We start from the raw sequence: 72,089 nt of genomic DNA on the forward strand, positions 1-72,089 counted from the left end.
TTAACACACACACACAAACACACACACACACACACACACACACACACACACACACACACACACACACACACACACACACACACACACACACACACACACACACACACACACACACACACACACACACACCCACACCCACCCTGCTCGCACAAAACGCACCTGAATGCAAGGCCTGTGTCATGAGAGAAAATATTTATCCCAGTAGAGGTTTTTCTTCCTTGCTGGACTTGAATAAGAAGATGGAGGCAGAAATCTCTCCAAAGACATGTTGACAGTTTTGTGTCCCTTCTTGATTGAATTATTCATCCAGAACAATAAAACTTGACCTTGAAGATTTGCTTTACCAAAAAAGGTTTTGGCTTTATGTACTGTAGAACAGTAAAATGAACTGGAAATCATGTCCTCTGCAGAAAACATTACTGTCTTCTTATAATATGCTAAATGAATGCCCGCTCTTCAAACGCTTGGATGTTTTGTTTTTTTATGAACAATTTTAACATGTCTACTGTGGTTTGTTATTTTATAGTTTGTCTTTCGGTGATTCTGGGTGTATTTACTGTATAAAAATGCTGGGAAATGTTTTAGTGCATTGGAAAATGTTGTGTAAGTTATATAACATTTTTCAATAAAAGAAAGAATAGTTTGTGCACCATAATGCAAGGCTGTACTATGGGAATTGCACTGTAAAACAAAGAATAACAAGGCTTTGAAATCAATCCCCATGACTTCATACGATCACACAACAATAACCCAACTCAGAACTGACACATATAAAAGAAATTTAGTTTCAGTGAAGTCACACACCCCAATGAATCACATCGATTTTAGAAAAGGCTGTCTAACTAAAAAGGTAATGTCAAATTGGCCAGATGTCCCTTTCTCTCGCCTCCCGTTTCCTTTGAAACAAAGGAAATTCTTTTCCCAGCTCCAGTTGGTCCATGCATCATATCTCATAGACACAGTTATGTTCTGATAGTGCTCTGTCAACCTCCACCCCATTAAACACCTGGATGACTATACGTGAGACTGTTAACAACACACAACAGACTTTCCATTAAATGATAAGCCTTTCTTTCAAGGCTGGACTAGCAGGACACACACCGATAGTTGACTTTTAACCCTGTCAAGTAGCCGAGAGGGCCAGTAAAACCACGGGGAGTTCTGCATGGAATAAGCATCAAAATCCAGCTTCCTAGAAAGGATTTTAAAAGAGTAAAATGCAGAGGCAAAGCACAAGAGCGTGAGAGAGAATAAACTAACATAAACCCTGTTTAGTCTGTTTTCTATATTTGTTTTGGGATGTCTGTTTACTTGGAAAGGGAGGTCATTGTTAAGCTGCGAGTGTGTTAGTGAACTTTACTGCTGGAAAGCCCTAGAGACCCTTCTGGATGCCATGCTGATGTTGTTAAAGTTACACTGAAGTTCACATAAAAATTAAATTCTGTCATTACTCACCCTTCTGTGAACTGGATCAAATGATTAATTGGGAAGATCCAGCTCAACAGAATGATTCGTTCAAGAATCACTACTTTAGAAGAATGTGCTAAACAAGCGCTTGGGTGGATGTAAAGATTTTCAATGAATAACAACTAAATTTTCTCTCATAAAAGCTTTTTTATGGCCTCAGACGACTCTGATTGTAGTGTGAGAGTTGTATGTACCATTTGTATCTTTTATGGTGCTTTTACGTCATTTTTTGAAGTTTGAAAGTGCACATTTATTATTCATTCTTTGCAATTACAGTAGCCTACATTTCAAAATCATCCTTTTGTTTTACAGGGAAGAAAGATCAGGCAGGTTTGGAACAACGTCACGTGAGGGTGAGTAAATAATGACACCGTTTTCATTTTTTGGGTCAACTAATCCTTTACTTAATGGTGAAAAAATGTAATTCATTCATTATGCACCCTGTTGTTGTTCCACACCTGTATTTTCAGTTATTAAACGATTTGGTGGAAAGATCCAACTCAACTTAACTGATTCTTACAAGAATCACTGCTTCTCTTACTAAAGTTTTTTTAGTGAATAATGACGATATTTTCTTTCACAAAACTTTTTTATGGCATCTGAAGACAATGCATGTTCTTTTATGGTGCTTTTGCATCATTGCTGAAGCAAGTACATATTTATTAGTCATTCTTTTTCATGCAGTTACAGTATGATTCTTCAAAACCCAGGTGTAACAGTAGTCCTAAAATGACTGTCGCTTATGTTTCAACAAGGCATTAGACGGATTCAGGAAAATGTATGCACATGTATTTATGCACATCCACATCTGTAGCGTTGAACAGGGTCAAGAAAAAGCTATGTGTGCAAAAATATACAACTCCGAGGCATGACATCAACGACTTGACATTCTCCTTTCATCTCATCCTGTTTGACTGGGTGCAAGAGGCAATGGAGGCCTGTTTATTCACTCTCTTGCATGGATCATCCCAAGAAAGTGGGGTCATCCCAAGGACCATGATCAAGGCATCTGCCTACAGCTGCAGGACAGCTCATTGAGGGGGTGGAGGGTTGTCCGGGCTCATGCCCTGGAACTCCAGCGCTCAACTTTGGAGACGGTGAACTTGAATGAGCCCTTTCTGCCTGTTGAAAGGCTTGGTTTTGTGCTCATGGCCTGAGGCACTTTGCCTTCCTCGAAATGTCCCATTTTCCACAGCAGGGGCAAATGGAGATCCCTGTGGTTAAATAACGCATATAGTGCACAGTGTAAAACGTTCCTTATTCAAGGCTTTCCCTGAATCCCAGGATCAACTTTTATGAGAGAAACCACAAAACTGTTCTCCAAACAGCATCATGGTCAGGTTTTACCATAGGAGGGAACCAGGCAAGGGCGAAAAAGTGCCTCTTTGAGTGTATTAAAAACGGTTCGGCTGAGCCAGGGAGGAAGCTTTCATCGGTAGCTCAATTCACACATAAGGTTAGATCATTATGTAATTATTCAATATTCATTTCCCCTTTGAATTTACAACAAAAGAAATGACATGAAATGATTGCTGAAAGCCTGACAAGCTGGTGACGGAAAATATTTTAAAGAAAGACAAAAGCATTCAAGTGTTGTTCAAATAAAAATACCTCAAGTCATTGAATGGAAAAGATATGAAGGGGGGTTGTTAAATCAGAGAGTAAGAATTTGAGAAGCCCGAGCACATATGGCTGGAGTCATGGAGCGTAATTGCTCCCAGGCCTGTTGCAAAAGGAGGGAAGAGAGGTAGCTGTACAAATAGCGCTATGAATCATGGGATTCATATTTTTCCTAACAGGCTATCAGACTCGAGCACCATATTTGGACAGTCTGAAAAGCCCTGAGAGTTGTCTGGACACTTGAAAACCATCAAAACGTCTTAATTAAAAACCTGGGAGACCGAACGGAGCATTTGCGCAGAGAGGTATAGATTAGTTTATTGACGTATGATGGAAAAAGGCAATGGATTTCTAGTAAATGTTGACACAGACCAGCGTATCTGCTCTGCCCCTAATTGCTGCCGGTCTTTAGTGACCAAGTGAAAAAGAGAGAGGCCTCCGTACAAAGGACATGAGCCCCTGCTCATTACAGCAGCACTAGCTTATATAACGAAACACACAGTGCAGCACAATCACATTGGGGGCCACTGAGTCCCTGGAATGCTGAATTACACATCCACAGTTAGGGAAAGGGTGAGAGAGCGACAGAGAGGCAGAGATAAAGACTGAGAGTGAAAGAGGCAGAAAAGCCAAATTCTGATATTTCAGCCTCATCGGCCTAATGTCTAATTGTACAAAAACGTACAGTGTGATCAGTGAAGTCTGACACCTGAACAAATGAATCTTATGAGTTTGTTCCGAATTATAAACCAATGAAATATTTCATTGTTGAATGAAATATCGTACTTTATTTTTTATGAGTATAGTTAAGTATTATTAGATTGCATTTATGTTGCATCATAAAGATCAGTGTAAACACCTTTTGTAAAAAGGTGACAATAAAAACGTAAAAAAAATGAATTCCTTTCCAGTGCTAAAAGAACCGGAACAGTTAAGAGAAATCAGAACCAAAACTGTAAGATTTTTGTATCGAATTTTTTTTTTGTATTTCCCATTCCTATGCAACAAAAAATAGGCATTTAGCTAAGAATGAATTATGCTCGATAGCATTGTTTATTTCTGCTTGTTTTAGCGTATAATTCAATAAAGGAATTATGTAAACCAGATGAACACAGATAAAATATGCTGACCCTGTATTGCAGGCGATTGGTGAAAAGGTTCAGGGTTTTCAAATGAAATATGGTATGCAACTGTTTAGAGAATTCACCCCAGGTCTTTGAGCACAAGTTCAGCTTGTTTCTGAGGTATTTTGTTTATTTGCATCTTGGAATGATTTTGATTACAATCGAGGGAACAGGGGATCAAAACAGACCGAGAGGGAAATGTCTGTCCCACTCTGGTTCTCATCTGTGCTTTAGTTCTTTCCCAGGGCATGTTCATTTTGGGTTCAACAACCCATCATTTTTATTTTTGTTCCAGTTCATCCAGAGATTTTTGCTTACCCTGTGGCTAAACATTCTCCATTCTCCTCAACTAAATGTGTACAATAATTAAAACAGGTGTATATACACTAGCATAATTTAAAAAAAGTATTTTATTACAGGGTGTATGAGCAGTATGTAACCATTAGTTACTTACTGGTCATCAGTGCTATGTAAACGTGAGTGTTTCGCCAGGAATTCAGAGGTGTCTGTGCCATTCCGAGGAAAAGCTCCCACCCTTTTCCTGTCATTCTTTCTCATGTTAGCATCATTAAGACGCATAACAGTGCTGGCAGCCATTCCTCAATGCCCTGTAATGCTGTGTACATTATCGTAGCTCTGTGCACTCCATGCACGTTTTCTTGAGAATTCATTTTAGAATTGTAGTTTAAGTCAGAAAGGAGAATGGTCTTAAGGGGACAGTTCTCCCAAAAATGTGAACTCTGCCATCAATTACCCTTATGTTGTTCTCTGCCGCTTCAGAAAGTCGATTGTAAACGATATCCATTTGAATCAAGTGGATTAATCCACGTCTTGTAAAGAGACACGATCAATTTACTGTAATTGATGATGAACAGATTTAACTTAGGCTTTTATTCACATTTAAATGTTGATCAATGCTCATACATAAAACTCATCAAATGTGGTAAACGGAAGCTCAAAATTGCTTGCTAAATATGTATAAAGATGTTGTGTCTCTTCAGAAGACTTGGATTAAACAGCTCGATTCATTTATATTTCTTTTACGACCCCTTAATGAACTTTTTGAAGCATTTTTTGATTAAATTATCTTACAATGGAGGGGCAGAAATATTTCAGGTTTCATTAGAAATCTTAATTTGTGTTTCCAAAATGAATTAAAGTCTTATAGATTTGTAACGACATAAGAGTGAACTATCCCTTTTAAAAGGGATACTGTAACAAGAAACTGTGAGGGTTTTTTAAAAATTATTTTAATATGTTCCTTGAGGCTCACTTATAATGTTAATCAAGTCAAATATTTGCCAAACCAATTATTTTCAACCTGTCTGAATTGATTTGTTTGAATGGGCATCATTAGTTTTATTAGCATTATCCAAATACAACTGTTATTTGTAGACACTGCAGCAGATGGCATCTTCATCTTTCAACATAAGTTTCTTTGCAGACTCTCCATTACACTGTGCATTGTTTACACAAAAATCTCCAGTCATATGCTCCTAACAAACATATAATTCTCTGACATGATCCAGGACCGGATGCATCAAAGCAAATGTTGCTTTACTTTTCCATTTGTCTTGTTGTCGGCAAACTGAGGCGGATGGAGTATGTCAGAAATTGAACAAACATCAGTAATTATAATGGACTCTATTTGCTTTTGATGCAATGTGATGCTCAAGTTTATTGTAGGCAAGTGTCAGCTATTAAGCGAGTGGGTGGGGCCTACAGTGCGATGATGTAAAACTATTTGTTAATGTGGTGTTCTAGAGGCAGTCATATGGAAATGTCATGAGCCGCTTTCCACCGCAGGAACTTTCCCCAGGAACTAGGGACTTTGGGGTGGTACTCTGTGTGTTTTGACCGCAGGGACCAGGGTCTAAATGAAGTTCCGGGTAAAAATGTCCCCCTCAGTCAGAAAGTCCCTGCTCATGAGGTAGTACTTTTTCAAAGTTCAGGAACTTTTGGGGGGTGGGACTTGGGAACATTGGTTGAGTTCATGCAGTATTTTGACTGGTTGACTCCCTGCAGGTCTAAAAAATACGACCGATGGACCGACGACGAGGTTCAGGCTTTATTAAGATTATTTGCGGAGGACGGAATCCAGCGGGAACTGGAACGTCTCTCGCAGTCCTATGTCACCTGACTAATTTGCCTAAACTTCACGGTACTTTAGATCGCGATGGAAGTGCAGACACAGCAACAGGTCTGGGGGGAAAAGTTCCTAGGACAAATTGTTCCAGGTAATTTCGGTGGAAACGCAGCTATAAATGCTTTTGAGAAGACGTTTTAAGATGGTAATACAAATACCTGTCAAAAGATCCAGGAAAATGTAATATATCGTGTCATGACCACTTTTAATCTGCATGTGGCCTTAGTTTGGAGAATAAGAATAAATTCTAGCTTTTTGTGTTTGAAAAATTCATTTACAAAGAAGGTAGACCCTTGTAACATGGAGATTTATCGATTGGTGTGAGGAAGTGTTCGATATGAGATGTTTCAGAGTTTCCAGGTGCTGACTCTAAAGTGCGGTGGAAAATCTATCTAGAGCATTAATACCGTCTCTTTTCAGGTGCATTCGCCTAGAGATTGGCAAACACACCTGAGATTGGCAAGATGTGTGGAAAAATATTGATGCAACCATAAAAGGTCCGACTCCTAGTTCCATTTATTGCACAAAGGATTTCACGGCCATATCTGCCATTTGTTTGCGTTGGCCCGTGTACAATCATATCTTGTGTGGTGATGGATTACACAGCGGAGCCAGTATGTGTCATATTAAGCAAGATTTCAAAACAGCACTAGGTAAAACCAAACAGCAGTGATTGTTTCCAAGTGTGTCTTATGATTAATCCAGACTTGTAATGCTGATTCATATCTTTTAGGACTTTCTCTTGCTTTGCAGGCAGAACCAGCACCAACCACTCTCACCTTTTTTTGCGGTCTGGATGGATTCTCTTCAAGGCAGGAGCCCTGTAGACTAAAGAGGGATTGGACTTGATTTGTTCTTCCCTCTTGACAAATGACATAAATACACATTAAGCAGTGAAAGCGTTTGTTTTAGGAACCCTTTTAAAACACCTCCAGAGGCCAAGAAATGCTCCATAAAACAAAGACGTTGTAGTGCTTTTCAAGCTAGGATGGGGAGTGGGGTGTAGAGGAATGGAGCTTGATTGAGGTTTTGGAAGGGAGTAGAGGAGCTCTGGCCACATGAAGACGCCCAGTCGCTTGCTCTCAGGGACTTTGACTTTGTGATTTCTCATGTCATTGCTCAATCACACACCCACACCCTTCACCGCGTTCAGGCATGCCATATGATACGCGCTTTGCTCTAGGCCACAGCTCAGCGAGCCCTGCAGTGTCTGTGGTGCTGATCGCCCTCTGGGATAAATCAACTCAATTCATTCTGATGAAGATATACTGTAGTGGGAAAAGTTCTTGTGAAAGGAGAGAGGCTGTAAAAGGCCCTGGTTACTAGAACCAAACTAATCTGTTTCAGGGGTTGGATAGTCTCAGCCTCAGATGACACAATATTGAACCGCTCACAGTCCATTTGATGGCCGTCTGATTATTATTACACACTGATAAGTCTCAACCTCAGACGGACTGTTGGCTGAACGTCTGATACATATGACACACTTTTCTGGAAACACTTCAGGAGTTTCGAAGTCGTGGTCTGATTGGTTGAATTCTACAGGATGTCCGGGTGACGTGTGTGTTGCGTTCTGTTACGGTCGGCCAGGAAACAAATGCCTTGACGTCAAAAACCCCTCGTGGAAGAAGAACGGCGTTGTGTTTATAACTGTGACAATGAGCGCTTACCAGGATCAACTAAACGCTGGATTTTCAAAAGTATGTGACATTCGTGGCTCCATTGTTGCAGTAAACTTGCACAATGTTCTTGAATAAATAATTTATTAGATGCACGCGGGTCTGTTATTGTAGGTGTCACCTTTGTAGCAAACACGAAGATGAAGGATCAATAGTACTTTAAATAATACTCTTAGGTAACAGGAACAAAGCTCTAACATTCACAAAGCATTGACGAAGCAAGACAACCTGAACAGAAACAGAGAGAACTTAAATACTAGTGATAATGGGTGAACACAGCTGAACTAAATGACTAATCAATTTATAACCATGACAACAAAGTAAGGAAAACAGAGCAAACGGAAAACAAAGTCTAAACTGTGTGTGTATGTGACAGTAGGTACTTCGACATGATATTTTCACGACTCTAAACATGACGCGGAACAAAACGAACTGCATTTGGTTGCGTAACATGTCAGTCAAACGTCCTCTTGGGGTGTCCTTGGCCAAGAAAAGCTGCGATAGAGTCCAGACCTTCTGCGGTCAGTCTGAAGGTCTGGCTACGCGAGACTACACACTGATAAGCTGTAAACTGTAACCTGATTGGCTGACTTCATGCAACATCCTTTTTTTACCTTTGAAGATCATCATTTACCCCAATGTTTGCCGGGTTAGTTTCATCAAATCATTGATATAGACAGTATATTCAATATTTATGTTGTATAATGTTTGAGGCACCACAAACACCACTTTGTCTGTGAAACCGACTATACTTCGGATCACTGCTTTTTATTTAGTCTATTTTTGTAGAGTTTCAGATCAATCAACTATTAAATGTCATGAACATTTGTGGCTGTAAGCTGGAATGTGGACGAGACCTTTTGCTGTTTAGTCACGTAGTCTGGCTACGTGAGCCTAGGATATCTGGATAACATTGTTGTCATTGACCTCCTTGAAGTCCTGGACACCCGTGGGGCTTTTGCAATTGCCGGTGGAGCATAATCAAACTTTCTTTTTTTGACTCTGATGGATTCAGTTTCATCTCTCAACAGGGTTTTGGTGGTCTCCAGGAAAAGGGGGACAGGAAGGTTCACTTGCAGGCTAAACGTATGACTCCAATCAGACGACTGCTCTGGCCCTCTCTCGGTAACAGACAGACTCAAACGAGGAGAATGTAAACCAGAACACTTAGGAAATTCCACACACTCTTTAGAAGAAAAGCCCAGAGTTGATGGAATGTGTTCTAACATTTCCTCCACTGGTTTGTTCAGCCACACATGGACACATATGCTACAGTTGGGCATGCACACACACTTCTAGACACACACAGACACAGCTGCCCTTTGAGAAAGTCACGCTAGACTGGTGAGAGAAGAAACGCAATGACAGGCTGACCAGCTGTAAAAAGGGCGTTGGGAAAAAAATATTTGCAAAGGCGGGACGAATAGAATGGAGAAGTCGAAGAAAGGAAAGAAAGAAACAGCCAGCTTTACTGGAGGGTTGACAATCATGCTGGTGTGCACCTCTCTGTCTTTGCAAGCACTGATGCATGATTTGAAAATCATTGACATGCTATTATGATTTAGGATGGACAGTATGCAAACTGACATTCTTCCTAGGATGTGCAAGAATTGAAGAAGCTACATTAGGTTAAATTACACTAATCTATATTAGTTTCCCCCTTATATACTGCTTGAACTCGATTTATTTGGACTCAATCTAAAGGTTGACAAATCATATCATTTTTGTTAATTGCACATTTTAGCCTCAGAGCTAAATGTAAAGTTAATTCTGAAATGTGAATTAAAATAATTGAGCTCTCAATAAACCAAATATATCAATTTAATTAATTACATGATATGCTGATTTATTAATCAAATTAATCATTATTATTCCTGTGAACTTCAGTTTATACTTCTTATCATAGGTACAAGTCACAACCCAGTTTTTGCTGACAAACACCCTTATTCTGTGTACGACCGAGATGGTGGTCTGAATATGGCTGGAGGCCTCATATATCACCCAGGTATGACATTTCAAAACAGAAGCAAATATTTGATGGATCTACAAAAGAGCTCAGTGTTTCAGACAAGAACCATTAGCTGTGAGTGTTTTTAAACTGTGAGAAAACACTAAGAGATGATATAGATCAGAGCTTAGTTTACTCAGTTGCACACAACACTGAGATATCAGAAAGATCATTTTCGCTAAAATAACCCTTAAACATGCTCTTAAATCTTCCTGTAATCGAACCATAGTATGTCCTGCTACAGATACATTGTTTTCCATCTCGCATGTCTTTTCTCAGACAGACATCATTGTTGCAAGATCAGTGGGCTTTAGATTCCATCCCTTTGAGACTTTAAGTGTCTTACTTTGCTTCAACATGCAGCTCAAGAATCATCGCAAGGGCTCTCCGTGTCTGTGAAACCAATCTTCATGGTCCTTTTGTGTTTCACTTTATTCTCCTCTTGAGAAAACACTCGGCACTGGTTACTTTTTATAACTCATAGCAATCAGAAACAAGCACTCGTATAACGTTTTTAGTGCATGGATATGCTGCGTATGTTCTATTCCCCCAATCAGTGTAAAAATCTGAGCGGGACAAAGAGCAAAGAGCAAACACCCCTACTTTAAATATGAAAATATATAATGGTATAATGTGTTCAGTATGCATGCTTGAAGGAAACCATATGAAAAAGGCAGACAAAGAACTCTCTGTGTTCCAACTCCTGCTCGTCCACACCCCCTTTTCCCTTCTTTCTGTCTGCGAGAGAGAGAGAGAGAGAGCAAGAACGAGAGCGCAACTGCATGTGAGAAAGGGGGGGAGGTGAACACAAGGAGGACCTGAAAAAGGGCTGTACAACTAGCCATCACATACACACCGAAGCACTTGGGAGTACAGGTGAGTCTAGCATCAGCTCCAGAGCTTTTCATTGAGTTTCTCCTGGTGTTGTGTTATCAGCGAAGAGCTTTATCACCTGTTGAATCGCAGACTACATCCTTCAAGAACTTACTGCATGAGGTAGCCAGCTGCAACCGGGAGGAGTGTTTCTGAAGTCGATCTTTCTAAATATTTGGGTTGAATTAATTGAGGAAGTTAACTTCTTTCTCCTCCTGGTGGAGGGATAGTGGGCTTCATGTGTTCCCTGTTCGGCTGTCTTTTGTCTTGCCTGTGTGTGGTTCTTGTGATGATAAATTTGAGCAGCGTGCTGTAACAGTAGAACGAATATCCGGTGCTGGAGTTTCTTAGCGACAGTAATGACTTATACATTAGGCAGGGGTTCTGTTTAGCAGAGACTTCGTGCTGAGCATCTGTCACTGACCTTTATCTGATCTGAACTTTTATTTGCTAGACTTTAAATGGTACTAAAGTTTTATCTGCTATTTGGATCTGCTAGAGTTTAGTGCTAGATTTATTTTTTATGTGTTTATAGATCTTTAATGAAGTATATGAGTCATTCAAATTGAATTGAAACACTGATGCAGTATTTGCAGAGTACCTGGTTTTATTTCTTAGTGATTCTCTGCAGACTTTGCTATTGAATGCACATCCCAATGAGAACCTGCACATCTTATGATTTCAATGACAAGTTGTTTTTCTGTATAATTTATAGATGTGCCTGCTATATACTTAGTTCCCTTATGAAGCAGGCACCATGTCTCTGAGCCTCATTGAAGTTTATAACTAATGGTGTTTTTGCTGTCTGTCATCAACCTGTGCAAGCCAAGGCATGCTGGCTATCTGCTGAGAATTACTCTCAAAGAATGCCAAATGTAGAGTGCAACCCCCAAATTATTTTTCAAGCCACTTACAGGTGCTTCAATAGGCCTTTGTATGAAAGAAGCCGAGATGATGTGCAGGTCTCTGCATTGTAGTGTGGCGTACGGTTGAAGGATCCGGCCCTGGAGGGATGTAATGGATCTGGGAGATTAGAGAGACCTGTCGGGCCCCGGAGGTCTATCAAAACGCTGTGTCAGACACCGTTTCGTACACTATTACTGCTCATATTATGCACTGTAATGGATACAGCCCAAAACACACACAAATACTATCTCCCAGTACCTGTATTCAGTGCCTCAGGACTGATAACGCATGGAATGTGTTGGGTCGAGCTCAATATGGTTCATTAGAATGGTGTATGAGAACAAGAATGCCCTCATTGGATTGGAATGAGTCAAGAATCAAATGATGACAAATCGTTATAGATAATTTATGTGAGGGAGCTGGCTGGTAAGTCAATGGTGTAATGTAAATAACTGGAAAGTGAAATCAGATAAGATAAGCCTTTACACTAAGAAGGATAAAGATTTATCATTAAGCTGACTTTTTCCCCTTCAAATCCTTGAGATTTACCTTCAGCTTTCATTCAATCAGCTTTTAGCCTTCAAGGTGATTTGGTGAGTAAAAGAAATAGTCGATTGCTAATTAGCTGTTAAGTGGCTAAGCAGCCGTAATTGGATTAAATTGAATTTTAAAAATGATAGTCTGAGAGCTTCCCTGATGCAAGTGACGAGACATTTTGAATGTTTTTGAAAGAAATCTTTTATTCTCACCAAGGAAGCATTTATTTGATCAAAAATGCAGTAAGAACAATAATATTAGGCAAATCATTACAATTTAAAAAATTTCTATTTGAATTTTAAAATGTCATTTATTCCTGTGATGCAAAGCTGAATTTTCAGCATCATTACTCCAGTTTTCAGTGTCACATGATCCTTCAGAAATCATTCTGATATGTTGATTTGCTGCTCAAGAAACATTTCTTATTATAATCAATGTTGAAAACAGCTGTGCTGCTTAATATTTCTGTGGAATCTATGACTATTTTTTATCTCCAGGATTGAATAGAAAGTTCAAAAGAACAGCATTTATTTGAAATAAAAATATTTTGTAACTGTGTTTACTGTCACTTTTGATCATTTCAATAGATCCTTGCTACTGTAAATTAAAGTATAATAAAAGTAATAAAAAAAGAACATTTTACTGACTCCAACATTTTGAACAGTGTGTGTATATATATTTGATATTTTTAATAGAGCCTAAAGAGTTTTTTTTATTAAAAGAAAATAGTTAAATGGCTAATATGAAATCAGATCTGTAAGTCATTTTATCTGCCAGTGTGGCAAAATGTTTTAGCCTGTGTATTTGTAACTATATGCAGTCTGTACAGCATTAGTTTCTAGAATGTATAACATTAGTATGTCGTCAGAGGTCACATTACTCAGTGTAATGCATTACAAAACAAAGCAACTGCTCTTTATGTTCCGTCCAATGCAGAGTAAGGCAGAGAGCTTGTGAGAGGCTTTTGTGGGCGAGAGTGTTTGTGTTGAGTTGATTGTCTTTATTTGAGGAGGATGGCTGGGAGGGCTTGAACAGCGGGTGTCTTCTTTGTAGCCACTTTAAGTCGCCTGTTGGAGTGGGCGTGACATAAACTCCCAAACATAAACGCACAGGGGTCAAGCTAATCACTCCAAGACTGCTCATTTGTCATAGGTGTTATTAGTTAAAACAGTGTTTGAAAGGGGGTGATGAAGACTAATGGGGTCTTGTTACCTCACATGACCCTCGGCCTTGTTGTGGCCTACAGGATGTGTGAAAGACAACACTCAGCTGACAGGGTGATTCACTGCTATTGAGACTAGACTGTGCTATTTGTACAATTGCCAATTAACACACTGTCCTGTTTCAGCATGCATGTCTGAGAGCATGCATAGACTCACATTTGAGTCAAAGCCTTTCCTATAACAGAAAATTCCTTAATTGACTAAACCGACAGCTGACACTGCATATGGCTTTATGAAACCAAATGATAAAATATAGTGACTCCACAATTCAATCTTCATAATCGGATAGTTAAAAAAATAGTTTTTTTCCCTCATGTCATTCCAAACCTGAATGACTTTCTTTCTTCTGTGAAACACACTGTAGCCACATTAGCCTTATAAACTTTATAATTGAATAAATATTCCAATTGGAAATCTGTGGATCGTTCTCCTTAGCTTTGTGGCACAGATTTAATGTTTTCAGCTTCAAAAAATATTGACCTTCCTTCCTTAACAGGCCGTTTTATAAAGTAAATCTCCTAACTGGGCAACACCTGTTCCTTTCATTTTCCTGTCTCCTTGATATTAGTCAGGAAGAAAATTAGATATGCATTGTTTCAACATGTAGGAAATGCAGTTCATTCCTCCCACTGATTTGACAATGGGTGGGGTGTCATTTTCACAAATGATATCAAGTGCACAGGGCCAGAGGAAATACCCCTCCATTCATTTGGAATTTTTCCATTATGATGTTTCTCACCTCAACTAGTTCTGATTGAAAATGCTTTATTAGATATTTCACGTTGTAGGATATCTGGACGTAATTTGTAGGATATTCTTTATTTTTATGAATGTATCATAGTAAACGCCGACTCATAGTTTGCATCTTATATGTTTCAGGAAGTCGCAGATCACTGACTCCTTGGATCCTGGCAGCAGCGGAGGTTCATCCAGTGGCCTTTCATTTCTATGACACAACTAGAGGTTAAGACATTAAGTCCTGTCTGGATATGCCATATACTTGCTCGATGAGTCTCTCTTAAGCAAATAAACTATATGTCAGCTCTGACGGTGGGTTAGAGATCATATCGCTCGGCTTGAGCTACCCAGAGAGATTTGATCAGTAATGCAAGGATAAAGAATGAAAACTACAGAAACCATCTGTTTAGAATACAAATATATGGATTGAGCACAGTAAAGCCTTGTTTGAAAGTTAAGTGATTACAATAGCTGCAGTCAGAATGTTTGGACGACCTTTCAGCTGAATGTGTTTTTTCATGTGCTAATGAATCGACAGGAAAGCTCCAAGCGCTGCCCTTCATCTTGACATTGTTGAAACGTTTTAAAAGCAGGGGCTACGCGTGCCTTTAAAGAAACAGTCTGACTCGGAGGGATTGCGATAAACTCAAGGGACATGTTTTGGTGACTGACTCAAAACGAAAGACAAATATCTGGATAAGAGATCGAAAACAGACGCAAATAGAACAGTGGATAGTCTTCCAGCCTTTGCCGCATTTGCAAAAGAGCAAATCCAAGTTGTGAAATTTTCTTGGCACTTTTCCATGGGAACTGGTCCAGGGTGCACTGAGAAGTACCTCCAGGGAGGTCTTGTTAGAGTTTGAACAATATTGCGTGGATTGAAAGCAAAAGTGCATTCCTCGGCTCATCTCTGTGCGGTAGCGGGTCTACTCCGAGGGATTACCGTGAAGAAAACGGTAAAAATGTAGAGCTTTAATTTGACTTTGATCCTACTTTTGATCCTTGGTTCTTCACAATTCGGGAAGCATAAAACAGCCAGGGGATCCCAAAACCATCTCATACAAGGCAAACTTACGCCCCAGCTGAGAAAAAGAAAGCTTTTGTCACACCCATAGGCAAGTGTGCCGGTTAAGAGGGTGCTAAGCGAAAGAACAGCGTCTCTTACACGAGGACGGAGCTGCACAGCTGGGATGGAGTGCAAGCATGAGCCTGCAAGAAGAGGGGACAGCTGGGGTGGGCCTACCACTACAACATCCTCTACCCTCGACAAGACTGGAGCAAAGACATCCCTGGAGAGGCACAGTACTAACATCTTGGAGAAAGATGACCACTGCGGGGTCAAAGCAAAGCCAGGCTTGACATCTTGCCAGATGGAGCGGAAAACAAGTAAATATTTTCATCTTGTTTACAACTTTGAATCTAAAGAACAGGATATGTTACAGTTCACTTGTATCACTTTAGTGTTAAATATTTAAGGAATAATGTAAAAAAAAAAGAAGACCACGGCAGGGTGATCAAGAACCTGACATGGCTGTTAAATAAATAAATGAATGCAGTTTAAATTATTATAGGGTTTCCCAAACTTGGATTTGTGAGTTGATGAAAAGCTAAGAATTAAATCATAGAAGTAAAACCTAAACAAATTAAATTTATTAAATGAAAGCAATTAATATAAAACACTACTTTATTTGTTTACCTGAATATCATATGACTACAACCAACATCAGAAGCGAATGTGTTGTTAAATTATTTAAATATTAACTAGGAATCCAAGGGGACTTCCAAGTAAATATTTTAGGTCAAAAAGATTCAGTTGACCAAAAAAGTTTGGGAATCACTATTATATTATTTAAAAAATAAAAATAAAAGGCAATAAAGTGCCTTCAAGTATTCCATAGAGTCACATAATTAAATTTAAAGTTGAAAAGTCGAATGGTTTTACAGGCCCTACATTCAGAGAGACAAACACAACATGCTGCTATCCCCTAACTGTTTAGACATCAGCTCTTACGGAGCCCTCAATGACACATTTGTTTCCTCACAGCCACAGATGAGCCGTACAGTAATAGCTCTTCTGTTCATACCCACTGACCATAATGCTCAAGCTGTGGGTAGTATAATCTGGAAAGAATGCATAATAAGGTTTGCAGATGACCAAGCAAGTAGGCGGCAGTTCACACCAGTGAATGTGCGACAGAGGGGTTTTACAGCCCTGCTGACGAGAATTCTGGGGCATTTCAGATAGTCCAAAACTGTTTTTGCAGAATTCAAGAGGTTTCTCTGATGTTGTCACAGTTTTGGAGCGTGTAAAATGGCGAGAGGGGAGGATGTGGAGAGGCTGAGATGGAAGAGCTAATTCTGTCACTTTATATTGGTTTCATATTGTTCCTAGGAAGTAAATGTCAGCGTTTTCTCTCTCTTTTTCTTTCCTTTTCTCTCTCTCTCCTTGTATGGGATTGATGTCTCCACACAGCATCATGATTTGATGAGATGCAGAATGTTATGCTTGTCATTCATGCATCTCCAGATGCTGATAGCATGAAATTGGAAAATGATACAGTGTGGTTCAAAAGTCTGAGAGCACACAAGGTTTCTATTTCCCCCCATAAAGTTTTAGTGATTACTAAAATTTAAAATAATGAAAAATATTTTTAATTCTACACTATTTCTAGGTCATTAATCAAATAAGCAATTGTGTGAGTTTGAACGTGAACTCCTTTGTACAAACAAAAACGTACTTCCATTAAAGCACAATATTGTTGGAGAACATGATCATCAGCTTTTACACAAACTTGTGGAGTTCATGCAGTGATTCTTTGTATTAAATTAGAAAAATGCAAAACAGAAGCATTTTCAATTGGGGTCTTGGACTTTTTGACCCCACTTTATATGATGAATGCATTTGATTTTATATGATGAATTTCCCTGTTCTTAACTCATTTGTTTTTATGATTTAGAGCTACGATTGTGGTCATAATTAAGTTTACATAATGTACCCCTTGCAGAATATGCAAAATGTTCATTTAAATAAATGAATCCCTTATCCCTTTTATGCTATTATTCATTTTCTCAACTTAATTTGTATTATCAAGCTCTTTCTTGCATGTACAGTGTTTACATGGGGTACATAACATTTTGTTTTACTTCTATATTCACAGGGGAAAAAATTATTCACCAAAACACAACAGAAAAAAAACAGCACTATATAAAGAACAATAACATTGGACGGGATCCTAAAATACAAAAGGAGACAAAGTAATAAAGTAAAAAGATGTTTAGCAGGCTACGTATTTACCAGACTGTCTATCTGAAGCCAGATATAGTACAGAAAAAAATACTTCTATATCCAAATTAATTTCCCCCACACCCAGTTCTTCCATTAAATGTGTTCATATCTCATGTGACTCATTTGGACACTTAAACTATGTGTTGTCTTTTCCATCACATAATTATTGACATTTTGCAACTTCTGCATGGGAAATGTAAACTTATGACCACAACTGTAGTTATTGCAATAATTTAGCAGCATTTCTCTGGATCAAAATGGATCTGTAGATGCTATTCTGTGAACATAGCCCTAAATAGGGCTGGGCGGAGTCTGTATCGAGTCTGTACGATATATCAATATATTTTTAGAAACTATGGATAGGTAATAGAGTGTTGCAGGGATGACGTCAGAACCCAGAATAGTCATTTGCCACTGGTTCCCTCGAGATTTTCCTATGGGGTTTTATAATGGGGTTTTTCTATTTATGAGTAAAATAAAGCCTGTGGTAAACATAACTTGACGATGCTTTAGTACAGGCTTTATTTAACTCGTAAACTGAAAAACCCATAGGAAAATCTTGAAGGAACCAGTGGCAAATTAGTCTTCCATGTTCTGACGTCAACCCTGCACCACTCTATACCATTTATATCAATATACATTAGTTTGATATTACAAGAGCATCTGAAAAATAGCAGAGGACACAGAGTGAGCTGCTGAGCGGAAAGTGCATAATCCAGATTGTCCTAAACATGACACATGCTTTATATTAGGCTTCAAAATAACTTGTAAGATAGTTAACGTAAACGGCTTGCCACGTCAGATGCTCTGACAGATACTCGTGCTGTTTAATGCATTTGAGATGTATATTTCACAGGTATATTCTCGAAATGTTAGAAAGTTATGCAAATATTTCCATTTTACTGTCAGGAGTGGACAAGCCTTATGCAAGCGAGTCTCTTCTTAACTTCACAGACTTCAGTGAATGATTGCCGTGCGCATGCGTAGTAATTCAATAATAATTCCACAATAATTCTGACTAAAATATACATTTTGCTAAAATATTTGTTGTTAGACATTAAATGTGCCATATTGGATTTTTATCCAAATAGGAAAAGTAGAAAACACAAAGATAAATACCGTATATTGCCATTCAGCCAAAAAAATACTGAGATATGATTTTTTTTGTGTCTATATCGCCCAGCCCTATAGCCCTACATGAAGAGTCTCCTACAGGTTTTCTGGACATTGAGGTGTAATTGCACATTCATGGTTTTTTAAGTTCTCAAACAGCTCCAATCTCATCACTCCACACTCGCTCACTTTTCCCAGAGGAAAAGTGTTATTTAATCCCATCCTCCAACTGGACAATTACATCCGACAGGGGAATCTGACCTTTGATATACAACCCCAGGCCGGCCAGGTCCCAAAATCCTCAAGCAGTAAGGGAGTTTCCCTCATCTGTCTGAACTAAGAGCCCACATATCACCGGCAGCTCAGTGCCAAGGAAATGGGAACATTCCTTCTTTCCGTCCATTCCTACCACTACTTTTTAGGCTAGAGGGAGTTCCTGTCTTTTCCTTCATGTTAATGATAAGTTAAGCATGAGTGATATGAGTCAGGTATGGTTCAGCTAAGCAAGCAAACCTCTGCGGTCTAAACTGAACTCCACCCTTGAGGCTCAGGTGTCCATCCACCCAAGTGAGCGTGTTCGACGAACGGCTCTCTCCCCTGAAACCCAATCCTCTGAAAGAGCTGACACATTGATTCTATACATGACACTGCTGAAATGTGCATGGGCACTTAATTTGACTTGGAACAGAATGCGCAAACTTACAGATTCTATATGATTATTTAGGTGCATCCAAGGCCGTAGCAGTCATACCTTGTAAAATTCGGTGCCCATGCTCTTTGTAAGAACGCTTTTAAATCGTTCCGGCATCCATGGTCTCTGGTAATGAAAACAGCGGTTACCACAAGGGTTAGTTCAGCCTAGTTCAAGAAAAAGTCAGGGACTGACAGCCTCAGTCACCATTCACTTTCATTGCATATTTTCCTCATTCAATAAAAGTGAATGGTGACTGAGGCTGTCATTCTGCTTCTGCTTTGGTTTTCCATAGAAGAAAGAAATGGGTTTTATGGTCATGAGGGTTTGGAACAACATAAGGGTGAGTAAATGATGACAGAATTTTCATTTTTATGTGAACTATGCCTTTAAATGGGAAAGGTTTAGCATAGAATGTGAAAACGTGCATGCTGCATGTGGTTATTAGGCTAATTAGCAACACACACTTTTGGGTAAGTGAAAAAGTTTTTCTTAAAAACGAGAAGGAGTCAACTGAAAGTTTGAACTGTGTTGCCAGGACAAGAGTATTTTTCATCAAAGTCAGGTTGGGGCAAGTTGTCACGTTTTTAACGATTTAAAAATAAAATTCACATTATGCGGTCTCATTCAAGAGAGTTTAACAATAGCCTACGTTTTTAAAAACAACCTACAAAACCACTGCAAGACAAAATATTTTTTTAATTGAATTTTTGGCTCAAAACCTCATAGTTTCCGACTAGCTCTTGTGACAACTACCCCGCGTGACAATATCCGCGCTCTCCTGGTCAGTTCGGTATGCTGTCTGTTCTGGTTCTTCACTGTTAAATTTGGAGAGTACAAAACCAAAAAGCAGAGGAAGAAAAGTGTGCCAGGAACGTCACACAGCATAGCCATCCTTAAAAAAGCAAAAGGGAAGCGCAAACCTCGTCCAATGCCCCAGCCTGCCCGCCTCGATGCGCATTTGGAGCTCGCGAGAGATCATCACTCGCAACGACACGAAATCTGATCCAGGCTCGCGCTGTTAAAGGGGGAGTGGAGGAAACACATGAAGTTAAATTAGAAAAGCTCGCGGAGCAGCAACAAAAGAGACTGTATTCAGAGTTAATTAAGGTAAGAGAAGTTTAGTTAGACTCGACATAGGCTATTTTTTGAAGTTTAAAAGTTTTATTTGCGTTAATAAGGCATAGATTGGTGAAAGGCATGTGCTGAAGTCATGATAAATGTGTTCTAAGGTTTGATTACATAGATCATTCAAATTATATCATGTAAAGTATGTAGCCTATACTTCTACATTAAAGTGCTGACAGGAGAGCAACATTTTGTAATGAATCCATGCTGTTTTAAAAGAAAAATCAGTTTGGTTGCTTTGGGTTATCTTTAGGCATAGCCTAGATAGACAAAGTTTACACAAGTGTTAAAATGAAGAGATTGTTTTGAAGTTTAAGTGACAAGTTGCTCAGTGGATATCAGGCATTGTGTATTTTAACAGTTTGGTTGTACATTTATTTTGTAATCTAAAATGTGGTTAATCTAAATTAACTGGTTTCATTTTAAAATAATAAAAAAAAGGTTTAAAATGACTTAACCTGGATATTTACACCAACATTTTTTTTATTGTTATTATTCTGCGAACATTACCACGTTTTATTGTTATTTAAAAAGTAGAAAGCAGTCAGTGAGTCACAGTAACTCGTAACGGAATAAATGTTCTGGCTCTGATAATGTGACAGGAAAATGTAATTATTTTAAAAGAAAAAGGAACAAGTGTAACTGTGCATCAGATAATTTTCTTATTTAGGTTATGTTTAAAGAAATCATTCTTGAAAGATACTTGGGCTGACTGGGGAAACATGCAAATGAAAAGAAAAGAGAAAAGTTGCATGAGGGTTTATTGCTGATTATTGGATTTTGCTCAAGGTTTTTAAATGGGAAATTATTTTAAATAACATAAAATTGAATATCTGTAAAGAGGAAGAACGGAAAGTTTTTTTTATCACAGTGCTAGAGGTTGCGTTGCATAGCCTGACTAGGTTGGAAAGGTCCCTCGAGATCGTGCTTTTTCTGTGGTAGGTCCCAAACTCTGGAATAGTCTCCCATTCCACGTGAGGTCAGCTCCATCAATTGCCACTTTTAAGTCTTATTTAAAAACGTATTTATTTTCTTTAGCTTTTGAATAAGTGATGTTTGTTTTGTTGTATGATTTTAATGTTACCATTTTTGTAAAGCACTTTGGGGCAACGTCTGTTGTTTGACAATGTGCTATATAAATAAAGTAACTTGCTTGCTGACTAAATAAGAGGAGTTTTTGCTGGTGGAATGAAAGACAGATGCACATTATTCATGCTCTATTATAATTTTATTTCATGTGCTATGAAAGCTCCTTTGAGTCTGGCAAACTTGCATATAAAACAAATGGGAAAGATTTAGAACTGTTGCTTTTTTACTACCTTAAAAAAAAAAAAAAAAAAAAAAAACCCTCAAGATTATGACTCTGGCAAGACAAAGACCTACCTGCTTGGACGGAGAAAAAAAAACCCTCAAAATTGTTTGCAAGTTTTGCTGCAAAGTCGGGGGTTGAGGATAAAAGCTGAAAACAACCTTAGGGAAACCTTGAGTGGTTAATTATTCAAAGGTCTATTAGGGAAACAGATTGTGTTTATGTTGCACAGGTTAACCACGCTTATATTAAGTGAGTGAAGCCGTTCTGCCAGTGATGTAATTGTTAACAGTCTGTTTCTCAGGATGTGATGTTGAGGGTTTGTGTTTTAAAAGTTCTGTTCCTTTCCTGAGGCACTCATTCTTTTGTAGGCAGGATCTTCAAGCACGCTTGTTTTATTTACTGAAACTTTGATGCCACAGTATATCACTGCAGGTCAAAGTTCAAGCATTTAAATGTAGACTTTGTCTTGTAAGTGATGACGGAAAGGCATGAACCTGTCAGGATGTCAGCATATAAACCGATGACTACTGTGCCTTAGAGAGATTTCACAAGGCATGCTGCAGTCTCAAGAGGGAATTTTCTCGGCAGTTGCGGAATGCTAAAGGAGGGACTAGCCCATGGTGAAGGAAATACTTTCTCCAGCTCGGAATGAGGCTTTTTAGCCCAGTCAATAAACCTTTGCCATTTTCAACAAATAGATGACTGTTTTAACATCCATCTTTGCCAAACTATGGGTAGAACTGCAAATATCAGCATCACGATTTATTTACAGAAGATTCTTAGAACTATAAATGTGTGAAAACGTTATGTGGTCTACAAAAGTTTGCCTGCAGGGATCGTGAATCACAGCAAACTGTGAAAATAATCATTTTGAACGAAAATCCTTGAACTTTATATGTCAGCCATTATTTTATGAGTCTGTCTGCAAAAATGACTACAAACTAATATGATTAATCTTTTTAGTAGGGTGACTCATGGAAACTAGAAATACTTGAAAGATATATAATACTCTTGACTTTTAAGATAATTATACTCCCTTTTGAGCACATTGCTACTATAATCGAAACTTATACAGCACCCAAATGATTGTGACAGCAATGGTGAGATCATGAAATAAAATAGAAATTAGCCGGTTAATATTTGTCAAATCCTTTCCCATTACTCTCTCTAATAAAACAGGCCTGTGATATTAAATGCATCTCCCTTTGTAGGCTGAAACAATTAAGTGCATTTTAAAATAGCACTTCCCTCATAAGACTTGGTGGTATGTGCTAAAATTTACATTTATATGCTGAGTTAAGCAACACTTTGCTTGTCTTTGTGAACTGAAAAGCTTTGCAGTTGCCATAGCTGTGAATGTATTACAATTACAATTGAGTTGATTATTGTTTTATTCTACCATTACAGACCTCAGCAGAAGTGCCAGTTTGTCAGAGAAGGAGCTGAAAGAGGCACGTACCAAGAGTCAGATCATTGCTGCTCAGCTCCAGGCCAATTCCAACTCTAAAGGCGTACAACTTTTCAACCGTCGCAGACAGAGAGTGAACGCTTTCACACTCGTGAGTGTCGGAGGAGGGGGGGCGGAGGCATCTGAGAATGTAATTGATTTATCTTCTGAAAGTCCACAGACATGGGACAAACAGCACTCGACTGAGGACCAGCACACAGAGTTGAATCACAGGAACCTCAAGACAGGTCTGACGTGGTCGGCTGGCAGGATCCGCAGTACTGGTTGTGACATGGAAGATGCTAGCAAGGTTACGCGGGAGGATTTAGCAGAGGAAAGTGGCCTAGAAAGACACTTTCTACCCGTCAATGAGAAGGATGAAGAGCTCTCAGAAGACCTCAAAGAGGATGTCAAGGATGAGGTTCCTCTTAGAAGTGACAATACCCTTGTTGTTATGGACAGAACTGGTCAGGATGAAGCTGAATCCAATGGAGCGCACAATAAAGAAATCGCGAATGGATACAGTATGCAGTGCAATGGAAAAGCAGCCAAGACGGTGACTAAACAGCCCGCGATCATAAACAGAACAGCTCGGCCATTTTTCTCCCCGACAACAGTTGGATCCTCTGAAGCTACAAGTCCAGTCATGGAACTCCCTCCAACCCCATCCCATGACTCCGCAACACATTTTGAACCACAACCTTCAACTTACCGAATGAACACAAGACCTGTTTTCTCTCCACCACCACCTCCACCTTCATATCCAACTCCTCCTCTCCCTAGCTACTCCAGCCCTCTTCCACCTGACACAGCCCATGCTCCCTCACCCCAACCTTCTTCTTACTACACCCGCCCATCTGCCCCCAGGCCTACATTTGTCCCTGAACTCTTGAGGGAGAAGAGATCCTCAGCGCCTATCAAAACGGGTATCCTCGATGAGGGCCGATCTCGCCGAGCAACCCGTAAGTCAATGTTCACATTTCAGGAGAAGCCAAAAGTGGCTCCGAATCCTGAACTCCTGTCCTTGGTGCAGGGTGCAGATGAAAAGAAGAAACCGAAACCCCAGCCAGATGCAGCGCAGGAAGAGGAGCTGCTAGCTCTTGGGGCCGAAGCCTCAAACTTCCTGGCCAAGGATGAGGACGTTCACGAGGAAGCTTTGGTGCCACAGTGGGCCTCGAGTTTGAAAAGCTCCAGGACGCGTGACAGGACGGAGCACAAGCCTGAGCACAAGCCAGAGCAAGCCCTGACCAATGCTTCAGGAAAAGGAGCTGAACTGTTTGCCAAACGCCAGTCGAGAATGGAAAGGTACGTCCATGACAGCAAGGAGCTGAGATCTCCCTCTCCTACCATGTCCTTGCCTCCTTCGTGGGTGTATCCATCCAACATGCCCGGTCGAGTAAAGGCCATAGTGAACACCTCCAATATAAGTGTGCAGATTTCAAAGACACTTCAAGCTCAGCAGGCCACACAGAAAAAGACTATCCCTGCCAAAACGCCAGGACCCGCTCCGACTCCACCACCAGAGATACCCTTGGAGAACGGTTGCACTAAAATCGAGATGGAGCTGTCCAGACATCAGCCGTACCAGCTCAACTCATCCCTCTTCATCTTCAACCCAACGAAAGATCCCTACAGCACTCTTCCCAGAGCCGCCCCAGCTCCTAAACCTGTCATGACAGCCCACTCCTTCTCCAGACAATCATCCCTCCCAACAAGCCCATTGCCATCACCGTACAGCCCGTCTGCTGCCTATCGGTCAGCCCATTGCTTTTCGCCTCCCATGACACCTCTCAGTCCTATCACAGCAGGCAGCGTCAGTTCCCCAGTGTCTCCTTTAGCTCCAGGACGTGTGGCTTCACCTCGCTCTGGCGTCCAAGCTCCACGTCCTACGTTCTCCGCCAAAAAAGCTGGTATCACCCCACAGGTGTGGAAACCATCTTCATTCTTTTAAACCTTTCCACTTTTGCTCTTCTTTGCTTTATGTACTCTTCAGGCCAAAGAATATTGGAAGGGAAGAAAAGGGACACATATTGACTGTCCATTTAGAAGTAACAAGAGAGCATTAAGGTACAAAAATAGCTCTACTGGTAACAATAAATCTAGCACTGTTGGTTTCATGCTCAGATCGGTTTGTTTCTTGTTTAATTTTTGAGTTTTGCATGCAGAGGCAGTAAATGTCAGGTCTCACACTTAAAACACTTTTAAAACTGATTTAAATTGTAATTCATGAACTGGCCTGCAGAGGGCCATAAATTGAAACTTGTTTTCTTTTAATCAAAGAGATTGTAATTTAGTGCAGCTGTGTGTTTCAGAACTAGAGTTTATTCAGTTTTGTGCTCATTACCAGATATATTTTAGGCACAAAACCAGTGTGTCTTTTTCCAACGCTTGCCTCCAAGTTTTCAGGTTGGAGTTGGCACAGTTTTATAAAGCACTTTAGCAGATGGCGTCTTGCCTTTTATGATCTACAATATACAATTTAATATGACTAGGAAGATATGAGGGCCTCAGTACTTCATAGCACGGCACCTGTGCTGTTCTCTTTCTTAATTAGTTCTGTATGTTTCTCTTTCATTTATAGGTGTAGTTTACAGCTTGCATGCTGTGTGACAGTATGTACTTAATGTAGTGTGCATACACTGTTACACTGTAGACCTCTGATTCAACAAAGCCATAATTGAGTTTAATGAAGTCAGCTTACTTTATCGCTACACCCAGTATGTGGAATATATTTTTATTCTGGTTGTTTTCAAATGGATTGTTTTCCTTCTGGCTTAATCTCCTTTAAATGATTTTGTCTACTCTGTTTCATTAAAACAATGAAACACTCCTTTTCTGATCTCTCTCTGGTTTTCATACTATATTATCTTCTTCTCTTGACTAATCTGCTGAATTTCCTGTGTGGATTTCTTGTTCTATTTTCAGCATCCCCTATGATCAGTTGTTTCAGTTTTTTGGTAGTATCCCTCTTTTCAGTGATGAGAATCCCAGGCCAGTTTTCCCACACATGAGTTATTTTATCTGTACACTTGCAACAACAAAACAAAGATATATGTGTCAGAGCCCCCGCCGCATGGTGCTCTGACCCAAAATGAAATTAGAAACTTTTTTTTAATGCTGACTGAATATGTATGTGCCCTGCACATTCCTATCCTGCCCCTAAAAATGCACATCTGAGCCGAAACAGGCCCCTGTGGGCGTGAGCTTTAGGCTAACGGCTTGACCTCTGGCCTCCCTCATGCTTGGAAAAACACATTTTCTGGAGGTGAAAACATACCCAGCAGCCACACCAGTGCAAATGCATATCTCACTAAAGGTTAGTGGTCTTGGCAGCGTGTATGCAAGCGATCTGGAGATGGCATGATATCCTGGTGTGCTGGGAAACTACTCAGACATTGGACAAGAATAAACAGCTCGATGTAATCATAGGGTGCATGAGAAGGCCTGATATCGATAACATCACATCTAAAGTTGCATGCAGTGCAGCAGGAGGTGTTTTAGATATGTTTCAATGCCGTGTTTACAGGTTAATCTTACTCAAACGTGGGCACGGTCCTGGCATGAATTTGGGTTTTTGAAGAGGTAGTATAGTGTTATCGTTGGACCCAGAATTGTTCTGCTGTTGTAATACCTCGAGCATGATGATATCTTTGTTTCTGTGCACTAACATTCCTCACTATCTGCATTTAAAACAAATGTTAATCATAACATGTTATGGAGGGCTCAACAATAAGGATTGTATGCTTGCCCAGTGTGAGTTTTAGGCTAGTTGACTGAGCTGTCACATGTCTTATTAGATCAGTGCTCTCTCTCTCTCTCTCTCTCTCTCTCTCTCTCTCTTTATATATATTTGATCATGTACACACATTTTTATTCCTTCCACAATTTATGCCTTGTTTACTGTGACATTTGGTTGCGAATCAACTTTTTAACCTTGTCAGCTAAATAAAATTATCTAACATGCTGTTCAGGATTATCTGCCCACTAAAAGTGTGTATGAATTTTATTGGACTTTCCTGTATAATAATGTCTAGCTAGCTATTATATATCTGGCAAGCAATTTTTTTAAAATGTTATAAAATAAAAAAATATATATAAATGTTTATTATTTTTAGTTTTTAAATATTTGTATTAAATAAAATGTAAAAATTAATATTAACTTAAGTTATACACTTAAATTATTTTTTTTAACTTTTTATATTATAAATAAAAATATAAAAGGATCACTATGATAATTATTAATTGATAAATTACAATTTCATTTTATTCCTGTGAAGATTGTTCGCAAAGCCAGTAGAAATATGAACGATGGAAAGCAGAAAAATCCTTACTCTTGAGCCCTTTTATTATCAATGTTCAATGTTTTTGTGAGTGTATTTAACAATTCAGACTAAATCAAAGTGATGTCTCACCTCTAAAACTAATCTTTTCTAATCTTCTGTCAGATTAAGGAGGAGACCCCGGCAACAGTTACTAGCCCCGGCTCCACCACCCCAACCTCCAGGACGCCCAACCTCACTCGACGCTTCACCAGCCCCGAGGTGCTTTCCACTGCGGTCTGGTCCCCCAGCAGCCCTCTAGTGACCTCTACATCATCCAGCCCCATCTACAAGCCCACACCAATCTCCCCCTCCCCCCGACCCATCCACAGGCCCGTCGCGACATGCCCTTCCCCAAGACCCATCCACAAACCCATTGCAACCACTCCAGGTACCATCTTCAAGCCGACCGCCACCTCTCCTGTGTCTCCACCCTGGGAAACCAGGTGCCAGTCCCCGGCCGCCATCCAGGACACTAAAACCAACCATCGCATTTTGGCCAAAAACATCATCAATGCCGCCAAGCGGAAAAACAGTCCATCTCCCAGGTCGCTGAGCGGGCGCAGTCTGCCCATCTCCCCGGTGAACGGCGGGATCTTGCCTTATGAACACAAGCCCGCCAGTCCCTTTCAGCCACGGATGCTGGGAGCTCAGTCGCCCACACTTACCAGTCCGTCGCCCACCCGCATGATCCACTCTCCGGTGCGTTTGTACAACACCCGCTCGCTGACCGACTCCGACGCCTCGGTCGAGTCTGAGGATTCAGGTCTGCGCTCTCCAGGAGTGCGCAGCTACAACACCTGCCCCCGTGGCTGGACCGGCGGTCTGCAGGTGAAGAGGGGAGGCCTGCCTGAAGATCTGTAGGAAGCACTTAAGGATGATTTATACTTCAGCCTGATTTCGTGGTTGACCAAAGTGTCCCTTATATATTGAATGTAAAAATACAGCATTGTGGATTTGAAGTACATGGCTCAACATCGCATACAGTACACATGTTGACTGTGTGATGGAATCTATCCAAGATAAGAAATATACTATCCTTCAAATGTTTAAAGTCGCAAAAAAAGAAAGAAAGAAATTATACTTTTATTCAGCAAGGATGCATTAAAATGACCAAAAGACTTTTACATAGTTAAAAAAAAAAAAAAAAAAAAAAAAATGCTGTTCTTTTGAACTTTTTGAAAATGTATTGTGATTTCCACAAAAATATTCGGCAGGACAACTGTTTTCATTGATAAAAATAAGAAATGTTTCTTAAGAAACAAATGTAGCTGAAAATTCAGCATTGCCATCTGATGAATAAATTAGATTTTATAATACATTAAAATAGAAAACAGCTATTTTTAATTGTCATAATATTTCACAATATTACTTTTTTTAACTGTATTTTTAATCAAATATATTGGTGAGCATAAGAGCTCATTTCAAAAACATGCAAAATCATACCAACCCCAAACTTCTGAACGGTAGTGTAGATCACCCAAAATAAAAATTCTGTCATAATTTACTCACCCCACGTTTACTTAAACCAAAATGCCTTTATTTCAATGAAATACAAAATGAGGTGGTCAACAGAATGTTATATTAAATTGCAATATTCCAAATCTTCTAAAGCCATCTGATTTACTTTCAGAATTTAAACTTGATGCTGAAAATGTTCCCCTCTATTTCAGATGAAATCATAATAGATCAAATCGCCTGCTTTAATGGTTGGCATTGCTGGAGCCTGACAGCATCTGTGCACATTCACTTTCATGTTCTTGTTTGTTCTGTGGAAGAAAGAAAGATTTGATCAAGGTCATGTGATTTTGCAAACAACACAAGGGTGAATAAAAGACTCTTTCATTTTAGAGTGAGCTGTTCCTCTGTAAAGTCACCTCTTGGTCCCATCTATGCAGCAGTCTGTAATCTAATGAAGAAGGCATTGCACGGACTCAGAAAGGTGTACCAAAGAACTTTGATGCTTATTACCAAAGATAAAAAGTAATGTGCGAGACTTTTCAAAGCAGTATTAGTTATTAACCTCTTTTTTTTTTTTTTTTTTTTTTTTTTTATGACATAAATATAAAAGGGATTGACCCTTTTTGCTTTTTGTACAGTATGTTTTGACAATGTGAGAGTATTGGAATGTGACACTATTCGTAGCTCCGACTCAAGTCAAACTTGGAAGGAACTGACTGCTTATTGCTGATTGTGTCAGTTTAGATGTAAAGGCAGAACGACACAGCAAGGTTTTTACGGTGTAAGAGAGAAGGTAGGAAATTCACTACATTACGTATACTAAATGGAAGATGCTCGTGATTTGAAATCCAATGCGGTTTTCATATTGTTAGTGCTGACATACATGACAGAAACAAAATAGGTGGTCTGATGTACAGACAGAGGAAAGGTGAACATATAAAGCAATAGGAGGTCTGTACAGTGTGATTTCACGTGAAATGTAGGAATAACATGATTGAACTGAATTTCAGTGTTCATTAATGCACCTTGCTTTAGTAGTTATATTTCAGTTTCCCAAGAGAGCAAAACAGGTGAAGAGAGAATTCTTGGTTACAGTATATACAGTACAACTTAATGTTCATATCATTTCAGTATATCACATATAAGGGACTGACGTAATTCTGGTTTTAGGGTGACTGAGTACTCTGTTGGTACAGTAAGGAGAAATAGTTGCTTTTTTACACATTTCACAGAAATATATTTCATGGGTCACTTGTAAGGTTTATCTTATATAAACACCTCTGTCAGACTGTCTACAGCATGCATTACACTTGACTGGTATATTTCTAACAGTACACTCTGTATGTGTATTAAAAGGTAATTCACACTACTCAATGGCAAACGTTTGTCTTTCATAGTTATGAAATTACATATTGAAATCTGTCTGAGCTGAATACTAGCACTCGTGTAAGGATTAAGTCTCAAGGGTCATGCATGCCAAGTGTACTCATGTTAGCCTGCACTCAAATATTGGATCACTGCACATTAGAAAAGGATTCTCTGCCTTGGTGCATCAGCAGATTTTTTGAGTATTTGCATATGGAGAATTTTGATTGACAGGGACATCAGCTGTAAAGCGATTTGGCACCTTTGGTGAGAATAATCTTATCACTTTCAAGGATGCTTTACAGCCCCTGTATACTTGCGCTATCATTCCTTTGGATTATGGGTGAAGTTACGCATTATTCAATTTACATATACATTTCCTTTAAGTTTGATATAATGTCTGAATAACCAGCCTCAATATTATCTCTCTCTGTTCAGTTCTTTTTAAATTAAGTGAATAAACACAAATAATGTCATCTTGGATAAATGTCTTCATTTCTTGACATCTTTTGACACTGAAAACACCAACCATAATTTCAAATGTTGTGTCAATCTTGTTATTTCCTCAATATTTTAGAGGGAACATACACAAGATACTTTATTATAGTGTGATGATAGGTATATATATATATATTCTGAACTCTGGTCCTGATAGATGTGACATGTATGGGACATGAAATATTTTACATGAATGTATATCATCATCATTATTATTTTGCCCCAAAATGAAATACAAAAGTCAAAACACAGACAAAACTTGTTGGGCAGTATAGACAAGCTCTTAGAAATCATATAGGCCTAATCTAGTTTGTGAATTGCATTGATAATAGGATAAAAATGTTTCTTGAAGAGATCTAGTCAGAAAAGACCACATATGCCTGGTCAATACTGCCACCTACAGGACTAAAATGGTAAACTGGTGTCGTTCCCAATTGTCTCCACCACTGCAGAGGGTAAACTCAGGAATCAGGACATAAGTTCAAAAGAAAATATAATATAACATTAATTAACGGCTAATACAAACAATTCAATATTAAATGAAATCCTCCAAAATACAATTGATAAAGACCACATATTATGTGCTGACATTATACACTGTGTATTTTAGTATTCAACCTTAAGATTTTCCTAAGAAAACTAAAAAAAAAAAAAAAAAAAAAAAAAAAAATTTAGGCTTAAAAAAAGATTCAATAATAAAACATTTTGCATTATTTCCTCAGTAAGGGCAACATGGTCCTCAGTGACGTCAAGGAACAGTTTGTTCTTTTGTAAAGTCTCTTCATGATAGTGAACAGAAATGTGAAATAAAATGAACTGTTCATGAGAAAATCAGCTCTCAGAGGCTGTTTATATTCTGTTTAGATCATTTACTTATATTAACAGGGTAACATGCTTTACATTCTCCAGAGAGACCCTCAATGCTGCATTGATGCTGCATAAGAACTGCTCCAATGGCAGCAATAAGCGACGATGAATAACAACAACAACAACCGGAAGTGACAAAATAAAATAACCCGTCCGCTGTCTGTAAATGTAGGCTACTATATGAACCCCCCCCTTAAGAACAATATGCATTTACTTTTGAATTGTAACATATTTTGATGGTATAAGTTTAACATGTGGTGTTATAAATAAATATGCACAATTATTCACTACTATGGGGTAAGCTGGCCCCTTGTTACAGTCTATGGTTGGTCCCCAGTCTGGGGTAAGAAGCCCCCCTGGCAAATATTTGACAGAATGTATAAATGACTTTTGATATAATTATTATTAATATACTTTTTTTTTTTTTTTTTTTTAAGTGTCATTAATGTAAAACACTAAATCAACTATTGTAATTAAAATAGAATTTTGACAATTTAGTCAGACAAAGCAGAATCCCAGTAAAAGTTTTGAGTTGACACACACACACACACACACACACACACACACACACACACACACACACACACACACGTATATATATATTACCAGACATTATTTTTTGTTTTATTCAATTATAACGCATGATTGTTAGCATTTACAACACTGCCAAAGACTATTAAGTGTAATGGACAATAGAGGAAATGAATGACAGAAATATAGGAAATAAAGGGTAAATCAAAAAGAAAGGGAAAAGGGAAAAAAACATAAAAAGACAAAACAAAACATGAATTTGAATGAATTTACATACAAGATATGGAATATGCAAAATACAGTTTATTAATGCACGGTGGGAATTACAAGGTTTGGGGCAGGGCATGTAATAGGCTACTAAACAGTAGTTCAAAGCATTGTCACTAGATTTATTAAATTAACAAAAACAACGACATGCTTACAAATTCATTGGGAAAAATACTTACTCAAGACGAACACAACAGATTTCGAACCCGAAATTACTTAAAGAACTGCATTAAAAAGTTGACCAAGTTGAAAGACATTGTATATTTCACTTGTTGGTTAAATAAATCATCCATGTAATGGATTCTGTCGCTGACAGGACTTTTACTATGACAGTTCGTTCACTTGACAGTGAGCTCTTGTCCTCTGATTGCAGTGTCACGCTTCTCTATTCTTACTGTGGATTGTTAGATTGCTTTAGATTGTTTCCTCGGGACGTTCACAACAAGGTTAAAATATCAAACACATCTCATGACACCAATCCAAAGCGAGCGGGGTTTATCAGGGGGGACCTGGAGCATTCATTTCCCCACCCATTTACCCCTTCATCCCTTGTTTATATGTTAAAAACTGAAGAATTCAGCACTGTGGAAAAGCGTCTTTTGATGGTGCAGTGTTGTGGTTTGCGATGTATTGCTGGTTCGCAGCTTCGGCGGAAATGTAGATGCATGAATCGTTTTCGAAGCGAATTTTTTGCCGTTGCGTTTGTGTTTAGCTGATCTTTGAATCAACACAACAGCGTTAGCTGCCCTGGACAAAATGAGCAGAAAACAGCATCATTTTAAAGGAGCAGAGGTCAGCTGCTGTGTTAAATACTTCTTATTCGGATTCAACATCATATTTTGGGTAAGTTTTGTGGATCTGCAGTTCATTTGCTTATTATTGTGTCTCTCAAAATCATGAATTGCCTCCATAGTCTTTTTACTGTGTTTCTCCAACATCTTAACAAATCGTTATTTCAAAACAAGTTTAGCGGGATAACAATAGATAATTCTCCTAACGTTAGCTGCTAACTTACCTTATTAATTTCACAACATGTAACATGAACGTATGAGTTTGTATGAAATATTACGTACCAGTGTTCATATTTTTATTTATTTGTATAGTAAATTATCTTTCTGAGGTAAAGTTACACGTATAATGTTGGATAGATTCTCAAATTCCCATCCAGGTAGAAAAATCACCTGTTTCCCATGGGAATGGATTAGGCTGGTTTTGTTGGATCTTGCTTTTTCAGTACCTTTCCAGGTCTGGAGAATACATCCCATTGAGAATTGGGGGGAGTGGAGGATAAATGGGATTATCCAGGTCTCATTAGTCGGGCGAGCTTGGGTCAATTCAAAGGTTTAACAGAGATTACCTCACACCATTTAGTTTCCTCATGTCTGTGTAGGAAATTATACATTTTTTTTGGCCTTTTCAGTCTTTCTCTTTTCCACAAATGGATTTTCCATGTTCTTGTAGTGATTTAGAGGAAAAGTGATTGTATCAGTTCCAGAGCAATTCGGTTATGGTGTTATTGATTGTAATGCTAAATCACAAAATGTCAGTTTTTCTGTTTGCATCTGCTGACGTTATCTGTTCTTATATTAATTGCAATCAGTAAAATCATATCTTTTAGGTGTATAGTTTTATTTTATGTGGTTTACATGCTTCAACAAAACTTATTTAATTGATATTGATCCAAGTGTTAAGAATATTTTTCTTTATTAAGGGGATAACCCACCTAAAATCTATCATTATTTTCTCATTTTCATGTTGTTTACTGTTATCCCCCCCCCCCCCCCCCCCCCCATGGAATAATAAAAAAAAGAATATTCCTTTAGTTTTCATAGTTCATAGTGACCAAGGGCTGTCAAGCTACTAAACAAAAACAATGTAAAAGCACCATAAAGGTAGTCCATACAGCCTGTGCACTGTATAACTATCTTACATGACTTATAGGGTTAGTAAACCCAAACAATAAAAAATTCTTGGGAACACAAATTAAGATCTTTTTAATTAAATCTGAGAGCTTTCTGTCGCAACAACATCTGATCTCGCGTCAACACAACACACGATACATCTTGGTGCTCTTGTGAACGCACATTGGAGATTAATATTTTGTAAATAAAGTGGTAAATTATATATTTTTTGCACAAACGAAGCACTCATGTTGATTAATAAAATTGAGGTTAAACCACTGGAGTCACATGCATTACTTTATGTCTTTACTACCTTTCTGTGGCTTGAAAGTGGTAGTTGCATGGACTTTCAATTGAGGGACAGAAAGCTCTCAGATTTCATCAAAAATATCTTCATTTGTGTTCCGAAGATGAACGAATGTCTTGCGGGTTTGGAACGACATGACGGTGAGTAATTAATAACAGAATTTTCATTTTTGGGTGAACTAACCTTTTTATGGAAACTTGAAATATAGGAAATGCGCTGTATGGAGGACTATTATTGTGCTATTGTTGATCCTCCTTGAAGCTTGACAGCCATGTTCACTAATGGTATGGAAAATATCCAGTTGGGTTTGGATTAGAACAACTTGAGAGTGAGCAAATGATGACAAAATTTTATTGTTGGGGGGTAAAATCTCTCTCTCAAGTGACTCTTAATTCTTAAATATGGACATTTCTCCATTACCTCATCATTGAGGACCAATCACTCCACTATGGTTTTCATGTAAGAGAGTGATAAATTGTGAGATAAAAGGAATCACTTAGAGCGGGAAGCTTCCATGAGTCACTTCTGGGGTGAACACATCGCCTAGAGCATGATTCTGGTAAGCTTCTTGCTGTCATAAATTCCAGCGTGGTTTCTCTTCATTGGTTTGTATTGAATGGGGCTGTGAAGACCCCTCTGGAGGACGGGATGGTAATTGGTGCCCCCTCATGCTTTAATGCTGTCCCGTCTGAAATGTTAACCTTGCATAATGTTCCGCTGCCCTCTGTAACAGCTAGCCCTCCTACTGCCATTGTTCCCACGTTATAGAGAGCCTGTTGTGTTTTGTTGAAACTTAGACGCCAGTGTTTTCACCAAATTGTGTCCAGAATGTCAGTCTATACTCCTGGAAGCTGAAATCAACCCTCTCTTAAACATTGTAGTTAAATTAAATGACTTAATCTTTTCAGGTGCAGATCACTGTAAGTCAAATCTGATTCTTAAAGTTCATCTAAAAATGAAAGTTCTGTCATTATTTACTTACCCTCATGACTCTTTTTCTTCTGTGGGGCACAAAAGAAGGTATTTTTAGAATAGATATTTTGAGAAGTGTTGAAAACTCTTGAAAAGGCCTAGAAGTCCACTCGTAACACATCTCCGGCTTCCTGTTGGAAATGATGATCTTGTCAACTTTTATACAGTACTGTGCAAAAGTCAATATGTGCATGTTAATATCTTTGTTGATTTAACTTCTATTAGCTAATTCAAATCAATATATGGTGTAACGACCCTTTGCGTTTAAAACGGCTTTTGTCCAGGTACACTTGCGCATAGTTTTTAAGGTAGCTTTGCAGGAAGGTTTCTTCAAGCATCTTGGAGACGTTCCCGCAGTTCTTCTGGATTTAGTCCGCCTCAGTTTTTTCTGTTTCTTCATGTAATCACAGACGGACTCGATGATGTTGAGATCAGATCATACTGGCTGTTGTCAGATTCCTTGTGCATACACAAATCTCACTGGATTATTATGGCAAAAAGAATGTTTGGAAATGTAAACCGATATTTCCTACTGACACACTACAGCAAAAGATATAAATAACTGACTTAAAACCATTTTTTTGTGGGGGTGGGGGGGATATTAACATGCCTAAGACTTTTGCACAGTACAATTTATTTATATATATATATATATATATATATATATATATATATATATATATATATATATATATATATTATATATAGACTCGCACATCCACCATGTTTGTAGTTTTTTTAACACTGTTTGTAATTCTAATCGAATCCTCGACCAATGCGCAGTGGGTTGTTGGCAATTTTAGCGTGTGCATGGATCTGCACTTCGGATTCTAACTGGAAAAAGTCGATGATCCGGGTATCTTTGAATACTCATTTCAACATACTACAATTTGGGACACACTAATTCTAATTTCGAATACTATTTAGAGCGGATAGTATGCGAATTGTGACTCAGCAATTGGTTATCACGCATCACTCGCACACATTTGAGCTTCTTCTTTTCCTTTTAATGGTGGTTGACAAACCCACTTGAAGGTGTATACCACAACCAACTGTGCAACTCCTACGTGACTGCTGACGTAAAGGTAATGATCAGTTAAAAATGCTTAAGGAGAAAATTGTACATCTTACCACTTAGAAAAGTAATTGAAAACCTCTTTTCAACAATTCTCATAATTGGAGATATCATTCATGTCTGTAGCTTGAACCGTGCAGGATAAGTGCTTGTGTTATGGGTACGTTCAAATCCCTAACTCTAATTATGAGCAAAAGCATCAATAATTAAGTCAGATTTTTTTACTTCCTTGCATTTATTGTCCCCTCGTCATGTCTGAAAGCCTTCCATTGTCTCTCGACTCCTTTTGTCTTTGCAGACTGTTTGACCCCTGTGCACCCGTACCGTCTAATGCCTGTCTGATTGGTTTAAAGTGGAGACAGTCTGATCGGTCAGAAACCTACCTGATCCCAACAGAGCACTCACTTTGCCTGCCTCAGACTGGACCTAGTTGATGGCCTGTAATTACAGACGCCTCGCTCTGTAATCGCAGTCTCATATCTACCCGGGAGGCTTTGCAGGGACATCTTAACATTCCCAACATTAAACCCCCCTGCCACCCCCCCCGCCACCCCCCCCCCCCTCACCCCAGCAGTCTTTGATTCCTCCTCTCCAATTTTTACTCCTTTCCATTTGGGAGCCTCGCAGCCCCCTTGTCTTGTATTCAAATGAAGATGCTTGGGGGTGAGTGAATGGTGTGTGTGAGAAGGGACGTGCTGTTCCCACAGCGTCTGAGAGGCCCGAGTGCGAGCCGCGGCACTGTGTGTTTTAGTGAACCCCATTCATCCTCACGCTATGGGGCTGACGGGGGCCGTGCGACTATTGTCACACACACCGCCCCTGATGCGACAAAAACATTTGACTGATGCACTTGTTTGCATGCTTCATGTGTCTGGCTCGGGTATTGTGTACAAACAAAGCAACGCACGTTTCTGATTTCTGAGAGAAACCTGAAGTGTTTATTGCGTGTGTTTGTGTCCTTGCTTGAGCTCGTGCTGAGATCATGTGTAGCCCCGTGTTTTTGTATGTTTTTCCTTTTCATATCCTCCAGGTTCATATGGCAGATGGGAACCACATGTCCGTTCCCCCTCTTCCTCTGTTGCTCTGCGAGGGAGTTTATTTCCATGCCATTTCCCAGCAGGCCCCACTCTCACTCGCACACATTGACTCATTCTCACTAAAACACAAATGAATCAAGCCAGAGTCATTGTTCCACTGTATAAAAACTAACTCTAACATGCCGTTTTTGAGGCAGTGCTGAAACTTAGCAATTATGTGGTAATTAGAAACTGTTTTATGTGCTAAAATAAAACATTGTTTTATAGCTAGTTTTTGTTGTTTTGAAATAGACTAAAGTATACGGGTGAGATTCGTCCCCTTGATAAGGCCTAGAAGTCCACTCGTAACACATCTCACTCAGGCGTCCTGTTGGAAATGATGATCTTGTCAATATTTCCATTTTACAGGCCAGAGAAAGATATTTTCTAACCAGTTAGAACCATAAACAGGCTCCCGTAAACCTAATACAAACGTTATGAGGACAACACTAGACTTTTATGTATTCTGCAGAAAATGGTGGTGTTTGTTCTTGTGCCGGGGTGTTGCAATGCAGTTGCTAAGGTTTTCTGATTTTAATGTGCTGCTATGTGGTTGCTATGTGCTTGCTTAAAAGGATAATGAACTAAAAATGAAAATTCTGCAGTCAGTTGCTTGTTCCAAACCCGTATGACTGTGTTCTTTGGCCACACAATGAATTTGTTTTGGACCCCATTGACTTTCATTGTATGGACAAAAACAGTTGCAACATTCTTCAAAATATCTTCTTTTGTGTTCCACTGAAGCAAGAAAGTCATACGGGTTTTGGACATGAGGGTGGGTTTTATCACCCTCTAGGTGAAAGTCACAAGTCAGATAGTTTAGAAAAGTTATTGTACACTTTTGGTGTGTTCACACTTGGCAGCAAAAATAACTATTAATGAGAAAGTTTGCTGTTTGTTCAAATCTCTAACCCTGAGTACTGTGAGCAAAGTTAATATCGATGCTTGCCTTAGCAAGCAGTACTAATAAAGCCAGAAATACTATGTACTGAGTCAGAATTTCCATAAGCATAAGTTTCCATGGTGATGCAGCAGTTCTTTAATCAAATAAAGATAAAGATGTCAGAAGATGGAGTAGGAAAGCAAAAGCTTTTCTTATGGCTGTAACAGCTGGTGGAAAAGTGCTTCTGCTCCCTGTCACAGCTGAGAGTTTAAGCCAAGAGTTTATTTGGCTGCCGTTTGTTTGTGATAATACAGAGATACTGTATGTCTAATCATCCTACTATGTGAGATAGCAGCTTTCCTCTGCTTGTCCAGAGTTACTAAATTAGCTGTTTAAGTGCTCTACAATGCTTGATTGTGTCTTAATCCCGATATCCATGTGGGCGCGACACAACACCCGGCCTCCCCTGGATCAAGACCGTCAGAACTGGGGGAGATGATAGCGATGAGTGGGAATCAGTGGTATGGATTGACAGAGAAAGTGTGTGCAGTGGATGACTGGCCCTTAGCTCTGTCCCATCCATCCATTGGATTAACCGAGACCACAGGGAAATGGGATTATGGGATTTGCGGCTGCCGATACCCGACCTCTTACTCTCCTTCCCGCTCTCACGTTTCCCCTCAAGCTGGGATTGCTCTAACCTGAAGTCAAACACACAGCTGAGAGAGCCCAGTGGGAGTTTGACAGGGAATCTGTAGTTTTGATAACACATTAGAACAAGAAGGTCAGTTATTAAATCAAACTTGCAGAATTTTTTTTTTCATTGCATGGTTTAGCCCAAGTAAAATTATACTGTAGTTGGTGTCATGACCTAGTAGTTGGTGCATGTGCTTAAGACATGTTGAGCTGTGGTGCTCAAAGTCTCATCCCATTCTCTCTCTCTCTGGTAATTTCCTGTACCATCTCTGTGTAATAAAAGTGGTGTATGACTTTTTTTTTTTTTTTTAAATAACAAACCTAATGGACCTAATGACATTTGTGACTCTCAGAAGTTTTCGGAGACCTTAGTCAGGTTAGACATGTGATAGATTTTCCCCTACGCACCTGACTTACATTTACCTTGGTGTCCAGTCGACATCCAAGCATCTACAGTCGGCACTTAATAATATTTATACTCTAGCACTGTGTCTACAGTCGACAACTGGCTTCGAGTCTGTCGATGTCTCAACCTTTTTGAACACTACCACTTGGGAATAGAAGTAATATCTCTTGTGTCTAGCATGCTACGCAGCAATAATCAGACAGACTCCAGACAATGCCTAAGAATATACTTTAATCGCAGCTGGAGGACCTCAGACCTTTTTAGAAAGAATTCCACCAGCAAAAACGAGTACAACAGTTTTTATAGAATAGGAGCATGGCAAAGGTGACATGATTCTAATATTCATATTTTCTTTTACAAAATGGTTCTTCACATGTATAATTCAGCAAACCCTCTGTTAGGTAAAAGCAAATCCTGATTTCATGATTATGCAAGATGGTTACTCTTTGCTACTCAAAGTCATGAGTTTAAATATCTTTAGACAACTGTCTAGTTTAATTTCTCCTTTTGTTATATTCAGACTTGATTCAGACACGCACTGACTTTGGCCAAAGTGTTATAGGGGCATTTCATTTTCAAAAGCATATATACAAATTAATCCTGCAAGAAAAATAAATGTTAGTAATGATTCATTTTTAAAAAATCCATCACAGACGCCATATTGAATTTAAAGCAGATAAAAAATGAGGCTGTGAGGGATAGACTTACAGTCTTTACAATGGCATGCATTGGAAAAAAGGTTCTGTATCATGTAACTTTCACCACTTTAAAAAGTGTTTTATATAGGCTATGTTCACATTTGGCAGGTTTGGTTAGATTAAAACAAACACTGGTGCGATTGCTCTGTTAGTGCGGTTCATTTGAATTAGTGTGAACGCTGGTGCACACCAAACAAGTAGACTGAGACTGCTGAAAAGATGGGTCTCGGTCTGTTTCCAAACGAACTCTGGTTTGGTTCGAATGAAATATGAAGGCAACACGAACCAAAGATATCTAAACAAATCAGAAACAGGACATGATGTCACAAGATAAGACCCAAAAATTGACACAATTCTCAAGCATACCTGTTTTTTCTCGTCATAGTCATGATGTTGCCCGTCACATCACAACCGCATCTCGTCGCAGCAGATCTTCGTTTGTGTGTGTGACGGAGGGATTCTTGCCGCTGTTTTGACTCTTTTACACATTTTATAAGCTCTTCAAGAGTTATCATATGCCATCATACGCACATACAGCGAGCGCATTTAGCCCAGCACACAGCATTGTTTTGGATTTTCCTTCGCACTCGCAAAATATAGGCTACGTCATAAAAGCAACATCTTTAGGTTCGGTGTTAAGAGTGACAGTGTGAACGCTAAGTGAACCAGAACTAAATGCATCATTTTCTTTTTTGGTCCAGACCAAGAAAACCGAACTACAAGTGTGGACACGTAGATTTTGTCTACTGAAAGTTTTTTTTGGAAAGACGTTTCATCAGCTGAACAATCGGTATGTTGTTCAACAACAGTACAATCCATTGAGTTCATTGTAATTCTATCTCTCACAGCCTCGTTTTCATTCCTGTTAATTAAATAATATATTAAATATGGCGCTACCTTGACCAACGATAGTGTTCAACCGATACATTGGCAAGGCTGATATGTTGGCCGATATTTTAATTATTGGCATTGGCTAATACATTTTTCTATTTGGCAGATGTGTCAGGAGTATGACTCTTATTTTGACCGTGCAGGACTCTTATTTGGATTCTTTTTTTATATTAATTTTCAAATAATATAAATATTATGAAAAAATGTATATACATTTAATTTTAGCAATTGTTAATCATGTGTTTTTTGATCTTTAAATTAAATATGAGATCAGATATATCAGCCATCCTGCTCCCTAAGATTTCCACATCGGCCATAAGAAAATAAAAAAATCCACTGAGAATATCAATAACAGCTCTTTTTCTGAAGAATCTGGGTAAGGAATTAAAGAAAGACTTTTTAGTGAACTATACCTTTAAAGTGTGATAGTCAATTTAGAATCTGATTTTCCTCGGAAATAGTTGGGTAGACATGCTAGAATAGTAGAATTAGTGAACCATAAACCTCAATGTAATAAAACAGGTTCCTGTAAGCAGTGTCATCCGAGTGATTTCTCTCATTCAGGTAAAAACAAGTCTTGGCTCCTTCTCAAGGAAACTTATGCCAAAGATGGCAGTGCATGCAGGGAAATCGCTACTTTCCGGATCTTTGATAGAAACCCGGCCAATTTTTTCTTTTTCTTTTCCAGATGGTTTGCCCTCAGATAAAGAGAGCATAGTGCTGTCTGCACATACCAGTAACCTCATGCTATTATGGAGCGAGAATGAATTGTTTAAGTGGTGTAAATGTGATAAATTCTGTTGTGTGTTGCAGTTGCTGGGAGCTGCATTCCTGGGTATTGGACTTTGGGCTTGGGCAGAAAAGGCAAGTTGGAAACACAAATACAGAATAACACAACGATCGGTGACATGCCTCAAATTCCTAATATTATTATCCATGTGGTTGCCAGAGCAACATAATCATAGACATAAACAGAAGAAGACAGCGCACTTTAAAAGTACAAACTACCTACAAAATACCCCGTTGTCTCATTCGGTCTGCCTGTTAAAGCATCAGAATTAATGTTTAACATCTTTTCCTCTTGGACTTCATGCTTTATTTTATGAAAGGGTCTTTTTGCCAAATGTAAAGCAGTTCTGTGAATCCCCCATTTTGCTTTTTCCTCCTTTTGATGTATGAAACCTAAATTAAAGCCTCCTTAAACCATGACATTTGAGAGCATATGGGTGGCATCTTTTATTTATTTCCATGACAGTTTAATGACTTTGTTATATTTTTTGTTGCAGGCCTTTAACCACAGCTCAATAAGGCTTTGTATTTATTGTGACTATTCTCTCTCCGATTTGTCGTCCCTCTCGGAAAAGGTCACCCTCACTGTTATGTATTCATGCATGAAAGGTGAATGTAATTTCTTCACACTAATTTGAGGCGACTAAATGAATCTAGAAGTCAATTGGCTGATTAATAACCTGGAAATTGCTCCATTTCAGTCGTTGATTGCTCTGCTAAAAGACACGTGTAGGACATATGGCACTTTATTAATGTCAGCCAATTATGGAACATCTTGGTAACACCATGTAAATAATTAATAAAGGGTTCATTTTTACATTTGCTAAATGTTAATTACAGAAACAAAGCATTAAGGATCGGACTGAGGGTGTTGAATTTGAAATTGTGATTTTAAATAAGTGTTCAAGTGAATTTCAGAGCCGCCTATTCTTCCGCCATCATGGCAAACAAAGCAAGAGCACATAAAAAAGGAACCTTGTTTATATTCACTGTCAGCATGGTCTAAAACCTGGGATTGAACTGAAATTCCACCCTGATGTGGAAATCCAAACGTGTAAGGCATGAATCACCGTGGAGAGCTGAAGGATTGAAGGTCAGGATGTGAACTTACAACAACTCTGTCTGATGTGTCTGTCCCACAGGGAGTGCTGTCAAACATTTCCTCCATCACAGATCTGGGCGGCTTCGACCCTGTCTGGCTGTTTATCGTAGTAGGAGGGGTGATGTTCATCCTCGGATTTGCCGGATGCATCGGTGCGCTCCGGGAAAACACTTTTCTGCTCAAATTTGTGAGTTCCACCCTTATATTCGGCCTGCGAGCCCTGCCTCCCATTTTCTGCAACCTGTTTCCCGGTCTCTGATTTCAAGGCTTATTTGTTTCCAGATAAGGACGTTTAAATGAAATGAATTGGCTATAACACAAGAATACACCCAGAAGTAATTGAAATGCCACCTGGAGGAAATTTAATTGGCAATGATTTTATTGAAGAAATATTTACCTTAAAAAAAATCACTGAAAATGATTTACTGAGATTTTTAGGATAATGAAGTTCTGACTCCACTATCTGTGTGTTTTCTCTTCTAGTTTTCAGTGTTTTTGGGCCTCATCTTTTTCCTGGAGCTCACAGCTGGCATTTTAGCCTTTGTGTTCAAAGACTGGATCAAAGACCAGCTGAACTTCTTCATCAACAACAATGTTAAAGCATATCGGGATGACATTGACCTCCAGAACCTCATTGACTTTGCTCAAGAATATGTGAGTCAGCACTTCTCTTCCCCTTTCATTTTTTGCTGTGCTGTGGTATATATTTTGAATGAGACAGATGGTATGTAAGTGTGCACTAGAAAATTTGAGTCATCATGCATTTTTTATATGAAAAGTTTAACTGTAAATTACAGCTGTGTGATGATAATGGTGATGTTATGTATCACATCAGTGGTCGTGTTGTGGTGCTCATGGACCGAATGACTGGAACCTGAACATCTATTTCAACTGCACTGACTTTAACCCCAGCCGGGAAAGCTGTGGCGTTCCCTTCTCCTGTTGCGTCAAAGACCCTGCTGTGAGTGCCAGAAACTATCGTTTCATCTGTTTACCACTTGCTCTTCCCTGCTCCTGTTTCAGCAAGTTAAACTTAAACAATTACTTCTGTACTGCATGCTTTGAACTGAACATCCTAATTCATTCATAGAACAACGGAGTGTTACTATAATGTGCTGGTTTGTTTTATGGGGATAACAGTATGTAGTTAAGGCCCTGTTTACACCTGGTATTAAGATGCGTTTTGGTCGATCGGATCACAAGGGAGACGCATACCCGTTTACACCTGCTGTTTTAATCCGTCTCTTTTGTCCACATTCAACCACTTCTGTCCTGATTTCTTCGAGGGTAGGGTCTATGGTAAATCCATGGGCTTTTTCAGATCTTTTTATCTAATGGGCGAAATAAGCTTGTGCAATTTACATATGAACGCGACTGGAGATGACGGAAATATGTACGGAGGGCACTGATAGACGCCAGACCACGTCAAACGCCGTGAGTGCATGTTAGAAATCAGAAATGGCGAGAGAACATTGTGTTTGGTATGTTTTTTTGTCTCCAAACTTGGGTCTCCAGCCGACAAAGCTTAAATCCCGTCTGGCGAGCGCGCTTCCCATAATACGCATTAAGTCAGTAGGCGGAGAGTAGTCATCTTTTGTGGCTGTTTGAACACATTCAAACACACAAGTGTCTACACTACGAAAGTAATCCGGTCGAATGCGTTTTCGACTACCTCTGGAAGTGGTCGAAAGTGGACTAGCTCAAAACTTTTTAGACCCCATTCATTCCTGTATTTAGTGACGCCCACTTGTGAGCCGATCAACCAAAATGCATCTTAATACAAGGTATAAACCAGGCCGAAGGGATGTAGCTTAGGAGAAGAGCACATGGTTTTGCATTTTATTTTTATTTTCTGTGTAGCTAAGGATAGCTAGATTATAAGTCAACTATATAAACTTGTTTTTTCCTTTTTTTAAAAACGATTTACACTAAGGTCCTATTAGTTAACATTGGTTAATGCATTAACATTAAATAACAATGAGCAATATATTTGTTACAGTATTTATTCATCTTTGTTAGCGTTAGTTAATAAAAATACAGCTCTTTATTGTTAGTTAATGTTCATCTCGGGTCCATTAAGTAATATTAAAACTTTTTGCTGTTAGTCCATGTTAACTGATGTATTTAATACCTGTTTCTATTTTTACTTATCGTTAGCTGATAATAGTGTTGTTTAGCTGTTAAAAGGTTGAATGTGAAAACCCTTCTCATCTCTTTTTATATTCTATTAGTTTGGGTGCTTAAGTTTTTTTTTGTATTCAAACCTAACAATTTTTTTCATGTTATCTTAAACAATATATTTTTTCTGAAAATTTGTATTCTGTACTTTTATTCTATTGTAAAGTTTGCGATTTAAAAAAAAAAAGTAAATAAATTGAGCATGTTTTCTTGGTCTCTCTCTAGGAGGATGTCCTGAATACACAGTGTGGCTATGATGTGCGGCATCAAGGAGTGAGTGTGTTATTACTAGTTATACTTTATTAGTATATTAGTTGTATTAATACTTTACAATAGGATTTCATTTGTTAACATTAGTTAACTACAATAGTTAACATGAACTAACAATGAACAATAACTCTACAGATTTTATTCGTCTTAATGTTAATTTCAACATTTAACAGAACATTTTTAAAATGAAAACTTGTATTTGTTATCATTAGTAAATGCACTATGAATTAACTTGAACAATTGTATTTTCATTAACTAACACTGGCAGATTTTTAAATATTGTAAAAACTATACTGCTTCCTGTTAGTTCATGTTAGTTAATATATTAACTAATGTTAACAAATGAGACCTCATTGTAAAGGTTTACCATATATTTAATGATGAAATGGTGTACAAATCGTGTAGTGTCAGACCACCCTTTGAAAAGAGCACAGAAGGGTTTAGTGCATGAGAGATTCTGAGAGCATTTGAATTCATCTTCTCCTCCTTAATAACAGTTTAAGCCTTTAAAAGTGATAATTAGTTTCTACTTTTAGCCAAAGGAAATTGTGGAGCTCTGTAATTGGGAAGTCAGCGGCTTATGCCAGCATGGGTGGAGTGACACTGCACCCACGGTTTACCACCGTCTCTCCTGTATCCATGGATACTCTCTCTTACAATCCACCTTTTAATAGGTTTTATTTGCTGTTATGATGGTTTTTTTACTGACTTTTTATTTTGAGCTGTAGGTATTAGAAAGACAATAAACCAATGTCTGCTCAAAGAATCATACTTTAAAAAATTCTTTGTTCAACCATTTTCCACCTTTCATTGGCTTTCTCTGAATCCCATGACTTCCTACTGGTTTGGCGTTACGTTTCTAAAGTCTTTTGTGTCTTCTTTCCTGGGGGGACAAAAGAGTCTATGGAGAGCAAGTTTGTATGGTTCACAAAAGCTGGATTGTGTGGCTTTCTCTTTCTTCACCTTCAAATGTCACTGACAGCCCCAAATCACACCTTTTCATCTCCCTTCCTTCCCAGAATCCGATAGACAGTAGTTAAGACATTCTTGTATGTCGGTGTAATACAAACTGGATCTTCCCTGTGTCAGGTTATATGTGGTGAGCTGTGTGACATTTTGTCTACTTAGCGTGGGAGTGAGTTCCTCCAGTTTTCCAGAGAGGATATTTGTTCTCAAATAGATTAATGTGCAGGTCCGCCCAGGTGAAGGCCTAATTGTTTATCCTGGACTTGTGTAAAGATTAAAGGTCAACTCGGAGGAGTGAACGCCAATATGGCACGCCGTGCACTTAAATGAGGATTTAGTTTCTTATTTAGATCTGACATTTTCCATCAAGTGATGTGCTGTTTTGAATAATCTTTTTAATAGGAGTTGGATCAGCAGAAGTACATTTACACCAAGGGCTGCGTGGGGCAGTTTGAAAAGTGGCTGCAGGACAATCTGATCATCGTTGCTGGGATTTTTGTGGGGATTGCATTATTACAGGTAAGGACAATGATAATGGAAATGCTTTAAAGCATGCAAATATCTGTTAAAGATGTAGTAATACTGAACAGATTTGCTTGAATGGGGCCTGAGTGGAAAAATGTTCACACAAGAATAAGGGTCATGCTGCCACCTTCTGGTTGAACTGTAAAATACAGCTTTAAATCTAGTTCCAACATTAATTGATACCAAAGTGAATCTTAAAATGTCCGGGTCATATTTCACCCCCAAAATCAGAAGAAAAAAAATATAAAATGTTTTTTTTGCATTGTGATATTTTCAGATACTACAATGTACACTACAGTTTAAAAGTTTGGGGTTGGTAAGATTTTTTTTGATGTTTTTGAAATAAGTCTCTTCTGCTCACAAAGGCTGCATTTATTTGATAAAAAATACAGTAAAAAAATAATAATATTGTGGAATATTATTACAATTTCAAATAAGTGTTTTTTTTATTTTAATATATTTTAAAATGTAATTTATTCCTGTGATGCAAAGCTGAGTTTTCAGCATCATTGCTCTAGTCTTCAGTCGCATGATCCTTCAGAAATCATTCTAATATGATGATTTGCTGCTCAAGAAACATTTCTTATTATTCTCAATGTTGAAAACATTTGTGCTGCTTCATATTTTGTGGAAACAATGATACAAATATTCAGGATTCTTTGATGAAACCATGATAAAAATTATTCAAGATTCTTTGATGAATAGCAAGTTAAAAAAACAGCATTTATTTGAAATAGAAATCTTTACTAACATTATAAATGTCTTAATATTGTCAATTTAATTTTCACCTTGATGTGTTAATTTCTTTTAAAAAAATCTTACTGACAGCAAACTGTAGTGTATACCTAAAAATGTACACTAAAATTCAAATATTATGGTACAATATTATTTCATAAAGTGAAGGATATTGCAAAGGCTTGCGATTAAAGGGACAGTTCTCCCAAAAATGTAAGTAAATGCTGTTAATTTACTCACCTCAGGCCATCAAGATGTTGGTGTCTTTTTTCCTTCAGTAGAATACTAAAAAGATGTTTAGCTGAAACCATGATCCTTTGTGATTCATATAATGCAAGTCAATGGCCACCTTTACTTTGAGAGTCAAACAGACACATACAGGCAAAACAAAGTTAACACCCGTGGCTCCTGGCGATACATTGAGGTCTTATGAAGCGAAGACGATCGGTCTGCTTACCTCATTTATTATGCGACGGGAAGCTTGTGATCCAGACTATCGTGAGCATGCTCAAGACTGTTTGTAGAGGGTGTGGATTATGGGTAATAATGCTTTAAATAATGTTCTTGCACAGACTAATCGTTTCGCTTCATAAGACCAGACCATAAGTTCAGGTAATTAAAAATGAAAACGAGAGCCCTTTGAATGTGTATAGTAATTGTTCTTTTTAAATATGTTTCAGATTTTTGGGATATGTCTCGCTCAGAACTTGGTGAGTGACATCAGAGCGGTCAAAGCCAACTGGTGACCCTTTTCAGAGGGCGACAGCTGACAGTGACCTCTGTGATTATGGCAGAGCTAATTGCAAATCAGCACTGTTTACACACCATTGAGCTGGGAAATTCTTCCCTTTTAACCCCACGGACGTTGTATGTTGGCTGACTTTTCAAAATGGACTTTCCATCTATGTTTTTTTCTTTTTTGTGGTCCCTTATCTGAAAGCAAGCTCTTATGGAGGGTATCCAGATGGAGCTTAACGTGAGATGTCACACCGAGATCAAGCTATCTGCGATCTTGCAGCTGTCTCTTGATCGAACACTATTTTCGTTTGCCCTTATTAAAAACATTCACCAGACTCTCCTTCGCGTTGGTGATTTAATGTCAAGCAGAGGGTGTTTTCATTAACCTGTGGATGACATGCTTTGGAGAAACACACAATTCAACCACTGAGACTTTAAACAGAGGAGCCATGAACTAAACAATGCCTTACAGCAGTGCATTTCTCTATACACTTGTGCGGATTCAGCTTTTTACACGACATTCTGTCTGTCAGTCATTCGAGCCAATGGACAGTTGGACTCTTACCTCTGATTGGCTCTCTGTTGCACAGGGTAGCCAATCAGAACAAAGTACTTGATAATTACACGTATGCATTTATTTTTCCATTGCATTTATAGTTCCACCACTTGGTGGAGAAATGGTCTGTTTTTTGTCTATATAGTTATATTTTATTCTCATTTTCTCTTGTTTTGGTTGTCATCTGTGAGTATGAATCGACTTGACCGCTGTCCCAGACTTGCTTATGAATCTTTTTGTTTTCGCTGCTCTGCTAGATAGTGATATGCTATAGTGACACTAATAATGTATTATTATAAATATGCTGCTGCTTTAACTCAAAGAAGATATACATCGCTATACTAACCAACTGAACTTTTTATAGAAATCATGAGGTATACATTCCCTCTGGGAAACTTCAGATCACGCAGAGTGCTTTGCGAAATGAATCTGACGTGAGTGCACATGAAGTGGACGGATTGAATTAGCCTTGCGTGTGATCACATGCCTTATTGAGCCCTGTAGAGATGGTAGCCGAAGCCTCCGGCGTGGACCTTTAGAATGGCTTTATTTACTATTCAGATTCTCTTGCTTTGCGCCACATGCATGCAAAAAAATGCATGGCAATGAAGACCTCTTTAAACGCATGCACACGTGTGTCCATTCCATTACGACTACCGTACCAGTGCGTGTTCAGAAGGTGTCTGCATTGAGTCATGACCTTAAAGCTAATAATGTGCAAAGTAAGATAAATGACGTGCTGTGTGTGTAGAACGTGCTCGGATGGTTTTAGCAGTGTCGGCAGACTGAACTGAATCATCTATTTAAAAAGATCTACTGTGTTTCAAGACTCTATATAACCTCTGTTGTCAGAGTGAATAGTAAAATGTGAGATTTCTCTTCTGTGGTCTTTTTGGGAGATTTGGGAGGGGGTTGCCGACTCCTGCCTGTGTATATTAGAGGCACTTTTTTTATGCAGATACAAGACAGATTATATGCTAAATGATGTTTAGCCCCCTTTTTGTGGACCTAAATGGATTACCCTCATGAAAGCCTATCAAGAACATGTCTAGGTTGCATTTCTGTATCATATCATTACAATGATAAAAAGATCACTACAAAAAATGGACATTATTTAAATAATAGAGTATTTATACGTATAATGATCATTTTTGTTGTACTGCCTTTGTTGATGTTAATAATGTATTCAATGACAAGAAGCTAATTGAACCTAATTATCAAAAGTAAAAACTCCAGAGGCAATATAGGAGTAAAATGTGGAACTGTCATGAAAACATGAATGTATAGTATTCTTGGGTGAAATGCAACCTGGACATGTTTTTATTTGAGATTGACACAAATACAGTGTTTAGAATCTCTCTCCCTCTCATTTTCTTTGTCATGCAATTATGGCCTTTTTGTGTCTTTCTTTAATTATTTGGCTTTTTTTCTAAACAGAGATCTCTAACATTCCCTTTTGAGGGAGCCTCTTGCATATCATGAATGTAAACATCTTTTACTAATGTTATGTCATATAGAACTTATCCTTCAAAGTGCAATGCACAAACATATGTGAATAAAATTAATGTTTGTCTGACTGTAGGCACACAACTGAAAAACATCGCAAATCTGTGTTCGTGTAGTGAATTAGACAGTCCTCGTGCATGCATTGGCATTATGCGTTTGTGCGTTTTTTTTTCTGTGCTGGTTCATCAGAAACTGTTTTGATGATTGGTATTAAACCATTGAGCCTTTTTGCTGGCCTTTCTCTGTACCAGCTGTGGCAGTTCGAAATGTTTGCAAATCTTAAAGCACAGTTTTCTCAGAGGAGCTGGAGTTTCTAGAACAGTTCTGAGTGGATCGTTAATGCATATCAATATGGTTTTTGAACTATTTAAATCTTTTCCCGACATAATGCTTGACATCACACTTGTCACTTTTAATGCGCTTTGAAATATGAATTGCGAAAGCCTTTATTTTTTGTTTACATTCCCATACGCATGTCTTCACAGAAATGTTTGGATTCTACCTCATCATGGAGAAATGACTTCAATCATGGTTATTTGGGGAGTTATAACTCTAATGCAGCCGTTGTAAACATTTTAGAAGAGTTGTAAATAATGGTTGAGGTTGTCTTTTGCAGTCTTAGCTTTTCTTTTAGGCAAACTATAATTTTCTTGACAAGTCATGGAATGCAAAAAATACTAATGTTGATTTCATGTTTGAATGGCTTGTTGTTGTTGTTTAAACTTATCCAGAGCCATTATGGGCAGCACTATTTCAGTACTCGGGTTCCTGCAAACAAATAGTGAAATTGAGGATTTTAACTAGTTTATTGACTTTGTGTTCTTTATCCAACAATATCATATTAGAATAACTCTTTAACTGAATCATGAATATTGCACTTGGAGACCTAAAGCATTTCCTCTGCTCTCCATTATACGAGTCTGAATGATTATACTAACCTATAATAACAGTCATACTTACTGTGGATTTTCACTTTCTATTAAAAAAGAAAACTATCGAAAATTATGATCGTATTTGGAAACAGCCTAGCAATGGCACTGCGTTGCAGTAGTTGTGTTTTATTTTATGTTGTTTTTTTGTAATTCTTGTCCAAAGGTCCATTTATTAGGGGCATCCAATGGACTTTTCCTGTCGGAGATGGTCTGTTACACTGTATGATACAAGATATGCTTTTTCTTTTTCATAATAAAATGGATTTATGACATTCTGAACTCAATTTCTTTCATCTGCAAGTTCTGTCAAACATTTGATTGGAAATCGGTGTTCAGTGCTACTTCACTGATGGATCATTGTACAAATGTGAATCTCATCGATGCATTATACCTAAAAACGCATGATTATTTTAGTTTTTTCTTCTCTCTTTCTCACAAGATCAATTTACCATTGGCAGACCTGTTCATTTTACAGGGATGTTACACCTAATTAAAGTTAGAAGAACCACTGTAAAATATTTTAAATATTTAATGAAATGATACATGCTGATCATGACAAATAATATGTGTTTACCCTAAAAGTGATTTTAATGTTATAGTGTTTATTTTAGGGTTATTTGTCATTTTTATATTGGGTTGTTGACACTGCTGACACTAGTGACACTGTTTGAGATTCATAATAATAGCAAAATAATTAGCCATTTTAAGTTAAAAACTGTTATAAACATTTTGAATTTGGTAAGCTACAAAAGATTAGTAGGGCCTATTACCAATTTCTATTGATTGATAGATTGCACATTCAGATATTAAAATAAAACGATGTATAAATTGATGGGGTAATATATCTAACGTAGAAGTATTTTTCTTCTTCAAACTAACATTCGGATATTAAAATAGAACAAAACAACAATAAAATTAACTAACTAGCTTGTTATAACAGTTTTCGGTATCGAGCAGCATCCGCGACAGTTTCTGTACAGCTGACCGGAAGCGGATGAGACCGGAAGCCTCGACACAATCAAGTCACCCGCTCCCGCTCTTAAGGTGTGAATATGAATTGTGGACATTGCAATTTGCTTCTGGCCATTTGAAAGTGAGTGACGGAAAGCAACTGCTGCTAAACACAAAGGTAGATACGCTGATGTAATTTTCACTGTGACCACTAGATGGTGACAAACCTTCACACTTTGTAACAACAGCAAGTCCTGTAAATTTACAAAAAAAAAAAAGCATCATCTTGATAATCTCATCTTTCTTTTGTTCAATAGTATGTGATGCTGACACAAGTAAACCAGAAACACTGCTCGAGCGGCTTTTAAAAGATGCTTTAATGTGCTTTTTGACATGGTCTCTCTGCACATGCAGCACTAAATATTGTGTCCACCATCTGCAGTTTTCACTAAACATTTCTGTGTGTGCTTTGTTTGTTTATATGGTGCTTCTATCCAATAGTTTTTTTAATAGAATGCTTTAGTTGTGACTCCTTCAGTACTTGCTAACCCTCTTCTGAAGTGTTGTGAAGGTGCCGTCATGCTGAATGCCAGTAATCGGAACAGTGACATTATCAAGACCACCTCCTTAAAATTGACCTCCTCAGATAAACAGACACAATTAGATTCAGTACTGCTTCTCTAGCATGTTCCACCAATTGAAGTCAAATCAAATAATGATAAAATATTGAGCATATATGACTGGAGGGGATTATTTCTGTTGATGTGTGCCTGATAACGTCCAAGACCCTGCATTTGATATTTTCCAGAGATTATGTTTCCGATAGGATCAGCAGATTGGAGGCGCATCACGGTGTTGCCTGGTGGGAAGGAGATTCTTTGTAGGTTTTTTCCCTTAGAAAACTTCTGATCTGTTTTCCCCTATATGCCCTGTGCCCTTTCAACATATGGCTGATCCTTGACTGGATTACTCAAAGTCTCAAAGCAGGAATGTGACATTTCGATAGGACTTTAGGATGTCTCTCTATTGCTGTGGTCGTACCTTAAAGAAAGACTAGCTTGATGATAGATTACCTTCTGAAACAGGCCCAGCGACTCCGTTTCAGCATGCTGCACAGTTTGACAGTGAATCGTTCTCAGTTGACTTTTATTCTTGAAGAGGCACATTTTTATCGATTGCAAGTTTAACTTATAGCTTTTCTAAAAGCATGATTTTATCAACAATGGCATCTGTATTGGATAAAATTGGTGCAAGATGCTTTTATTTGTTCTGTATCATCAAAACAGGCTTTTACTCTTATGATGTGACTTGTGACATCGAGCTATTGTTAGGCAGCATGGACTTTCAACTCTGTAAAACCTAACGATAATGGAGCTTCTCCAAACCCATGTGATTAAAATGTATCCAGTAAGGTAATCTCAAAGAGAGAACTTAACCATGGTAGTGAACTAGCAGCAAGTACACTCAGGTTTACCATAAAATATTTTTTCCATTTACTAAATTCAAGCTCAAGGAATTTTTGATATTGCCCACAACCACAGTTTTGTACTTGATAATATTAAGTTATTAACATATTTATTATTATTATTATTATTATTATTATTATTCCAAAAAATTTAAGGAATGTACTGCAGGTACAGAAGTCAAAACTTGACATTTCAAGCGATGTTTAATCCAAATTGTTTTTATTTATAAATGACAAGATTAGGGTTCACAGTGTGCAAAAAAAAAAAAAAAAGTCTTGGCATTTAGTCACTTTAATTTTAGTCTTTTTGTCTTTTAAAAACATCATAAAAACAAGATGAATTACAGGAGAAGCAACTTCGCGGGTTATATGAATACTTGGTTTCAGAAGACTAATAGACTAATAAAATTACTTTTAATCATAATAGATTTAGTAGTGGACTAAAAAGCTAATAATGTGTAGCCTATATCTATTTTTAAATAAGTTTTTTCTCTTAAAACAAGTGTGCGTGTGTGTGTCAAACCCTAACCCTTCGAGACATTCTCTCTAAAAACAAGTCTTATTGAGCATCTTATTGAAAACTTTTTTTTTTTTTTTTTTTTGGTTTTTCAGTGAACTCAACCCTGATTCATCTGATACATCTTCAAAACTCATGACTGTTCTCAAAATATAATTAAAAGAGAGTGGCTGCAGTCAAAATATTTGGACACGTGTGTGTGTGTGTGTGTGTGTGTGTGTGTGTGTGTGTGTGTGTGTGTGTGTGTGTGTGTGTGTGTGTGTGTGTGTGTGTAATTCAACAGAGCAGCGTTATTTTCATTTGAAAGGAAAGATCTCTCAGTTAGATTGAGATAATGGAGACATGTTTCATCTTGCTTCGAAATGCTTTTACTAGAGTGCAACTGTTATTGCATCTGTCCGATCGGCAAGTCACTAAAGACTGCTGTACTAATACAGTCCAAATCATCACACGTCTGGCCCATCACAGCAGCTCATAAGACTGTGAAGTGAGTCATGATGAGTGATCTCAACCACAGAACTGACTGTTTATTTGAGGGCTGCATCAGCCATGTTGCTTTGGCAGTTTCAAAGGCTCCCATTCAGCCAGTGATGCCGTCAAACCTGCGTCATTTGTCTAGAACAAGGCGACCATCACATGACGCCTCTTTGCTCCTTTTCGTTTTATGTGGATGCCATCTAAAGGAGACTCTTTCAGCTTCGTAATCGCCCAAAAGGGGAGATGCGCATGGGTTTTCACTGCTCCCCGGAATGGGAAATGAATGCGCCGTAAAAAGTAGCGTATTTTGTTTAACGCGGTTTGGTGGCTTTTCTCTGGAAGCTAATGAATGTAACAGGGTCGGCCATGTTCAGCACGCAAGCGTGCAACCAAATGACACTGTTTACTCTGTTAGGGGTGAAACTTGAGGGGATTTTGAGAGGGAGGTGATGTCCGAGGGCATGAGGCTTTTTCATCGCTGCGTGACTCAGATAAAGCCTGACGGGGACAATGCCTCCTGCATGTGGAGGATTGGGAATTTTCCTCTGTAGTCCTGCAAATGACTCAAAATTGATTCGTATCTCCCACACTTTCCACGCTATTCTGGCTTCTTAAAAAATCGTCGTTGTGTCCCATGGCGAGTGGCTGTGTGAGAAGCCTCCGTCCAGCAGAAATTTTGTGGAATTTATTGCTCCTAATGGATTGATTGGATGATTGTGTAATTCGATTGGATATCCAGTGGCTGCCAGGAAACTTTAACCAATCGAATCAGAGTGCGATTAATGGGAAGATTAGTTAATGTCATTGAGGGGTATGCTGTTCTTAACATAGGCCTATTCTTACTTCAATAGGGTGATGATACTTCACAGAATGATGCTCAATCTGAATGTACACAAGAGCCTATTGATGTATACGACATGTTGGCACTGTCACCCGACAACAAATTTAGGAGCTTTAATTAGTAGAAACAGCCATCCAATTCATGCTTCTGTCCCTTTTTTATGTTTTGTTTTGCATTAGCTAAGAAATTATGCAATGCAAGATATGAATTGAGCACGATTACAAAAACTGCATGCGTAATATCTGGTTTTGTAATCGGGGGTGTGATTCAGAGCTCTTATAAGCTTACATCAAATGTTCCCTTTCGGTTAAGTGTTGCTCTCACAGCTCTAATTACCCCTCTTTTATCATACGCTTATATTACCTCTGAAATATTTTCACATGCAACGTTACGCACATTGGCTCATTGTTCACAGCCTGCGCATTTAATGTAATATCTGTTTTATATGGATGCCCTGAGCATTAACTCCCACTAAAATTTTACAGCACGCCTGTGAGGCAGCAGCAATGTGATCTCACCTATTATGGGTTTTCTTCTTTACCAGACTCTGTTGAGCTTTGCTCTGTGCCCGCCCTTACAAAACACTGGCAGCATCAGATAATAATAGTGTGGGATTTTGATATATCATATACTGAATGAAATGTCATGGTGTTTATTTATGCATATCATCATGGGAATGAAACCCATGACCTTGTCATTGCTATCCACTTGTTAAGTCTGAGGTCTTGTGTCATTGCTTTAGATGCCAGAAGCAAACAACAAACGGTGCTAATATACATTCACAATGTGCTGTAATACTAGGATCATAATTTCATCACCATATAGAAATCTCAGATGACCAGACAGTGATTCATGGTTAAAATGTTGGTGTCCATTGTTGTGTACACAAGTGAGTCTTTAAAAGCTTCACTTATATATGTAATATGTAAGGGATAATGTAGAGCGAGGTGGTTGTTATAGCGAATACAACCCCGACAGGCCTGAAGGGGTTGTATTCGCTATAACAACCGCCTCGCTCTACATTTTCCCGCTTATTACATGGCTACCCACCAAATAAATCAATAATTTGACACAAAATATTGATTTAAAAATGATTGTATTGCTTCCGCTAAAGAAAATAGTCCGTTCCGTCTCTACGATTAGAATCCTGCGTCCATAGCAACGCTCTGTTTTTCATGGCAACAGTGTGTTATACTTTGCAGTGGTCTGTTATCAAGAAATAACAGACCGCATTCTACACTGGAATTCAACCAAGCCATGTAATAAGAATATAGTGCTCATAAATGGCTTTTGAGCCAGTTAAAACGAGTAGATCGGCTCGGATTCCTTACGTCACAACTTACAGTAACAAGCAGATTGCCATTCTCATCTAATTTTATAATTTACCTTAATTGTTATGTTAAAACTTGCATATTATTTGAGCTATAAAGGAGTTTAAATAATGTTTTACAGTTGTTATTTTGTAATGGTACACAGAAAAGGTTAGTGAGTTATTATTATTTTTTTTTTTTATCCTAAAGTCGTTACACATAGTACTATTTTGACGTTTTTGCTTTTTTTTTGTGATAATCAACATCACCTTACAATATACAGTTAAAACTTTTGTTTGATAATGCAATGTATGCAATTCAAATGTACATACACAATGCGGTTTATTGCAAGAAAAAAAGTTTGAGGCATTTTGTAATTTGCATTGAAAAACACACTGGAACTGTTTTGTTATGCTGCATTACACACTTTTGCCCTTAATAGTTTTTTGTAATCAGTTAAGTATTGCGGTGTTTTATGTCAAATTTATGTTATTTTATTGTCATGTCACCCTGAAGGTCATTGTCATTGTACTGGATACTATTTTTTCTCTGTCTCAGAGAACACAAGCTCGGTTTCCCACATAAAATATATTCTTAATTCTCTGCAGCAGCTTGTTGACTAATGCGCTTCTGCTCTTTACGTTTTTAAATGAGGTTCAGTGCCATTCTTATGTGACAGAACCTTATGTCAAACCACTTAAAGCCCATGTAAAAACCTCGCTTTGTTGGTTTTGAACAAGGCAAAGTGCTTTTTATGGTGATGGAGTTGATCCATGATCTATGGTTGGAGGAGAATAATGGAATAGCATACTTGGGTGGTGGGGAATATTGACTAAAACACTTGAGTCTGTTTTACACGCTATTTGTCATTGAAACAGTTTAGGGAATGTAAGAGCCTAATGAAGATAAAAGGTGTCTTGTGACGAAAATGCTCACGTAAGCATTCAAATGAACTTTTCACTCTTCTCTGATCTACAGCTGACCCTGCAATAATGCAGATTAGCACTCCAACCTGGAAAATAGTTTTTCCTTGACTGCACATATTACAGAAGAGCTCCACCGGCAGAGGAGTCTGGCTTCCTTATCAAAAACACGCCAGAAGATGGTAAGCGAGGTTCGATTAGCTTCAGGAACAGAGATAGCTCTTTGAACACATGATAGATTCAAGTTGGAGTGTGTTAATTCAAGATTCAGCCCCATATTCAATCTGCCCTTCTCTCTGTTTGCTCTTGATAGACAACACGGATAAATGTGGGTATTATCTTCTTGTACTCTCTGTGACAGTTTGAGTCTCGGTAAACATTCACGCTCAACAGTTTGCTGCATGAGTGCAACGATTAGCAAGTCAACAAACTGTCGAGGCAGACATATTTATGTGGCTATATAAACAAAGAAGTCTTACTAATATGCTAAAGCTTTGAGAAAGCATCTAAACTATGCTGCAACTCAGATAATTAAGGATTTATCAAGGAATGTGCATATGAACTAATTAAAGATGATCTGACAATTTACACTAGCACAAATTCCAGGGTGGTGTATTCTGGTTTATGGTGGTCCAACATTGCTATTATGATGTTTATTAACATAACTTTGCTTGTATATCCGATTAAAAAGAATGGCCTTGGTTTAGGACGTTTAAGTTCTATTGACAGTGCCTGTATCATGCTTTTGACACAAGAGAAAATAATGTAGACTAATAGTAATAAATTAGAGTAATAATTTTCACAATTCATATAAATGGACAAAATTGTGTTTACACCGTGGAGGTCTGTGGGTCAAGGCATTCTGAGTTTAAAGCAGAAATGTGCAGCTAGTATTTTCTTAAGTTTTTTTATTTTATTTCAATGGCTGCATCTGAAATCACATACTTCCATGCTATATAGTAGGCATAAAACAGTAAGTGACAAAATGAGTACAAAAGAAGTACCAGGATGACCTACTTCTTCCGGCGAGATTTTGAAGTGCGCATTCGATGGACACTTTACTATCCCATGAGGCCACTGGAGTGGATTTGTGAATGGCAGTGAAGTGACGCAACTGACACTTGTAGGTTACATGAAACAACATGGTGGATGTAGTACGTCCCGATTATATTCATACTATAAAGAAAATACTTTTTAGTGGTCGTGAAGTAATTACTTATTTAAAAATAAGTACCTATAAGAGAGTATGTAGTTTAGGACGCAGCCATTGACTTCTTTGTCCCAATGGACTTTTTTTGTGTCTTTATACTGACACCTATTGACTTGGATGCATTAAGTTTACACTGTTGCGTATTCATGGCAAAGCTGTTTTTGATTTGTTCCTTTTCATCTATCTTTTGTCTTATACTACACACAATTTTGTTTGCACTTTTGTTGACTCCGTACTGTAGGCACACCACTGTTCAAAATTTTTGGGATGGGAAGATTTTTAAAATGCTTAAAAGTCTCTTATGCTCACCATTGCTGCATTAATTTGATCTAAAAATCAGTAATATTGTGAAATATTATTAAACTGTTTTGTATTTAATATATTTTACATTTTTATTTAGTCCTGTGATGACAAAGCTGAATTTTCAACATCATTACTCCAGTATTCAGTGTCACGTGATACATTTATTATTGTTACCAATGTTGAAAACAGTTGTGCTGCTTAATATTTTTATGGAAACCCTAATACTTTTACTGCTGCCAGAGATTCAATGTAACATTGTGTACAATGCGTAGACATGGCTGGCAATTATTTCTTTAACATATTTGAATGTTTCATTTTTTACAAACTGTTGATGCAGGTTAACATGAATTGAACATTTCTTTAAATGCTGGTATAGCTGGTCACATAACATGGACTAGTGGTTTAAGCAGATAGAGCAAACTAGTTGTTTGTGGTTTATAGCTTGTTGTGGCCAAACTACTATATGCTGCAGGACCAGCACAACAGACAATATATGCTGTTTTTTTCAATAGGGACGATAAACTGGAGTTTTATGAAAGGTTAACATAATTGTGCTCAGCAGCCTCACTTAAGCAGAGAGTCAATATTGGTTGTTGTGTCATGCAAGGTGAAATCAGCGTCTATTATTGTGTAAAAGAAGGTCTTGTGTCCTAAGTGCTTTGTTTGGGTGCAAGCTGCAACAAGGCTTCTTTCTAAGAGCTTGAGCAGATGGTTTTAATGAATCTTCTCTCTGCCGTTCAACAGCTCACCTAAAAGAATTGCTGCTACTAGCATTTGACAGCTAAATTTGTCCAAAACCACTTCAGTAATACGTTGTGAATAGCATTGATAACTGCCTTGATTTTACTTTTCACACTGCACAGACTGCCAGTTGTTTTATCATGAAGCTTCTGTCATTTTATCCATTTATCCAGTTGTATAAAATGAATTCTAGAAATCATAACGCTCAATATGGCCTTTTTCATAGAGCCTGTTTTACGTTAGAATGTGCACGCTTATTATCTGAACTAGGCTGGAAACATAGTTTTGTGTTGTTTGTTTTGTATTTTTATTTATTTATTTATTTGTATATTTATTTATTTTTTACATGATTTTAGTTAAAGGTATGTATAAGAATTATGTAATTATTTAATGTATTAATTGCTTTTTTTTATTGCCAATGTGTGAATGGCTTGTAATGAAACTTAAAAAAACGAGACCTTCCCCGACTTCCTAGGTTGTCTATGACTGATTTTACGTGAAGGACTCGGGATGTTTTTGCCGGGACAATCAAAAGGATGTGATGTTTACACGCACTCCCGACAGACAGCCTTCAGAATAATGCTGAAAGAGCAATTGTCAATATGTCATGCAAAGAAAAAGGATTAATTCAAACTAGTCTCACATAGTCAGATACAATGGGGAGAACAAGTATTTGATGCACTGCCGATTTTGCAGGTTTTCCCACTTACAAAGCATGTAGAAGTACACTTCAACTGTGAGAGACAGAATCTAAAACAAAAATCCAGAAAATCACATTGTATGATTTTTAAGTAATTAATTTGCATTTTATTGCATGACATAAGTATTTGATACATCAGAAAAGCAGAACTAAATATTTGGTACAGAAACCTTTGTTTGCAATTACAGAGATCATGTTTCCTGTAGTTCTTGACCAGGTTTGCACACACTGCAGCAGGGATTTTGGCCCACTCCTCCATACAGACCTTCTCCAGATCCTTCAGGTTTCAGGGCTGTCCCTGGGCAATACAGACTTTCAGCTCCCTCCAAAGATTTTCTATTGGGTTCAGGTCTGGAGACAGGCTAGGCCACTCCAGGACCTTGAGATGCTTCTTACGGAGCCAATCCTTAGTTGCCCTGGCTGTGTGTTTCGGGTCGTTGTCATGCTGGAAGACCCAGCCACGACCCATCTTCAATGCTCTTACTGAGGGAAGGAGGTTGTTGGTCAAGATCTCGCGATACATGGCCCCATCCATCCTCCCCTCAATACGGTGCAGTCGTCCTGTCCCCTTTGCAGAAAAGCATCCCCAAAGAATGATGTTTCCACCTCCATGCTTCACGGTTGGGATGGTGTTCTTGGGGTTGTACTCATCCTTCTTCTTCCTCCAAACACGGCGAGTGGAGTTTAGACCAAAAAGCTCTATTTTTGTCTCATCAGACCACATGACCTTCTCCCATTCCTACTCTGGATCATCCAGATGGTCATTGGCAAACTTCAGACGGGCCTGGACATGCGCTGGCTTGAGCAGGGGGACCTTGCGTGCGCTGCAGGATTTTAATCCATGACGGCGTAGTTTGTCACTAATGGTTTTCTTTGAGACTGTGGTCCCAGCTCTCTTCAGGTCATTGACCAGGTCCTGCCGTGTAGTTCTGGGCTGATCCCTCACCTTCCTCATGATCATTGATGCCCCACGAGGTGAGATCTTGCATGGTGCCCCAGACCGAGAGAGATTGACCGTCATCTTGAACTTCTTCCATGTTCTAATAATTGCGGCAACAGTTGTTGCCTTCTCACCAAGCTGCTTGCCTATTGTCCTGTAGCCCATCCCAGCCTTGTGCAGGTCTACAATTTTATCCCTGATGTCCTTACACAGCTCTCTGGTCTTGGCCATAGTGGAGAGGTGGGAGTCTGTTTGATTGAGTGTGTGGACAGGTGTCTTTTATACAGGTAACAAGTTCAAACAGGTGCAGTTAATACAGGTAATGAGTGGAGAACAGGAGGGCTTCTTAAAAACTAACAGGTCTGTGAGAGCTGGAATTCTTACTGGTTGGTAGGTGATCAAATACTTATGTCATGCAATAAAATGCAAATTAATTATTTAAAAATCATACAATGTGATTTTTCTGGATTTTTGTTTTAGATTCCGTCACTCACAGTTGAAGTGTTCCTATGATAAAAATGACAGACTTCTACATGCTTTGTAAGTGGGAAAAACCTGCAAAATCGGCAGTGTATCAAATACTTATGTATATATACCCACTGTATATATGAGATCTATAGTCTCATATATAGGCAACTTTATAATAAAACAGTGTAAAAAACTATCATAACAGTGTAATTTTAATATCCTTATCTGTCAACATGAGGCCTAATTGCAAAGCTTGTGCAGACATATCCACATCGCTACGATCAGATGCTTTCTTAACCGTTTTCTCACCGCTGTCATTTTTGTTTTGTGTTTGTTATTGATAGGAAAACGTGCAGCACACATTTAGGCTATTCATCAAAACGTTACTCTTAGCAGCGTGTGTGGCGTCTGGATGTTCGTTAAACGCAAAGTGTTGTGCAAAAATGTTATGTTATGTTGTCAAACAGATTTTGTTTTTTCATCTAGTGTAATATTATCAACATAATTCTACACACAATCAATCATATTTTAGCTTTAGGTACAGTTCTCTGATGATGAAATTCAATATAGCCTATATTGATAGCCTTCAGTTCAGTGTCATATATTAAGCCTTTGGTTTGCTGTGGTGAGATACAATCTCATAAAACATAATTTACATTTATCTGACTGTTTTAAAGGAGCAGTTAACTAAAAAGACATTCAAGTTGTTTCAAATATGACTTGAAAGTAAATGGGAACTGAGGCTTTCAAAGTTTATGCAAAAGCACCATAATAGTGTCATACAACTTAAAGTCCAAGTCTTACAATAATTCAATTTCATTGCAATAATTGTGTGTGATAAACAGAACAACATTTTAGTTCATTTTCACTGATAATCCCTTTGAATAATACTTACCATTTCAACTGAATCAGTCGAGTTTGTGAATGAATCATTCAGACTGGGTTTGTGATCTGGACCACCATATTTATAAACTAAACATACTACTGGTGAACTAGTCTTTTTTCACTTTAATTATAATGAGAAGATTGGTAAGGGTATTCTACAGAATTCTACTTTTGTGTTCCACAGAAGAGAGTATGTATATGGGTTTGGAACAACATGAGAGTGAGTAAATAAATAATGACAGAATTTTCATTTTTGGGTGAACTATCCCTTTAAGGAAACATTTTCAAGCAACTTAATAATACTGAAGGAAGAAACTTTTCTTAGACATAGTTCGAAAGGTCATGTTCATTCATGTTTGACATAGCTCAACTCGGTGGGATTCTGGTTCTCAGCATGAATCTATCTTGTGAGAAAGGGGGAAAAAAACTAAATCTTATCTAATCTTTCTCTTAAACCTCAGTGCTCTTAGCTTGAAAGTGTTCCATTGACCTAGAATTTAATTTTGAGGCAGTAAAAGTTTCTTTGAAGTGTTATATCACATTATGGTGGCTTCCTGTTGAGAGTTGTGGAGGGCCAGGGATTGATTTCATGTGAGACCCCTGGTCATCTCTGAGATTAGTCATTCTCTCTCTTTCTTTCTCTCCATTTAACACATTTTCTACCAAACAAGCTCCACAGAAACACCTGTACACATTTTACTTGGTACTTGCATTCTTTGTTTTCCTGATATTTCAGTCTCATTACCAGGCAGTTTTATAAAGAGAGTGTTGCTGTAGCAACTGTTACCACCAATCAAATGGTGGCGAAGGATACAAAATAGTGGCTTCTAACTTTTTTTATACTATTATAGAGATTTTTGATCCTCAAATTCCGTCAGATGTCAACCAGTGTACAACAAATGTACATGTTCTGTAAAATGTGCAGTCATTATGATTTAAAGTAAAATAACTGAAAAAGGCACATTAAACATGATCCATAAGCCAAAAGATAGCAAACAGTCTGTTCCTCACACAATCATATGGCTTCACAAGACTTTAAATATAGGGTCATTCTGTGTCAAATCAACCAAATTTTGAAACTTCCGTGGCTCAAATTCATTTGACTTTTTTTATTTCTCCAAAGAAAGACAAACATAAATAGTGATGAAAGCAAAAGCATTACATGTCATGGATGAATATGTCCATTAGGCAATTTTGAGAGGGGGGTTAAAAATGACATTTTTTCATTTGGAAACAATTTACAGGAGAGAGAAAATGACTTTAGAAAGATGGCATCATCATTATTTTATGTTTTAAACAGAGATTGGTTGGTCTATTAGTATAATCTGTTGACTTTAGCCATCTTTGTTGAAGTGAAAATGGGAAAAAAAGCAGTTTTCAAGTTTCAAAGTTTGCATACCTGTAACTCAAGACGTAATAAAGATATCTTAATATCATTTTAGATTCTGGTTCTTAACAAACCTTTATTTTGGTATCTTCACTTTAAAGGCCCTCTTTGGTTCAATCCCAGAGATATGGAGATTTCAATATGGAAAAATAAAGAATAAATTGTTAAATTGTGTTTTCAGTAGCTGCAGAAACCAAATGTTGGGTCACTTTTCATGATCCTTTTTTCTTTTAAAGAGGAATGTCTGAAGAACAAATAATGTTGAAACTAGAAATGTATCTTGTTTCCCATATGACAATGAAAACAATTACATATAATAACTTTTCTGAGCGCCATAAATATTCTTTTCCCCAAGTTTGCATGACTCAAAAAGTATTAAAGATATCTCAATATGATTTTACATTCTGGTTCTTAGCTAACTTTTCTTTTGCAATGTCAATTTTTAAGGCCCTAATATGGTTCAGTCCCATAGATATGGGGATCTCAATGCTGCTCCATGTCCAAAGTTGAGTATTACCCATTTTCAATGGTCAAAAACTAAATGTGGGTAAAATTGCATAGAGCTAATACGCATTTAAAAGGGAATGTCTGAAAATAAATAATGTTGAAACTAGAAATGTAGCTTGTTAACATAACATTTAATATTTTAATAAATTATGGCATCTTTATAAAGTAATTTTTTCCCCCTCTGTAATTCGGCACTAAATCTCAGGTGAAAATTTTAATTTTCACCCACTCCCCTCTACAAAATATTGGATCACTCAGTAGATATTCATCCATGACATTTTTTATTTTGTCTTTCTTCATTTATGTACTGTATGTCTTTCGCAAAATAAATAGTCAAAATCTGTAGTTTTTGTCATTTTCAGAGCCTGTCAGTAAAAGTCAGTTGTAGAAAAGTCGGTTCATTGAAAAAGAGCAGCTTTGGTTTTGTATTCAAAATCATACAGGTTTTGAACTACACGAGGTTAAGTAAATGATGACAGAATGTTCATTTTAACCACAAAAGTTTAGCCTTGGGAGAGTGACAGTCCTCTAAAACCCGCTGACATCAAAATTGGCATCAAAGTGTCGATTTGGCGGTGCAGAATAAAAGTTGCTAAAGTTACGTTTCCTAATGAGGGTGTTTTGCTCATTTCAAAGCATGTTGAATTTAAAAGGCATCACAAAACATTTGTGTCTGGCTTTGGAAATGCCTTTTAGAGGTGGTTAATGAGGTTTATAAATGTGCTGTCTGATGTTTGATTCAGGATGCTTATCATGATCATTATTATTAGGCCAATTCTTTACACCTGCTTTTTTATCGACTTTTGTGCATTGCTAATATTTTAGAGTTAGGCTTTTAATCTATAAATGATACAGTAGAGTACTTGAACTCTCTTTTGTGTGTGTGGCACATTAATTATTATAAACATTTGATGACGTCCATCACCCTATGGGACCGGAAGCATCCAGCACTATTTCTTGCAGAGCGCATTATGTAACACCACAGAAATCAATCCCAGCCCTGTGGGAGTGCGTTTTGGTTAAGGAGGTGGTTAAATAAAGATTTACTGATGAATGATGAATATGCCAGAGAGAAGTCAATACACCCTCTCCCTGCAGGACTACTGCGCATGATAATGTTGCATTGAATATGACCTTGAAGTTATTGGAGAGATGTTTTTTTCTTCTTCTGAAACTGTTGGAAAACAAAATGTTTCTTTTATTTGGTACCTTTCATGCTTTTTTCAGTTCCTGCTGAGGTGAAGAAAAAAGAGGCTTGTGGCTTCATGGGAATTCTTTGTTTTTCTTTTCTTTCGGTCTCACCTTTTATTACACTAAATTTCCAAGAAATCTCTGTCATCATGAAACGGTTTTCTCAAACAGAGATCTCTAAAGAATAGTCATGGAAGGCATGAAAAATATCTTTCTTATTTGGCGATGATACCCTGTAGCGTTTGTGTGGTCAGATTGCGCAAGGACACGCAATGTGGTACAATGTGGACACTTTGTGTGGTATTGTTTTTTTTTTTATCTTTCAGGGTAAGAGATTTTAAGCTGTTCAATGCAGGCCATTATGTATACTTATACGCCAATGATCCTCTCAGGGGCGGCTGGCCAATAGAGGGCGCTAGGGCGCCGCCCCCCCTGAAAAAGGTGTGACTGAAGAGTGGGGGTACGCAGAAGGATATTAAAGCCTCTTGGGGTACAACTCTAAAAATTTTGAGAATCACTGGGACTGGGTTAAGGAATAGAACAAAATAAACATCAAAGCACAATACACATACCAAGGGCAGAAAGTAGGCCTAATACTCCCATGGTTACCAGACTATTGAAACTGGCTGAATATGACAGCCCCACCTAAGATATTTTTCACCAGCCGCCACTGGATCCTCTTAATAAGTTTTTGGCCCTTTGATAAAAAGGCCTTTTATTAAATTTGTTTGCTATGTGGAAACTGTTTGGCTGTGTATGAAACTAATTAACTCACCATTGTGTGTGTGGCATCTGAGCAGATTTGCCTTAGTCATAGAAGGAAAAACAGGACACGGTTCTCTGATTTTATCCAAAGCTAAAAAAAATAGCCATAAATTAGTGTGATATTTACATTACATGTAGGATGATGCAGACCTTTCAAGATTTATCGGTCAAGTGATTTATTGCTGTGACTCTAGGGAAGGCTGAAGCAAAACATGATTGAAGCACCACTTACATTTATAAAGACATTAAAGCATCTCAATATCATCATAATCTTATCAGAATCTTTGTGTCTGTCCCTAATTGAATTAGACCATAAAAGGACCACAGGCTGTATTAAATGGATGGGGCAGGCATAGCTTAGCCTGTTGTGATTTTCAGTGCTATGATCATACACTTGTGCTCCTCCACAGTTAAGATTTCTGAAAGTTGTCATTATGCATATCTCTTCATATTTCATTGTGGTGTAATTGCATTAGAAATCATTAAATTTTTTATAAGCGTTTTGGGAAGAAATGCCCAGTTAAAAAGGCACAATGTTCAGAGCCATGGCCTAACAGATGCAGAATCAGTCAAGCTGAACCATTAAGTCTATGTGGAAGTTTGACTTCCTGATCATGACATTGAGAACCACTAAAAAACATTAGCAAACTAAGAAAAGTTCATCTATACTGTATATTTTATAGTAATAAATATACTCGAGATCAGTGCATCAGTACAATGACATATTTCAGGCTGGTTACAGTTGTCTGCTATAACAATAACTGCTGACAGACATAATATAGTCAGATTTATAAACGACACTAGATATATATTATGCTGTATGTAATCAATTTTTTTATATTATATTGTTAAATATTTTGTTTAATATTATTTTATGCCATGGTAAATGTCATGTCAATTATTAAATGTTTTGTGTTAACATTATTTTGATGCTTTTTGTGTTGTTCTTGTTTATGTTTCTTTTATGTTATTGTTTAATGTGTTATTTAATGATATTATTTAACATTTTGTTATTAAGATTAATGTTAATACCAAGAAGTAGGGCTCATGTGTTGTCTTTAGAACTGCTTCAGTTCTTGGAAGGTCATTCAAGTTCTGAAATGTTTGCAGACGGATAATGGGCCACATTTACAATTATCCATTTAGCAAATGCTTTTGTCCAAAGCTAAATGAGACTAGCTATTCATTAAGAAGAAGCCTCTAGTTATTTAAAGTTGTATGAAGGAGGAGGAAATCTGCTTTGCATTCTGAGCTCCTGAATTTGCCATAAAAGGTTCAGGATGTTTAAATATGTTTGACTGGGGAGACGTTTGACTTCATGCTCATGTTCACGAAACACTTTTCAGTTCATCCAGCCATCTTTATGAGGGGATTATACAGGAATAGGGAAGCATCGTTTAGGAGGAATGTTTACAACTTAGGCTGCACCTGGTATACTGTAAAATAGCTGTTAAGGGATTATACAGCGCAATTATAGGACATAATGAGGTTCATGAAATGAGCAGCCCAGATCATTATGAATACACCATGTGCAACAGTTGAACAGGCAATATGTTGTGAGTTGTCTTCAGATATGTGGACTGAAAGATGGTTCTACTGTCTATTACTCTTTTGTCTTCGTCTTTAGTCAAAAGTATAATTACATAACAGAATGAATAAATAAATGGATAGAATAAGATTACATAAATTGTCTATGCATTGATTACATTATTAATGCGGGGACACTGTCAAAATGGCAAAAAAGAAAAAAGGCACCATAAAATTATCAAGTAAGTGATCCATATGTATCTTCTAAATTCTTTTGAAACATTGATTGGGGAACAGATTGAATTTAAGTCATTTAAAATGATGAAATTCTTCTTCTTCTCCATATGTTTTAAGTCTCTGAGTCAGAAATAAATGTTGTGTTCCAACAAAGAAAGAAAAACGTAGTTCACCCCAAAATTAAAATTCTGCCATCATTTACTCGCCCTCAAGTTGTTCCAAACCTGTATTCATCATTCCTGTTGAACACAAAATAAGATATTTTGAAGAATATGATCTAACAGTTGAGCAGCCCCATTGACTTCCATAGTATGGAGAAAAAATAATAGCCTAAAGATGGAGAAAAAAAAAAAGCTTTTAAAAACGCATAAAAAACCCATCAACTGTTTAATTTTTCAAAACATCTTCTGACAGTCTTCAAAACATCTTATTTTGTGTTCAGCAGAAGAAAGAAACTTGAGGGTGAGTTAATGTGAACTTTTAAGTGGTTCATATTCAGTAGTGTTGTGAACCCAGTAATGTGTTTAAAAATGCACACCAAAGTGATACAGGAACCTGATTTTACATTCAAATGGTCAAAGGACTTTTTTTTTTTTTTTTTTGTTTATTTTGTACAATTATAGCACACAGCCTTCAGGCACAAACAAAAGTCTTCAGGACAGAAAGTACAGACAAGAAACAGTAGGTAAATGTATTAACAGTGATCATGAAATATAGTTTTCCTCCCTGAATAGCAAATGACCTTAAAATTCTTCCCTACTAAAAAGACATTTGCCAATGTACGCCATAATATATATTAAAGAAATAATATGAAGTTTATTTGCCAGACATCATAATGTGTTGATTGAGGGTGGCAGGACTGAAATGTGACTGGTCACACATAGTTTAAGTGTCACACGTTAACAGTGAACATGACTGTTCTCACACGGGCCGCAGGGCTTTCTTAGAAAAAAAATGAAAAACAGAACCACACGGAGAATTTCACACTGGATATCTTTGTGAATTGATGTAATGAAAGCATACAGTCAGGGTTATTTTATCTTGTACACTGTTCTAAGTGAAGATGAAACAGCTGAACATGCATGACAGCAAGACTCCATATGAGGTCAAAGGATGCGACCTAGTAACATCTGGAGATATTTAAATGTGTAATTCTATTTTCTAAAATACTTTAAACTTAAGCCAATATATACACATACATGAAAGTGAAATTTAAAGCAGAATGCCATATCTATTCGATCTATTAGGCCTGTGTCTTAGATCAGCAGATTTGCTTATTTTACTCACTAAAGGACTTCTTCAACCTGATACGTACCCACAAAAACACTGATTTTATTTCTACAAAGACATTTTATTTGACATCTGCATAAATGTCAAGTCCGATGGTTGACAACGCAAACAAAAGGCACCAATACATAACAAAAAAACACTGAATTGTCTTTAAAGGGATAGTTTGCCCAAATTTAAAAATTCTGTGATAATTTCTTATGGAACACAAAAGTTTTTGCAGAATTGTACGGAATGCTATACAAGTTTTAAAGCATAAGACAATAAGAAATACTGCATGATTTCAATTCTTGATCCTTTTTGAAGCTTGAAAACCTCAGTCTCCATTCTTTGTAATTGCTTGGAAAATATGACAATTCTTAAACCTTTTTCCTTGTGTTTCACAGCACAAAATGTCATAACATGACTAGTGATGAACCATTCAAAACAACTGAAAAATTAACATTATACAACAAATAATAGATAAATTAACAGTAAAAGAAAAGACATTATAGTCACTTTTCCAATGTGTGACAAACCACAAACATATTTGAGTGCTAATTCACTCCTTCATGTCTCCTGAAAGTTCACTGTGGCGTTTCATTTCACAGTTTTCCCCTTTGAGAAACAGTCTACAGCGCAATTGACACCTGTACAGCAAGTGTTGCATTGCAGGCCTCCTTGCAGTTTTTCCTCAGGTAGCAGGTCGGGCGTTAGATGACAGTGCAACGGTGGCTGGTGTCCGGGCTGACGCTAGACCCTCCGTCGGTTTTGACGGTGGTCTTGGACGAGCTGATCTGGGACCGTAGCTCTTTGCGATGGCACAGGCGATCGCGATAGTTCTGGGCGAATATAAGCAGCATGAGGGGGTTGATGCAGCTGTGAGAGTAACTTAAGCAGATGCTGATGTTGTACGCGTACACAAAGGCGCTGGTGGGCTGGTGGATGCTGAGGTTGATCACCTGGATGACGTGGTAGGGAGACCAGCAGACCAGGAACAGGGCGATCACCATCAGAACTGTCTTAGTGGCCCGTTTGGCCCACACCGACTGCTTGCGTTTGACCCGCCGGATGGAGCGGAACACGTGGTACAACGTGAGAGTGTAAAATGTACTTATTATAATCAGGGGGACAATGAAACCCAGCATGGACTGGTAGAGAGTGTACCAGTACATATCTTGTGGCCCATCCAGGTTCATTATACACATGTCCATGTTCTTTTTGGAGAGGACTTTAGCGTATATCATGACTGGGATGCTCAGAAGGAAGCTGCCCACCCACACCAAAATGTTGATGATGATGGTCCACTGAATGGTTCGCTTTTCAGATGTAGGATGTACAATTGCAATGTACCTGGGGGGAGGGGAAAAATCACATTTTTCAAAGTAATGTCATCCCAACTCAGAGGTTGCTCTTTTATAGCTCATCATGAGACTTTTTCTCAGTAATTTTAGCTATGCCACATCCTAAAATTGCTTTGGTGAAGAAAAAAGAAAAAGAAAGACTATATCCTGTCATTTTAATTTGGATATGGTAGCTCATATAATTTGGCCTTGATGAAGAAATGTTTGAAATCATTCTGAAATTTCAGAATTTGTATTTTATTTTTTTGTGGATGATTATATCTGGACAAATCTTAGCACAGTTTACGTAAGATGTCTTCAGATACT

The 72,089-nt window shown here is 38.0% G+C and overlaps 3 protein-coding genes across 7 annotated transcripts in view; 2 read left to right on the forward strand and 1 right to left on the reverse strand.

Annotated features, from left to right (window-relative positions):
• The first annotated feature begins 10,800 nt into the window (after positions 1-10,800).
• Positions 10,801-30,446, forward strand: synpo (synaptopodin). Of its 3 annotated transcripts, XM_079892250.1 has the most exons (4): positions 10,801-10,920; positions 14,463-15,707; positions 23,259-25,222; positions 27,744-30,446. In XM_079892250.1, the coding sequence occupies exons 2-4, from the start codon at positions 15,512-15,514 to the stop codon at positions 28,479-28,481; spliced, it is 2,898 nt and encodes a 965-aa protein (XP_079748376.1). In that variant the 5' UTR covers positions 10,801-10,920; positions 14,463-15,511; the 3' UTR covers positions 28,482-30,446. The 3 variants fall into 3 exon arrangements, with proteins under 3 accessions (XP_079748376.1, XP_079748377.1, XP_079748378.1); XM_079892251.1 differs by lacking the exons at positions 10,801-10,920; positions 14,463-15,707 and adding an exon at positions 19,646-19,754; XM_079892252.1 differs by lacking the exons at positions 10,801-10,920; positions 14,463-15,707 and adding an exon at positions 20,175-20,521.
• A 2,504-nt stretch (positions 30,447-32,950) lies between these two features.
• tspan17 (tetraspanin 17) lies at positions 32,951-50,817 on the forward strand. 2 transcript variants are annotated; one of them, XM_079892258.1, is made up of 8 exons: positions 32,951-33,449; positions 42,325-42,375; positions 43,443-43,589; positions 43,886-44,056; positions 44,238-44,363; positions 45,806-45,853; positions 47,219-47,335; positions 48,757-50,817. In XM_079892258.1, exons 1-8 carry the CDS (start codon positions 33,363-33,365, stop codon positions 48,820-48,822), a joined length of 813 nt encoding a protein of 270 aa, XP_079748384.1. In that variant the 5' UTR covers positions 32,951-33,362; the 3' UTR covers positions 48,823-50,817. The 2 variants fall into 2 exon arrangements, with proteins under 2 accessions (XP_079748384.1, XP_079748385.1); XM_079892259.1 differs by having other exon boundaries at positions 32,993-33,449; positions 42,325-42,379; positions 43,447-43,589.
• An 18,935-nt stretch (positions 50,818-69,752) lies between these two features.
• mchr2b (melanin concentrating hormone receptor 2b) overlaps positions 69,753-72,089 on the reverse strand; it is a 5,758-nt gene continuing 3,421 nt past the window's right edge. Inside the window, exons 2-3 of one of the 2 annotated variants that reach the window (XR_013823567.1) lie at positions 70,684-71,772; positions 69,753-70,625 (exon numbers count right to left, since the gene is read on the reverse strand). Coding sequence is in view for 1 of the 2 variants with exons in the window: in XM_079893249.1 (XP_079749375.1) it covers positions 71,133-71,772 (640 nt within the window). In the remaining variant the exon portion in view is untranslated. Of the gene's footprint in view, positions 71,773-72,089 lie in introns of both variants that reach the window. The other variant, XM_079893249.1, reaches the window with a different exon arrangement.

This window comes from Squalius cephalus, assembly GCF_949319135.1.
Source record: "Squalius cephalus genome assembly, chromosome: 14".
Lineage (NCBI taxonomy): Eukaryota > Metazoa > Chordata > Actinopteri > Cypriniformes > Leuciscidae > Squalius > Squalius cephalus.

Bases quoted from the DNA above. Each gene is read 5' to 3' on its own strand.
- tspan17 (XM_079892258.1), top strand. From the start codon at position 33,363: ATGAGCAGAAAACAGCATCATTTTAAAGGAGCAGAGGTCAGCTGCTGT. The intron at 43,590-43,885 runs GTGAGTTCCACC...TTTCTCTTCTAG, and splicing joins ACACTTTTCTGCTCAAATTT to TTTTCAGTGTTTTTGGGCCT. The intron at 44,364-45,805 runs GTGAGTGCCAGA...GTCTCTCTCTAG, and splicing joins GTTGCGTCAAAGACCCTGCT to GAGGATGTCCTGAATACACA.
- synpo (XM_079892250.1), top strand. From the start codon at position 15,512: ATGGAGTGCAAGCATGAGCCTGCAAGAAGAGGGGACAGCTGGGGTGGG. The intron at 15,708-23,258 runs GTAAATATTTTC...CTACCATTACAG, and splicing joins CCAGATGGAGCGGAAAACAA to ACCTCAGCAGAAGTGCCAGT. The intron at 25,223-27,743 runs GTGTGGAAACCA...ATCTTCTGTCAG, and splicing joins AAGCTGGTATCACCCCACAG to ATTAAGGAGGAGACCCCGGC.